This window comes from Triturus cristatus, chromosome 9, assembly GCF_964204655.1.
Source record: "Triturus cristatus chromosome 9, aTriCri1.1, whole genome shotgun sequence".
Classification (NCBI taxonomy): domain Eukaryota; kingdom Metazoa; phylum Chordata; class Amphibia; order Caudata; family Salamandridae; genus Triturus; species Triturus cristatus.
In genome coordinates this window covers 328,377,800-328,442,046 of record NC_140592.1, presented here as the reverse complement: position 1 = coordinate 328,442,046, position 64,247 = coordinate 328,377,800, and the positions used below count along the sequence as shown (strand labels likewise).

The 64,247-nt window shown below is 46.5% G+C and overlaps 1 protein-coding gene across 1 annotated transcript; it reads left to right on the top strand.

Annotated features, from left to right (window-relative positions):
- Nucleotides 1-23,307: 23,307 nt before the first annotated feature.
- On the top strand, nt 23,308-47,457 carry LOC146797864 (E3 ubiquitin/ISG15 ligase TRIM25-like). The gene is made up of 2 exons (XM_085627719.1): nt 23,308-23,465; nt 44,031-47,457. Exon 2 carries the CDS (start codon nt 44,039-44,041, stop codon nt 45,737-45,739), a length of 1,701 nt encoding a protein of 566 aa, XP_085483845.1. The 5' UTR covers nt 23,308-23,465; nt 44,031-44,038; the 3' UTR covers nt 45,740-47,457.
- Nucleotides 47,458-64,247: the final 16,790 nt, after the last annotated feature.

Sequence of the window (64,247 nt, the reverse complement as noted above, 5' to 3'; positions counted from 1 at the left end):
ACAGGTGCATGTGCCTTGCTCCCTGTCCTCCAGGGTCCTTTGTCGGTATGTCCTACGGGCATCCCTCTATGTGTTTCTGGCACTTTGGTACCCCTTATAGGGGACGTCCCATTGTGTGTTGGGGAGGATGGTGCATGGGGTTTTCCCTTGCTGTTTTACTTACACCTTATCTGCTGCCCTTTTTTACTAGCAGACGCAAGGAAGAGGGCATATTTCTTCACCTAGGGTACATTGTCAGTTCCTACTCTAGGCTATGTTCTTTCTTTTCTTTCCGACTTCGCGCCACTTTGTGCTAGCTCCTGTTATGCACGCGTAGAAAGGACTCTTGTCTTTCTTCTCTCAAGTTTCCTTGTGGATGTACCATGTCCGTCTCTTGACATGGGTGGTCTTCTCTGCCAACTCTCTCTTCTATGCCTCTGCATTGTCTGTTTTTACTCTGCTTCTGCCCTGGGCAACGCTATTACTGCTTTTGGAAATGTTTTTGTGCTTTGTTGGAAAATTTCCATGACCCTTCCTATACCAACCCCAACCCTTATTTATGAACTGGTTGTTCTTATCAAATGTTTTTCCTTGACTACCTCCTCTTGGGTTGGTTTGTACAGAGGTTTGGTACTTCTTTCGGATTCTTCTGGGGACTTTGCTTTCCCTTCTCGATGGCGAGGATTAAGTTCCAACTCCTTGGGGGTTCGTTATACCCTGTGCTCCTGAGTGGGTAAATACACTCTCTGTTGATGATCAGATCCTCACTATTGATATCACATGAATTGTTGGCTGGACATAGATTGTTCTGTGGACACTGGAGCTTTCCTTTTGCTTGTGGAATTTTCTCTCCCTTGCTCCATTCTCTTCCTCTGGAAGAGGTGAGGTTCTTTCTCCTGCATAGTCGTGATACAACACTATGGGGTTCTGTAGAAAGTTGGGTTTCTGTTGCAGTAACCCCCCCACATTTTGCCAGACTACTGATGCACTTTGACTTGATGTGCCCTGGGTTCCTGCCAATCAGTTTTCCAGGGCCTGTGTTCTTTCCCAAAACTATACCTTTTACCTCCAATTGGCACTTCTCTGGCCACATGTCAGTCCCTTGTAAAAGGTACCATGGGTACCAAGGGCACTGTGGCCAGGGAAGGCCTCTAAGGGGTGCAGCACTTATTGTGCCACCCTTAGAGGCCCTTTACACACACACACACACACTCTCTCTCTCTCTCTCTCTCTCTCTCTCTCTCTCTCTCTCTCTCTCTCTCTCTCTCTCTCAATCTCTCTCTCAATCTCTCTCTCTCTCTCTCTCTCTCTCACACACACACACACACACACACACACACACACACACACACCCACACCCACCCACACACACACACCTGGCACACATCCCTGTGTGCCATGCCTACAACCCACGCGCTGGCATAGGTCAGCCACCCCTCTTGCCGTTTGCACTATACCAGTGGTGATGGTACAGGTGCATGAGCCCTGTACACTTACAGTGTCTAGACCAATTCTTACTCTTAGTAATGCCATTAAGAGTATATGGTGCTGGGAGTTTGTCATTATGAACTCCACAGCGCTAAAATGGCTTTACTGAAAACCGGAAGTTTGGTAACAAACTTCTCAGCACATTAAACCCACACGGATGCCAGTGTGGGATGTAATGAAAAATGCACTCAGAGGGCATCTTAGAGATGCCCCCTGAAAAACGACCAGCCTCTGGTGGGTTCCCTGACTGGTACTCACCAGCCTGCCACCATAAGACATGTTTCTGGACCCCTGGTGTATGAGCCTTCAATCCCTGAGCCCAGAAATAAAGCCTTTCCTGGGCGGAGGTGGTCACACCTCCCCCAGGCCAGGAAGAGCCATCTGTGACAGGGGAGCTTCAAAGGCCTTGCTGCCTTTGTAACGCTATCAGGAGCAGGCCCTTTTCCTGCCTCCCCTTTTTTTCGGTGGTAAGACAGGCAGGAAAAATTTGCTCAGCCCAGAAGGTGTGCCCACCTCTGCCAACCCCACTTCTCATGTGGGGGAGGCGAGGTGAAGCTCACTCTTCAGTGCCAGCCATCTTGCAGATGACAGGCACTCTCCAATCAGGATTAGAGATTGTGCCCACTCCCCCACGTGGGGTAAGCACATCAAGGGTGTAGTCACCATAAGGTCAATAGCCCATTGGCTACTGACCTCAAGACCTCTAAAACACCCCCTAAATACAGTATTTAGGGGCAGCTCTGAACCAAGAAGACAGATTCCCGGAACCTACGAAGAAGAAAGACAAAAGAAGACGCCCAGCAGAGAAGACTGGAGAGAACTACTGATTTGGCCCGAGCCCTACCGGCCGTCTGCAGTTTCCAGAGATCCTGTGCCAAAAGTCGCCTTGTCCTGCAGTGAGCGACCTCCATAACCCTGGGATTACTGACTGCCTTCAACAAACACTAGATCTCCTGTGAACAGCAGCTCTGTTCAAAAGAAACTTCCAAGACAGACTCTGAGCCTGCTGAGGACAAAGAAACCCCATGCCTGAAACCACCACTGCACCCGACGCCTACGGCCCGAATCCGGGTGGCCCACCGGTCCCAGCAAGGTCCCCCAGCGCTCCGGAGTTCGAGTCCGCCATGGGTTGACCCCTCGAGGACTCCACGATGTCGCCTGCAGTCTCTGCACGGAGACCTCCCCAACCTCGAGTGGCCTGGTAAGGTGAAATGCGACGTCAAAAGACGCCCCTGTATTCAGCCACCCTGCGCCCTGGAGAAAAGAACCCGAGGTGCACCTACGTCCTCGAGCCATCCAACTTACCTGCACAGCTGTTGGTTCCTCCCGGAAGTCTTCCTGGACCGAGCCTGCAGCCAAAATCCCAAACCGGCAACTCTCATTGAAAACAACAGGGCACCCAACGCCAAAAAAGCACCCTGCACCCAGCCACCCCAGTGCCCCGGGTGCATCTTTTGTGCTAACTTGGATCCCCCTGTGCCCTGAGCATAACACCTGGAGCTTTGCTCCCACAACTTTGTGGCCTGCTCATGAGCAGCCACTAACCGGAGGCCCCCTATCCCCCATTAGATAACATTGAGTGTTAGCACTCTACACATGGCCGCCCTAGTGCCGCTGAGAGTGTTCTGAGAGTGAATCCTCAACCCTGGGGGAACCCTGGGTCTAACTCCCGATAGCTAACTCCCACAACAAAGTACTTACCTGTAAACCAATAACTTCATTTCCTCCCATAGGATTGCATTGACTAAGTGTGGAGTTGGTTTGCATGAAACATTGAAAAATGCAAATGTACTAAAAGTGAATTACTTGCCTTTTTTCTAAGAAATGTCTTGGTGTGATATCTAGGTATATCACACTGATTAGCAAAAGTAACTTAAAAAGTAATCTGAAAAGTAACGTGCACAGTGATCTGTAAAGTAACTGAAAAGTAATTTCAAACTGTTGACTTACCTGTAATTTAACCACCTGCATTCAACTGTAAATCACTGCATAAGATTTTGCAAAGTATTATTTCACTTACCTGCACCTGGCTTGGCTTGGTTCCAGAAATAAAAAAACAAAATCATATGTTTGATACAAACAAATTGGTCTGATTTCAGTCTTTGAGTGTGTGACATCATTTCTTGCCTGAGTGTGTAGAACAAATGCTTAACACTACCCTCTGATAAAGCCTTACTGCTCGCCCATTCAACCACAAATAGAGGGTAAGGTGCTATCTACTTTTACCTCTGCCTACCTTTGGGGTTCCACTGGACTTTGTGCACGCTATATCTCATTTTGGTATAGTATATACAGAGCCAGCTTCCTACAGTTTCTTGCTGTGTTTCAATGATACCTTCTGACTGTGAGCGCTGCCACTCCGTCTGTTACTCCAGTTCTTCTACTGATCCGTTGGTTGTTGACCTCCACCTGTGGTGTTGATCTTCCCACACTTATTATTCTGACTTCTCCTTGGCTTCAACCAGCCCCCCTCCCCGCTTTTCTGTCTGATATATATTTTTTCTTTGAAGATGGAGACAGGTTGTTTGAATACGCTCCCCTGTGTTGACCTTTGTTCAACTTGCTCTTTTACAGTCCCGGATAATGGTCTTTGTTGCTCTATTCTAGCAGGTTGTTCTTTACTTGTTGTTTTCCCTTTCGGTCATCTCTCTCAGCCATCTTATTGTCGCTAATCAGACGGTAGTGTTTTATAGCCGATTGCTTTTCTTTTTCCTGAGTGTGCGATATCTTGCACGTCCTCTATTATTTTATGTGGTACCGTGTGACTGTTGCCGGCCCGCTGCTATCACATCTCGGCCAATATCCACTGTTGTGCATGTTTTACGTAGCCTTCTTGGGAATATTTTATTATACAGTGTATATGGTGCATTTCTATGTATTTTATATATTATGCATATATGTCCATATATATTCTGCTGTCTGTGGTCATACTTTTTTTTTAATCGGTATCTCTATAGACAGTCATGTTATGCTACCTTTCTAGGAGGTGGTGAGTTTTTGATTAAGTTGCTGTGTTTTTCCTAGTATCCCACAGGGCCTTCACTTGTTTATTGCTTTGCAATCGCACACCTGCCTCCTCTATGGTTCTTTGTTACATGGTCCCAGAGGGCTCGCTTTTTTCTTGGAGTTTTTCCTAAGGCCACGGATGGTCTATGGCCGTCCTTGTTGTCTGCCATGCTTTTTTACAGTTTGGGTGGTGCTTTTGCATCGCTTGCGCCTATCGCAAGGAGCTTGGATTTGACGGTCTTAGCCATTATCCTTGGCCTTCAGCCCTCTGTGCAAATGGTCTGGTTACCATTTGGGATGCTCTATAGTGTTATAAATATCTGGAGTGTTCTTCTAACCCATCATTATTCTTCTGTCGTGGGTGTCTTTTCCAAATTTTTCTCCAATATATCTGATGGGGTTTCTTCTCCCTCACCTACCCTTCCGACAGCCAGTCACTCTCTCATTAAGGCTGGCTAGTCCTTTTTTTTTTTTTTTGTCCTCATCTCACCAAAGACTTCCACAGATTTGACAAGCCAACATTTTCTCATTCCTTGGGGCCTCTTTGGCTCACTGTTTCCGTCTAGGCCCCACGGCCTTCCTCTCGTATTTGAGGACTGGTGTAATCATGGGACCTTATAGGTGGAGCTCTTTTTGTATTCTGACTCGTTGGTGAATCGAATCAAATCAAATCAGATGCCTCTGTCGTGCCCATCTTATCAGAGGTTGCCAAATGTTAAGATGACTGTCGTCCCTGGTGTCTTGGTCTAACCGCGCCATTTTGAAGGCGGCTCTCAACCATTCTTCCTTACCCGGAGTGATGTTGTCCTTCCACTTAATACAGATTTCTCTTCTTGCCAGGAGGATCAGGTATAGAACGAGGATCATGTGTTCCTGTGAGAGCACGCCACTGATTGAATCGTTCTTACCAAAAAACACCAGGGATAGATCTACTACTATGTCTACTTCTAATATAGATGACAGTACATCTTTCAAGCCTTTCCAGTATGTTGTTAAATCCGGGCACTGGAAGAAAATGTGTATATCATTGGCTTTAACAAGGCTGCATCTTGGGCAGCTTGGAGGCGGGGTTGGTGCAAATTTTGCAATTTTGGCTGGGGTATAGTATAGTCTATTTAGAACAAAAAAGTGATTTTTCTTCAGGGAAGCCGGCTTTATATATTTATACAGTAATTTCAATGATGGATTAAATAGCTCCTCAATGTGAGTGTCTAAAGGTGTTTCATTCCAGACTGAGGTGGGGGAGGGGATCTTGACTTCCTCTGCTTCCTGAATTCGGGCATACCATAAGGCTATCTCCTTCTTCCTCTGGGACGTATCTTGTAATAATTGCTCTAGTTCCCAGTTTTCGGCGATGTCGCGCTTTTCTGACTCATACCAACTTTTTAATTGTAGATATTTAAACCTTGAAAAAAGAGGGCCTACTTTAGCTGATAGTATTTTCCAAGGAAGGATACCCTCTGAGTCTACCAGTTCTGACCAACTCTCCATACCTGAGTTTTTAATCGGTATTGCCACACTGTCACGCATACAGGGAGGGGTCCCCGGAGAATCCCAGATTGGAGCAAAATTCGAGAAATATCCAATACCCCATATCCTCCTCATTTGATACCAATTTGATAGGGCTGATTTCAATACCTTTAGCCGAACCCTTTTAAAAAACCTTGGTGCACCATACTTGTAAAGAAACCCGCCTTGACGGCTGCCGCCCTCGACTAACACCATTTCCCCTAGTACTCTCCCCCATGCAGTTGAATCTGGATAGGTTAATAGCATTCTAACAGCTTTAAACTGGAAGGCCATTAGGTACCAGTTTATGTCAGGTAGGGCTAATCCTCCTTTAAGTAACTTCCTCCTGAGCTTTTTCCACGACATCCTAGCAGTTTTTTTTTTTTTTTCATTTTGTGAAAACCTTTATTGTACATAAAAATCAATACAAACATGGGCCTACAACCACCAGGGCCGGCCGCTAATATGTACATGATCAACAACATCAGGGCAGCAACAGGCCCCCTGGGGCCCAGCCGAATTAACGAGTTACTGAGTACACCTCCGAGATTATTAGGATACATAGATTTTTAGAAATACAAACAAAGAAAAAGAAAATAACACCAAAAAGCAAGGCGGAAACCATCGAAAAAGGGGGCGTCTAACCACATCCGGGGAACTGCACAATACATACTCCACCCTCAGGTGGACAATGAGGATGGGCAAGAGGGAGGGGGGGGCGACGGGAGAACCACAACCGTCTACAGGTAAAATGTAATAGTCCGGGAACCTCAGGATCAGGGGGACAAGGCAGCATCAGATGTGTCTACGAGGGGGGGCGTGCAGATGTTCCCTCGGTACGCGTTCCACTGGCCCCAGATTCTACCCCACGCCCCAGGCTTACCCCGAGACACATACACAGTCTTCTCTCTGCACATGCACCAATCCATGCTCTCCTTCCATACTGACACGGTGGGAGGCCGTCGGGAACCCCAACGCTGTGCGATGTCCCTCTTAGCAATCATGTTCCCAAGGGCCGCCCACCGAGTATGAGCCGCATTATAGTCATTAGGCTCCCACACATTCAACAAACATCAGCGAGCCTCGGGCAACAAAGCGACCCCAGTGACGCATTCCATGACAGCATGCACCCGGCGCCAATACTCCGCTACCTCACAGCACTCCCAGAGAACATGGAGAAAAGTGGCGCTGAGCCCACAGCCGCGCCTACAGAGCCCGTCTTCAGAAAAACCCATCAAAACTAAACGAGGGCCCGTCACGTAGACACGGTGGAGAATTTTAAGCTGGACAAGACGGAGACGCGCGGGTATGGCCACTTCCTTAGGGGAGGACAGCGCAGACTGCCAGTCCTCATCGTCCAGTTCCACACCATCCCCGGTCCACGCCTCCCGAAGGCGCACGAGGAGATCCGCCCGCACGTTTATTAGCTTTTTATAGATAAGGGAAATAGTACTGTCGGGCAAGTGACCGTCAAGTATGCGGTCCTCGAGTGGCGAAGACACAGGGACTGCAGTCCCAGCCCCGAAGGCCGAGAGCAAGGCGTGCCGAACCTGGACGTACCGAAAGAACTCCCGCTCACTCAATTCGTACTCACTCTGCAACGCAGCAAAGGATTTAACCGCACCCTTCACCCAAAGGTCACCTACTCTACTGATGCCAATCGTGTCCCAACGCTCGAAGCCCTTCGTCGTCCAGAGGCTTCCCAATCTTTCAGACGCAAACAGAGGGGTCGCACCCGTCAAACGCTCATTCCAGCCCATGGCCACATTCGCAGCCCTCCACACGCGCACAGCAATCTTAGTGGGACCGGTTAAGTTCCTCCCAGCCGATCGAGAATAAAGCGCTCTGTTAAAGTTGCCGCCAGGCAACAAAAATCTATCCATTTCGAAAGCCGGATTCGGACCAGGTGCGTACGTTGCATGGTTAATAGCAGATAGCTGGGAGGCCCAGTAGTACCTCCTGATGTCCGGGAGCGCAATGCCCCCGTCATACCAGGGGAGAGTCAGTTTTGCAAGAGCAATACGTGCACGACCATCCCAAACAAGCCTCCTCTGTAAGCTCTCCACCTCCCGGAAGTAGGCCGCCGGAATAATATCAAAGGAGTTCTGAAGTGCGTAAAGGAATCGGGGAAGAGACATCATTTTAAAAAGCGCCGCACGACCGAGGGGAGACAAGGGAAGCTTACACCAACGGGCCACGTCTAACCTCAATCTCCGAAGTGGAGAGAGGAGATTATGCTCGTAGCGAATCGCCGGGTCCAATGAGACGTACACCCCCAGGTACGTAAAGCCGGAGTGGGACGCCTTAATAGGAAAACGAGAAGGTAAGAGAGGAAAGTCACCGGATATAGCATAGACACAAGATTTGGACCAGTTAATAATCAAACCAGAGTTCTTGCCGAAGGAAGTAAGGATGTCAAAGAGCACATTGAGTGACTGACGTGGTGAGGTGAGGTACAAAAGAATGTCATCCGCGTACAACGAAACTCGATCCTCGAAGCCAGGGGCCCACCGGATCCCTCTTATCGACGGTTCCCAACGAAGCCAAGCAGCGAGCGGCTCCAAAGCCAGAGCGAAGAGCAGGGGAGACAACGGACACCCCTGCCTAGTGCCTCTCCCAAGAACGAAGGGCCGGGAAACCCTTCCATTAACGACAACCTGAGCCAACGGAGCAGCGTATAAGAGTTTAACCCAACTAATAAATCCCGCCCTGAGTCCAAACTTTGCCAGGGCGGCCCAAAGATACGGCCATTCTATCGTATCAAAGGCCATTGTGGCGTCCAAGGAAACCAAGATGGCCGGCTCTGAGAGATATTCCGCCCTTGCAAGTACGCCATGTAGGCGCCGCAAGTTAAGGGCCGTATTCCGGTGCGGGATAAAACCGGATTGGTCCGGATGAACCAGGTCACAGATAACAGTGAGCAGGCGATTAGCAAGGACCTTGGCAAGGATTTTCGGCTCAGCGTTCAACAGGGAAATAGGCCTGTACGAGGTGCAATGGTCCCGAGGCTTACCGTCCTTGGGAATCACGACTATAGTGGCCAAGCGCTGGTCAGCAGGGAGAGAACCAAGTTCAAGTGACTCCGAAAACATACGACGGAGAAATGGCGCAATTTTATCCGGTTGCAGTTTGTAAAGTTCAATAGGGAGTCCGTTGGGGCCCATAGCCTTGCCTGAGCGAAGGGAACGAATCGCGGTAGCAATCTCGTCGACCGACAACGGGGCATCTAACTGTTCACGCTCATCCACCGACAGGCAGGGCAAAGCAATATCCTTCAACAAGTGACGGGAGTCAGCCTCATCCCTATCAGACACCGGGGAGTACACAGCACGGAAGTAATCAGCGAAACACTCCACAATCTCACCAGGGTCAGTCACACTCACTCCCTCCGACGTCTGAAGCACGGGTACACTCGATTCACTCTCTCCTTCTTATCAAGCCAAGCAATCAATTTACCCGCCTTATCCCCATCATACAGTCTACCCTGCTGTTCCCTATACATGGTTCGAGCAGCCTCCGTAACAAGGGATTTATATTCGAATTGCTTCAGGCTGAGAGCGTGGAGCCCGTCCTGAGTGACAGCCGTCTCCAAGGCAACCTCCAACCCCGAGATTTTGGCCTCCAAGGCAACCACCTCCCCGTTCTTAGCTTTCTTGGCCTCCACGATCAGGGATAGGACGTGTCCTCGGAGAACCGTTTTGAAAGCCTCCCACAAGGACACAGAGGACAAGACGGACCCCTCATTCTCAAGAAAATACTGGTCAAGCGACTTAATGAGACCCTTGCGGATCTTGGGGTCACGCAGGTACCAGGGGTTAATGGGGGCGACCCGCCCGGCGGATCGCATCCCAGTATCGAAGAGGAGCCACAATGGGGAATGATCGGAAATGCCCCGGGCCAGGTGCTTAACCTCCCGGACCCGGGTGGTCTGGGCCGCTGGCATAAGAAAGTAATCTAGTCTGGAGAGACTCCCGTGAGCCCCGGAGTGAAATGTGTACTGACTCTGTGTCGGATGTATCAACCTCCAGCAGTCCACTAGGCCAAAAGTGTCCAAGAACCCGCGGAGCCACGCCTGGGCGGCAGAGAGGGATCTGGGAGGGTAACGATCCAACTCGCCAGAAATCACGGAATTAAAATCCCCACCCACAAGCAAGAGACTATCAGGAAGTTCAAGTAACATACGACCCACATCCGAGAAAGTGGAGGTCTGGAGGCCCGGGGTAACATAGACCGAGACCAATGAAAGAGTCTGACCCTCCCACCGTCCAGTCAAGGACGCATAGCGCCCTCTATCATCAAGAGTAACTTTGTCTATCTCAAGCGGGAGGGAAGATCGCAGTAAGATGCCCACCCCTCTGGATCCAGTGGTGAAGCCAGAATGCGCAACCAATCGGTAGCCCCCCCTGTTCATGGCATGACATACATTACCCACCAAGTGCGTCTCTTGAAGGAATACCACATCAGGGGCCAATCGGCGCAAAAATTGCAACACCACCCCACGTTTGATACGGTCCCCCAATCCGTTGACGTTCCAAGACATGAGTTTCAACCCGTCCCCCCCCCATCCCAACACAAGAAGCTGGAGTCCCCGGGCACGCAGCCAGACACCTAAAACTGAAAGGAAACAAACACACCGCCTTGAAAAGAAAAAACACACAACCCAACAACCACTGTCCCCCTTCCACCCCCACGCCATTACAACTCCCCCCACCCTGCACCCCTGCGGACTATACAGCCCCCCCCAACTTGCAGTGTGCCTGTCGCCCTAACAATCCCATGCTACAAAAAGACCCTAGAGGAGGGAAGGGACCCGTCCCCGCCCGCATCCAAACAGCACCTTAATAGACAAAATATACAATTGAAGTAGAACCTGGCTGGGCGCAGAAGAAAATATCAAAGTAGGACCAAGAATCATTCCTGCGGAGGCCCTCCGCCCTCAGCACCGCCAGTACGCCCAGATCGTTCGCCCCGGTCCGGCAGGGAGTCTAACCAGTCACTCACAATATCAGGGCGTTCAAAAAAGATAGTCCGATCTTCATATTCCACACGAAGCCTGGCAGGGAAAAGCATAGAGTATTTAAGTTCCAAATCTCGAAGACGGCGCTTCACCCCCTGAAAGCCCATTCTCTGTTTCTGAACGAGTTGGGTGAAGTCCGGAAAGAAGTTGACGGAGGCATTCTCATAGTTAACTGGGCCGTGTACCCTCGAGGCCTGCAGGATCGCATCCCGGTCTCTGTAGTGAAAAAGTTTGGCAATAATAGGCCTCGGGGGAGCTCCTGGTCGAGGCCTACCGCCCGGGACACGATGAGCACGCTCCACGGCAAAGAACTTGCTCAGGCCTGAAGGAGCAAGATGATTGAGGACTAGATCTTCGACCATGAGGTCCACCGGACGATTGTCGAGAGTCTCCGGCACACCTATGACGCGGATATTATTGCGTCGTGCCCGACCCTCGAAATCCTCCAGCCGGCGGGACATCGTGTCGTTCGCCGACTTTAGATCGCCAAGAGTTGCCTGGAGGTCTGATACATCCGTGACAAGCGTGGATGTCCTCAAGTCCAGCGATTGAACCCTCTCGTTAGTCTTAGAGAGATCCGCCCGAATTAGCGTGACATCAATGGCAACCGTGTCAATTTTACGGGCCAGAGCCTCGTACTGCAGGGCGATGGTCTCCCTTATGCCGTTGATGGCACCCATAACGTCTTGCAGCGACAATTCCGTGGGCACGGACGGGCCACCACCAGAGTCCTCCACGGCGGCACTTGCTGGCCCGGGGGATCCTTTACCCTGGGTATAACGATCCATGATGTTACTCTGGACTGGTCCCCCACGGTGGGATGTCTTGGTCCTCCGTTTCTCGGGATCCCCCTTGCCCGCCATGTTAAGCGATGCTCACCGGAGGGGTCCGCCAGGACCGATAGCAAAGGGGGTGCCAGCAGATCAGACACCGACTGTCCGAGAGCCCGCTCAGAAAAGTGGAGAAAAAGGCACAAATCAGTCCAGTACAAAGGCCGGAGGAAGCCCCAGTCGCGCGAAGCAGCTCCTCAATCAGGCCCTGCAGAAGTGCAAAAGCGAAACCGAAAGTGGGGGCGCGGTCATTGGCAAGGCTCCAATGCCGTTGTTGTTCAACTACTCCCCGGCCCCACAGTTCACCAAAGCACCGGGCACAGCTTCCAGGTGGGCCTCCAAAATGCAAGACGCTATATTTCAGGTCTCCCAGGTCCGATTTTCGTTCTGAAAAGAGTTATGGATTCAGCCAAGGTTCATCTTCCAGAATCCGTTCACAAATCCAGGATAATGTCAGGATAAGTTGCGAGGAGCGGCAAGGGTCCGGGGAGCCCCGTGCCTACGCGTCCATCTTGGTTGCGCGCTAGGCTCCCCCCCCCCTAGCAGTTTTTTGACCCCAAATAAAGCTGCCTATTTTGCCCTGTATCTTGGCTATAGTTTTACCAGGGAAAGTTAATGGAATTGCATTGAAAATATATGTCAGTTTAGGGAGCACAGACATTTTGACCAAATTTACCCTCCCATAGATAGTCAGAGGGAGGTTCTTCCATTTAGCAAATAAATAATCTATGTCCTTTTCGATTTTCCCAAGATTTATTGATGTGATTTTATTTAAATCTTTGACAATTTTTATTCCAAGATATCTAAATTCCGAGGATGGCTAGTCCTAGTCTGGGATCTTTCGTGGACCAGTTCGCAGACCCTCCCCCGGGGATGATATTGCTTGGGTATCTGATTCGAAGGTAAGGAATATGTGGCTAGATGTCTCTGTCAGAAGAATGAGTTACTTACCTACGGTAATGCCTAATCTGGTTGAGACAGAATCTGGTTGCAGATTCCTTACTGACCCGCCCTCATCCTCACTCTGCAAACTGGGCTGTCCTTTCTTTTCCCAGATCCCTTCTGGCATTCTCGTGCCTTTCAGTAACAAACCAAAAAAACGTAATATGACAAACTTTTTACAAAAATAAAATTATTTTTGGGCACATGGTTTCCTGGCAGTTTCTAGAAGTGGCTCTGCGTTTTAGCACGAAAAGTGGTCATAGGAAGAAACTGACCTCAGGAGAGTGCTTATATGGACTCTGTCAATGTCACATCCAGTGGACTACGTCGCTACGGAGTCGCTTGACACCCTCTACCGACATGCAGAGGTACTGCTGTAGAAACGTTTTCCGGAGCCAGTCTGAAGCCTGGAGATAATTCAAAGGGAAGGAATCCACGGCTAGATCTGGTCTCTACCAAGGCATTAAGGAAGGTAAGTAACTTATTCTTCTGTTGGTCCACCCTTCATGGAAAGCTTAGTTACACAGGCTTCCTCCTCAGTAAGCAGAATCTGGGATCTTTGTCAGCAGCTTTCCCTAGGTTAAGGAGTCAAAGGAAATGGAGGCACTTGGTTAGGTCTTTTCAGGGGGCAATAATATCTTGAATGGCTCTGGTTGGTGGGCTTTTCTAAGGATATTAAGTCAATCTTGATGGCCATGCCCTCTGTTAGAGCAACGATTTTTGGGTACAAAGCTGATTCTGTGCTTGAACACTTGAGGCAAGCAAAGTGATGGCTTGATCTATGGGCCTTCAATTCTGCCATTAAAGATTATCGACAGTTATTACAATTTCGGGGATTTTCAAGAGGGTTCGTTTTCGTCAGTATCAGTGCTCACAGCCTCCCCAACAGAGGCAGCGCTTCAGGTAAAATGGAGAGAGAGCGATATAGGGCAGAGGTAAAGGCAGGGTGTGAGGAAATGGGATGTATTATATGGTGTGGTTGGTGTGGTTGTACAACCTCACTGTGTAATACACTTTACCAACCCCTTCTGATGGATACATCTGCCTGTGGATTCCTCACCTTTTGAATTATCCCAATGCGCAGCAATCCACTGAAGCGTTTCAACTCAGCACTCCCACGTCAACGAGGACGTCACAATGGAATGCCTCTGCTCGCGACTCCACGTGAGGTATCGGAGCCATAAGAAGACCTAGTCGGCATGCTGACATCAGTTCCCACTGTCAATGCGTAACAGTTTTTCCAGGCTCTCCATTTCTGGGAGATTTCTTCGATACTGTTGCTGCGACTGTAGATTCTGAGGATGTCTCTGCCTAGAAAGTCGGGATTCAAGCTGTGCAGGAAATGTGAGGACCAGATTTCCATCACTGACCAGCATGAAGATTGTGGTGTTTGTCTTCGGATCACGACGTCCGGGCATGTTCTTCGTTCAAACGGATGAATCTGAAGGCTCTGAAGAAGAGGGAGGCCGTTATTCATGACCAAAGCTAAGAGGCAGAAGAGGGGTCTGTAGGAAGTTGGCTCTGTGGAACCCCAAAGGTAGGCAGAGGAAAAAGTAGATAGCACCTTACTCTCTATTTGTGGTAGTGTGGACGAGCCGTAAGGCTTTATCAGAGGGTAGTGTTAAGTATTTATTGTACAAACTCAGGCAAGAAATGATGTCACATACTGAAAGAATGAACTCAGACCAATTTTGTTTCTATCAAAAATATGTTTTAGTTATTTTATTTCTAGAACCAATCCAGGCCTGGTGCAGGTAGGTGAAATAATACTTTGCAAAATCTTATACAGTGATTTACAGTTGACTGCAGGTTCAAATGCAGTTGGTTGATTTACAGGTAAGTCAGCAGTTTGAAATTACTTTCAAGTTACTTAGTAGATTACAGTACACATTACTTATTGGATTACTTTTGAAGTTACTTTTGCTAATCAGTGTGATATGCCTAGATATCACACTGAAACATTTCCTTGACAAAAGGTAAGTAATTCAGTTTTTACAGTTATTGCAGTTTTTCAATGTTTCATACAAACCAGCCCCACACTTAGAAGAATTTTCAAGGAAGAAGCAGTCAATGTAATCCTATGGGAGGAAATTAAGTTAACAGTTTGCAGGTAAGTACTTATTTGTGGGAGTTGGTATTCGGGGGTTAGAACCAGGGTTCCCCCAAGGTCGATGATGCACTCTAAGAACACCCTCAGTGGCACAAGCGCGGCCGGGTGCAGAGTGCTGAGACCCAATGTTATCCAATCGGGCATAGGGGGCATCCGGTTGGTGGTTGCTCACGAGCAGGCCACTAGGTTGTGGGAGCAAAGTTCCTGGTGTTAGGCTCAGGGCAAAGGGGGATCTGGTTTAGCACACAAAGTGCACCCGCAGCGGCGGCTGGGTGCAGGGTGCTGGTTTGGCGTTGGGCGCCCTGTTGATTTCAATGGGGATTCTCCAGTTGCAACAAATACTGCAGGCTCAGGGACAATGATCTTCTGGAGGTGACCACCGGTTGAAGAGGTAAGTTGGGATGCCTCGGGATGCTGGGACACCATCGTTTGGGCCACCCAAGGCCGTGGGATGTCTGGTGCAGGGGTGTCTGTAGGCATCTGGTTTTCTTACCAGCTCCGGTCGCTGTCGGGGGATCCTCCAGAAAGGGTCTGCAGGCGTCCATTGGAGATTCGAGGTAGGAATAAATACCAGATGTCAGGTCAGGATTGCCGGGGAGACCTTCTCTTGGTGTAGGGCCACTCGGGCCATGGGCGTCGGATGCAGAGTGGTGCAGACTGCAGATTAGGCCGGAGCCAGAGTCTGTGTGTGAGCAAATCCGGTGCTCACAGGAGACAAAGTCTTGGTTTTGGAAGGCAGGGCAGGTCCTTCGGGTTCTTGAGGGCTGCTGGCTGCAGGACACAGCGGGATTAAGCTGGAGCAGGTTCGAGGTGCAGACAGGCCGGTAGGACTGAGGCCAAGTCAGTGGGCATCCCCCTCTTCTTAGTTCAGCACGGCTTCTTCAAGACTACTTCTTCTGGTCGGTCCTTTTCTGAGGAGGCAAGGTTCGGGGTTGCCCCTAAATATTAGATTTAGGGGAGTTACAGATAAGTAAAGGCTGGGACAAATGTCTCCCTTCCTTGGGGTGGGTGCACCCCCATTATGCGACCCTCCAGTGGTAGGGGGGCATATGCCTCTCTCTGGTTGGCTGGGTCGCCCCCATCTGCAAGAATGCGGGGACTGAGAGTTGTGCTTCACCTCGCCTCTTCCACCTGAGGGTTGGGGTTGATAAGGTGTGCACACCTCCCTTCCTCACTTGGTTTTCCTGCCGCTTCTCCCACCCAAAGTGGGGGTCAGAACCAATGGGGGCCAGTTGCTAAGAGCAGCAAATGGTTGGGGTAGCTAACAAAGGTGGCAAGCCTTTGAAGCTTCCCCTTTGTGGACCCTGCCCATCCTGTGGGAGGAGGCTTGGCACCTCGTCCCAGGATGTGCATTGTTTCAGACCCCTGAGAGCAGCAGGCTCTCGACCCAGGGGTCCAGAAACATGTCTGGAGATGGCAGCTGAAAGCAGCCACTATGCCAGGACACTAGAGTTAGGTCGTATTTCAGGGGGCATCTCTAAGGTGCTCTCTGGGTGCATTTTTCATTACATCTCACACTGGCATAAGTGTGGGTTTAATGTGCTAAGATGTGTGATACCCAACATCCTAGTTTTCAGTAAAGCCATTATGGTGCTGTGGAGTTCGTAATGACAAACTCCCAGCACCATATACTCTTAATGGCATTACTGCACTTACAATGTCTAAGAATTAGTTTAGACACTGCAGGGGTACAGGGCTCATGCACCTGTACCCTCACCACTGGTATAGTGCACCCAGCCAGAGGGGTGGCTTACCTATGCCAGAGCAGTGGTTTGTAGGCATGGCACACCGGGATGTGTGCCATGTCAACTCTTCACTTTGTTCTGCACCAAAACACGCAGCCTTCAATAGCTGTGTGTGTGTGTGTGTGTGTGTGTGTGTGTGTGTGTGTGTGTGTGTGTGTAAAGGTACAGGGCCTCTAAGGGTGGCACAATAAGTGATGCAGCACTTAGAGACCTTCACTGGCCACAGTGCCCTTGGTACCTGTGGTACCATTTACCAAGTCTTACATGTGGCCAAAAAGTGCCACTTGGGTTTTGTCCCAATGCAGTTTAGGGAAGTAACATAGGCCCTGGGTACCTGGTTGGCAGGAACCCAGGGCATATTCAGCCATAGTACATCAACAGTTTGGCAAAAAGTGGGGGCAACCATGCAAAAAGAGGACACTTTCTTACAGGGTCGCAGGAGATCTCGGATCCCGTCAAAGTCGCCGAAGCCTCATGCTTCGAGATCCTCCATGAAGCATAAGAAGAAGCGGCGCCATGGTTCTCGGCGTTGCTCTTTGAAGGATGTGACTCCAAAGTCGGTGTCTCCGAGTCCTAGGTGACATCGCAGAGATAAAATATGTCCAACACCTTCTCCAGGGCCGTCTCTGGCTCCGTCTCAAGCACCGATGGCTGTTACTCCTCTGACTTTGAGGAATGTTACTCCTCTGGCACCGAGGTCTGCGACTCCACCACTGGCACTGAGAACTCAGGCTCCACATCCGGAGCTGAATTTGGTGCCTCCATGTGAGGCTCCAGAGCCGTCATATCCAGCATTCCTGACTCCAGAATCAGATCTGTTTCATTTTTTTAAATGCTATGTTTAGCATTTTCGCAAGGGCTACAAATCCATGTGGTGCACCTGCCGGCCCCATAGGTCCACTTGCATACTCCCTTGCAGGGATTCCCCTTAATTTTCCGCAGACACCTTTCATGTCCTTTATGCCTGTGACTTCAGGTAGTTGGCTTCCATTGGCACCGAGGCCGCCAACGCCATTGCATTTTCAAGAGGGTCATAACCCTTTGGATGGTTCCTGTCTGGCGCCACCTGGATCCAATCTGATCCGGCGCTGGCTCGACCTCAAGCGACGAAATTCCCGGTTCCTTAGGATGCTCTTGTGACGCCGGCTCTAATGTCACCAGTGACGCCGATACAGAGTATGAGATCTCGGAGAGAGGCTCAAAGGCTGATGGAAGAGGAAGAATACCAAGAGGAGCATGATGGAGATGAAGAAGGGGAAACTGTGGACCTGGACTCCGAGTTTGAGGGATTACAAGAGGCAAGTGCCTGGATACCTCCCCTGAGTGGGAATTGGCGTCACCTTAGGGTTTACCACCTCCTGAGGTGACTTCATACCACTTGGTTATTCATAAGGCTGCGGATCTATTGGAATTGCCACTTCCCACAACTGAAGTCTAATATCCTCACTGAGGTTCTCCATTCTTCAGCTTCTGCATAGGAACCATTGTTGCCCTTCAATGAGGCTTTAACTGAGTCTATTTTAAAAGTCTGGCAGAAGCCAGTGTCCTCTCCTGTAAGTTTCCAGGACAGTGGCTAGAAGATACAAGGTAATTCTGGGGGATCAGGCTTTTTCATCTTCCCATCCCTCACCGGAAAGCCTAGTTGTCCAAGCTTCTTGTTCATCTAAATTATCAGCAGGGTCCTTTCCAACCACGCGTGCTGATAGAGAATCGAAAACAATGGAGCAGTCGGCAAAAACATTTTTTTCATCGGGGAGTATGGCCTTGAAGTCTACAAATGCCACGTGTCCTTTGGGACGTTACATTCACGCCTCATGGATTCGGCTAAACAGGTCATCCTGAAATTGCCTACAGAGGTCCAGGGTCATTTTTCAGAGCTTCTGGTGGAAGTTCAGGCAGCTACCCGTCAAGTAATTCAATCTGGGCTGGACACGGCGGACTCTGTGACTAGAGAAATGGGGTCTTCTGTGGCGATGAGAAGGCATGCCTGGTTGAGGGGTTAAGGTTTTTTACCCGATGTTCAGGCTAGATAGCTGGCTTTGCCCTTTGATGGGTCCCGCTTGTTCGGAGCTAAGGTGGACTCTGCACTTCAACCCTTTAAGGACAGCAAGGTTCTTAGGACTATTGGCAGTTCCACAAGTTTTGGAGCTTGCTAAGAACTTATCATTTCCTGGCAGACAACAACTGCACCAGGAGCAGCAGACAGATCCGCTGTACAAATCCTACAGAGGAAGGGGCAGAGGTGGCCTGTGGGGTTCTCCACTTCTGCCTCTCCGACTGTTGTAGCAGGGAAGCAGCTCTAGCACCACTATTTTAGAGCATGCTTGTCCAGTAGGAGGACTGGTGGCCTATTTTCTACCTCATTGGAGTTCTGTCACTAACGACCTCTGGGTTTTTTAAACATTGTAGAAAATGGGTGTGCCCTATCCTTCTGGGAGTTTCCCCCTCCTTTTCCTTCCCGACAAGGCCTTTGCTCGGAAGAGCACCTTCTGCTATTCTGAACAAGGACAGAGAGAAAAATAGAAAAAAATTAAAATTAAAAGGAAGGGGAAGGGGAACATACCTAGATATACATGTGGGGGGGAGGACCACATGGATAAGGCTGTACGTCCAGTCAGCAGGGGGAAACAAGGTGCACAAAGGGTTGTAGGGTATGGAGCGGGGGATGAGCACAAGCATATATGGGTAGACAACACCTGTGGGAACAAAACATGAGAATGAATTGATGTTGGGGATAGGATACATTTAAACTAACTAATTATGATATGACAACTGAGCAATGCAAAAACAACATTTGAAGGATAAATGTAACAGAATAATTTTCAACTCCAAAAATTAGATATTCAAATATTATTAAAGAGTAATGTTAGGATTTATTAGGTGTTGATATGTCCATTGTCTCAATTCAACATGTGTCAAGGAAAGCCTTCAGTTGACTAGGATCCTCATAGACTGTCGTTTTGTTTCTGTAGGTGACTTTGAATAGGCAAGGATGAAATAAAAAAAGAGTGACAAGCGAGCGAAGCGTTGGTTTCATATTTAAGAAGAATTTATGTCTATCTGCAGTACTCTTGGCGTAGTCCTGGGACAAAATAAAGATTATGACCTGACTACGAAATGTGTTTCATTTGTTTGGCAGCAGATAAAACTTGCATTAGTTCTGTGTACTCCAAGAAATAGAGAATAACTCCTCCGTTTTTTTAGAAGTAGAGGCAGTGGCGGCTCCTCCGCTGAGGCGGAGGAGTGTTGCCCCATTACCGTCACCCCACTGCCCTCTGAGCAGTTAAAAAAGGAAACATAAAATGATAAGAACGCATTGTTATTATTATAATTTTATTTTTCTGTACTTCCTCAGTTCTCTGGTGGGGCGGAGCTGGGTCTGCAGAGCAGGGGTAGGAGTGGTGAGCACTTAAGTGCGCATGAAGATTTGGCTGGCTGTCTTGGGCCAGACAAACAGTCATGCGCACTTCCATGTTCTCCACCTGGCTGTAATGCGAATCCTGGGTGGAGAACATGCACAGGGTCATAGTCCCTGACTGAGCGCCGAATCATGGCACTCAGACCAATCACGATGCTCGTGATTGGCTTAGGGGAAGCCTGTGTGCTTCTTGCTTCCCTCTCGGGAATCAGAAGAGACAAGACGAGGCGAGGCAGCGTAGCGGCAACTGTATCCAGAAAAAGTGATTTATTTGTATTATTCCTGCCCCCAACCCCACCACCTCCTGCCCCACTACCCCTGTTGCAGCCACCACTAAGTAGAGGAGGTTGCCCGAGGGTGGCCTAGCCTATGCGCTTGTTGAATGTTAAGTGTTGCCCCATCTGGTAAGCTTAGTAACTTAGAAAAAATATTTTGAAAATGTGATAGTTTGATCCCTCTGTCCCCTCCGAAAGTCTTTATAGTTGCAGGTTGTTCCTTCTGTTTTGATTTTCAAGGTCTTCGACATGTTTCTGTAGGGTGAAGACCTGTGTTTGAAGAGAGTTCGTTATGGGGGAGGTTTCGTTGAGATTTGTAATTTGCTGTTCTGCTGCAGATATCCTTTCGTCCATGTGAGACCATGTTGTAGTTTGTTTCTTTCATGTAAGAATGCAAGGCCCTAATCTCCTCCAGCAGAAGATCCATTGACACAGTGGTAGGAGGTTTTGTTGGAGGCAGCAGGTCTTTTTAAGTAGTTTGATTGATGGCTTGCTTGTTTTAAGTTGTATAGGAGTTCAGGAAGAAGAAGCAGCAGAGGAATTGCCTCTGTGTGATGAAGAGCAGGAGTCCTCCATTGCAATATGCCATTGGATTACAGTAGGGTACTTGAGCTGTTTATTTGACAAACTCTTGAGAGATTGTTTAAGTCTGCCCATGTACAGGGACCGTTAGTGAGGGGAGGCGGAGGGGCAGGAGGATATAAGTAAGAAGTAGACTCTTGGGGACCCCACTGAAAAAAAACGGGATGTGTAAATAATGAAGTCTCCAATCCTGAGAGAAGAAAACCCCAGTTAACTGAGAGAACAATTTATACAGCAGAGGAAACTTTTTGAAACGTTCACAGGTCTGAGAGGAAAGTAAGTGTATTCAGGACAAAATCTCCATTAAAATAAGGAAAGCCACTCGTGCATGTATTAGTGGTGGAAAACAGAGTGCAGAAGCCTAAAATCCAGTGTCCAGAAGATGAAAAGTGCTCAAAGGCTCTTATGGCTCATTTGTCGGCACCCGTGAGGTTGCGCCGCTCCATTCAAGATGGCGGTGCCTCTAAGGGAAAGGAAGTGCTCTGCTGATATTGTAGAGGCGTTCTTCCCCAAAGCTAAAAGAAATGTTGATGCCCACTACCCCACTCAGTGGCCATTGAGGCCTTACTGGAAGCCAGCGCCGGCAGGAGAAGCCGCCTCTGCAGCTCCGTTCCATGAACCAGCCCATGGAGCGTTAGATCAATGACACATCCTATTTATATAAACAGAAACTGCAACATTCGTCATTATGTTAATTTTCCTTTTTCAATCATATACATGTAGCCCAGATTTTTTTGTTTGAATTCTAGCATTTGTAGTCCTGTTTATCCCCACTGTGACTTCAAGAGAAGAAGACCACAATGCAGACCTGGACTTGATGAAATACGCACGCATGGACCTGGGAAACTTGAGAGGTTCTCAGAATATAAATAAAAACCTAGCTTCTCAACATAAACAAATGGATGCCCCTATCTCAGGACGGATAAACGGTAGACTAGATGGATGTAGTTCCTCCAGACAACTTGATAGGCCGTGGCTTATCACTGCGCTACTTTCTGGTGTTTTGGAAACACAGAAGTAAAGCCTGAGAAAAGAGAATGGTACAAACTAGTTATATATAGGCAGGGCTCTTACATTTCCCAGTTCTTAGGGTGAATAACTCATCCAGTCCCATTTATTTTATTTTCATTCTGGTACTTGTAGTTCATAATCCAGTACCGTAAGTACCAGTAATAAAAGAAAATGGAGGGGGTGAGGTGCTCTGGCTTAGACTTGGAAACGTAAGAGCTCTATTCCCAGTTGGCTATGTCACAGAGGGTTACCACATTGCTCTTTTTATGAGGTGGGGGGGGGGGGTTCTTTTATATAGTGCGAACTTGACTCGAAGGTATCGGAGCGTTTTACATGAGCACCAGTAGTGTTACAGACGGGCACATTCATTGTTGTTGGGCACGTGGAGATTAAGTGATATGGCAGAATCACAGGATGCTGAGCGTCCCTGTCGAAACTCGACCCCTAGTTCCCCAGCTTGGAGGTTGACCGTTCTAGCTATAAGGCCACATCTGGGGACAACACGCATCCATTGATGGGCTTTCCTTTTGCAATTCATTAGTCCTGTTGATTGAAACATGCAAACAGAGTTCACGTGCAGGAATGCATTGCTTTGTTACGTAAAAACCTTGGGTTGGGGAGAAGATGCCCTATTGATATGGAGTAATACGGCGACCCTAATTTTATACCAGTTAATTTTTAGCCCACCTTATTCTGCAGTCTATTCCTTGCAGACCTGCATATGATATGAAGAGTGAAGCCGAATGCAGTAGAGCGCAACATGCAACTCACACGTTTATCATTTCCATTTGTGAGTAGCTCAACCAGAAAATGCTTTTACTTGCCATTCTGGGATAAATAATTCTACTATTAGTCCCAGAAAGCTAAGCAAAGCCATTGCGCGGATGGACTACTAACACGCTGCCCTGTTAAACTTGAGAGCCTTGCAAAATGTTGCTCACAGTCAAATGCTTTGCTACACGTGACGTTTTGGATCACTTTGCTTTGCATTCTGGTCATAGTAGTTCTGCTTTGCACCTCAGCCTTCTGGCTAAGGTCGAATTTAACAACGGTTCTGCCAAATGCTTCTTGGAAGCCACGACAGAATGCTATCTTCATACCTTTGCTATTATGGAATGGTTTAAAAAATACTGTCCAGCACCTCGCTGTTAACAACGAGGTGCATCATGTTCTGAAGAGGGACAGAAGCTTGCGTTTTTGCAAAAATAAAGGGAAAGAAACTCCACATGCACCACATCTAACTATCAGAAATGCAGGGACCGGGCCCCAAGGTAGCGAGTGGCCCATTTCATCTCAATTCGTGGCTGTGTTTGTAACTACAAAACCAGGACCTGAGGGGAGGGGGCAATTTCCTTGCTAGCATTAGGGCCCATGGAGCGCTTGCTACGCCACTGACCGGACAGCAAACAAGGCCTGGCCGAATATCTCACACCTGACATCATTCAAGGCTGCGGGCGTCCTTAAAGAAGTACATCTGACAGGTTCGGTCCAATGGGTGTGCCGAGTATCACGTGACGTCACACAGCTCCCTCGGCTGTGCGCTTGTTTTCAAGGTAAGAGATTCCATTCTGCCGCCTCTCTTTTTCAGTCTAACTTGCCAGACCACCAATCTGTACTTTCGTCCATTTTCTCGCGAGCCAGGGCAGGCGAAGGCTGGCATTTATCTTGTGCGGTTTTTATTAAAGCACGGTGCCGTTGTCAACCCTTGAGTTGGTGATAAGGTTTTGTACATAGTTCTATCAGCAGAAGATGCTGCAAATAGTTGTTTTTTTCCTTTGTAAACTGAACTTGACATCCTACTAAAATCTTACCAGTGTTACTGGAATCATGTGCTTACAAATGAGGCATTTATAATAAAAATAAAAAAAAGACCTATGAAGAGAGTCCACGCAGCTCAGTATTCTTATGGTCCCCGTTGTTGTCTATGATGTATACAAGGACTAAAAGGGGCAGGATCGATCGGCGGTCTCAAATTTGCTAGATTCATGCACGAACTATTCGTCCAACCATGGTTTCTGCTTTGAATTCTGGGAATTGTAGTCCTGTATTATCTCATCGTGAAGACGAGTGCCAGAATGCAAAGTAAAAACCTGGACTGGTGCACCACTCGCTCATTGACATAGGGAACTTGAGTGCTCTGTGTAACTACAAAGGTGTCTCCTAGTCACAAGGAGACGACTGCCTGGGCAGGTTTATGCTATCCAGGAGTGCAATGCTGCCCCTTTGGGCAGGGCTGTCTGAACTCTGCCTGCGGAGAAAACCTTCTAGCCGGAGGAGGGACTCTAGGTCAGGCTCTGAGGCACCAACGTGTAGGACACTGGAGCATTCGGCGTCCACAAGCAGCTGGCAGACTTGCCCTGGAAAGGACGCCCAGATTAGCAAGGCCCCCTTAAGCTATGTCATCACAGACAATGTGTGAGTGAGTCAGAGCGTAGGTGTCTGGTGAGTTGGTGAATGTGTATGCGGCTGTTAAGGTATTCTGGTCCTATGTTCGGTAGGGCTTTGTATGTGGCGTGAGAAGCTTGAATTGTCTGTGCTTGTGAATGGGGAGTTAGTGAAGCTTCTGGAGATGGGGTGTGATGTGGGATGTCGAGTAGGAGTCTTGAGGCGGTGTTCTGGATGGCCTGGAGTCTGTGTACTAGTTGTTTGAAGATTCCGGAGTACGAATTGTTGCCGTAGTCCAGCCTGCTGGTGATTGAGTGCTTGTGTTATGCTCGGTCTGGTGTTCTGAGGCAACCATTTGAAGATCTTTTGCAGCCTGTGTAGGATGCAGAAGCAGGAGGTGCACACTGCGTAGACTTGAGCCATCATGTTGAGCTTGCCCTTTAGGATGACCCCTAGATTTCTTGTGTGTGGATTTTGTTTGTAGCCCTGATGGCCACCAGGTGAAGTCCCATGAGGAGGTCTTGTTGCCAAAGACCAGTACTTCCGTCTTGTCGAAGTTGAACTTCAGGCAGTTGGTTCTCATTCAGTCTGCTACCATTGTTATGCAGTTGGTGAAGTTGGTTCTGGTGGTGGTTGTCTTATCCATCAAGGAGAGGATGTTGTGGGTGTCATTGGCATTGGAGATAACAGTGATGTCTTGTGATTGAATGATGTTGGCAATTTGTGTCACTTGTATGTTGAAAAGGGTGGGGCTGATGCCAAGGAGTGGCAGCCTGACCCTCTGTGTTCTTCCTGTGAGGAAGGAACAGATCCATTTGAGAGCAGATCCTTGTATGCCAATCTTGTGATGTCTTTCGATGAGTGTTATGGGCAACCTTGTCGAAGGGTGCGGAGAGGTTGAGCAGGATGAGGGCCTCTGTTTCTCCTCAGTCCATGATCATTTGAATGTTATTGGTGGCCACAATGAGTGTTGTTTCAGTGCTGTGGTTCTTTCTGAATCCTGATTGAGTGTTGTCTGGAAGATGGTGAAGTTTGAGGAGGGTTGTGAGTTGCTTGCTGATGGCTTCTAACTCACTTTGGCTGGATAGGGGAGCAGGAAGATGGGTCAGAAGTTGCTCAGTTGATTCAGGTTGGCTGTGGGCTTCTTTAGGAGTGCTTTGATTTCTGCAAGTTTCCATTCATCCGGGACAATGGCGGACGTGATGGAGGTGTTGATGATATGGCGCTGATTGGTGATGTTCCCAGGTTGTAGATGTGGTGGGGGCATGGGCAGAGGCGCAACTAGAGCCAAATTTCGGGGGGGGGGGCTGAACTTTAAGCAATAGGCAGAGTGGAGCTGCAGGGGCTCTTAGAAGGGGTGAAACAACAGCAAGGCCTCATTAACATGCAAATGGTCTTTTAAAGACCTGTGAAGTGCTCAGGTGCGGCTGCTTTTTTGCCCGGGAAGGTGTCTCATCCCGGGCTGCCACACACGACGGGGGGGGCTGAAGCCATTTGAGTCCAATGGGTGTTGCGCGCCTGGGCATGGGTCCGTTGGGGCCCAGTAGTGGATGGTCTGTAAGCTTGCTGCTGTGTCGTTTTTGGTGAGTGTTGTCCATTCCATCAGGTGGCTGTCTTGGTTGGTGGTGGTTAGGTTAGCAATGAGTTCTCTGGTTTGGGCTGGTGTGTGTAGATGTTTGCGATTTTGCTGTGGCAGAAGTTGGATAGGTTTTCAGAGTTTTTGGGAGGCAGCGATGTTGACAGTGGCTGAGGTCGAGGTAAAATTCTTAATGATTGAGACGACCTCCTTGCAGCTGTTGGAGCTTTCTTTGATGCAGTCCACTAGTGCTTTTTTCTTGGTGTCTCTTATTCGCTAGTGATAGTGTCTGAATGCAGCCTTATCAGTAGTTCTGTCGGTGGTGTTGTGGCTGGCTCCCCATTTCCTTTCTAGCTGTTTAGTGTTTGATATCTCAGAGGTCTTCTGTGTACCAACTGGCCTGCTTGTTTGATGTACTATGCTTGTTGGGTTTGATGGGTGTGAGGGAGTCCGTGCAATTCCTTAACCTATAGATGCCCTTGTCGAGGTTGCCTGTAGGGCTAGGTTGATCCGTGCTGATGGGGCTGAGACAGCCTGATTCTGTGATCTTTGCCCCAGCTGCAGCTTGGAATGCTGAACCTGCTAGTGGTGTTAACTTGAGGTGCTTTGGTTTGGAAGTGGATGATGGAGTGGTCAGTCCATGGGAGCGGTATGGTGGAGTTGCATTTGATGCTGTCTCATGTGGTGAAGATGCGGTTGTGAGAAGCTGACCTGGAATATGATGTCCACTAATGTAAGTGGGCACCTTGCACCAGTTCAGACAACCCTTATGGTGATTTTAGACAACCTTAGAAAGCTCTCCAAGTGGTGCCTGTGGAGAGCAGACTTCAGGCTTTGTTCAGAAGGAGTGTAAAGCAGCTTCATTTACCAGAATGCAATCTTATAGTAGAGATGAAGTGAAAAGAACCACACCAAGTATTTATAAACGTATCTATTTATTATATTATACTCTCTAGTACGTTCCAATATCTCCAACATGGAGATAAACACAATACTTTAGCCAGTGGCAGCTGGTGACATGTGAAAGTGGGAGGGCATAAAATTGTCATACTGCACTGCGGCAAGCAAGCGTATTGCACGAGCCTGAACAACCTGTTTTGAAAAAAGAGAGGACAAATGGTGCATTTTCAAGCAAATTTGAAGAAGCAGGAAGGTTTATAAAGCAATACAATTGAATTATTTATCACTTAAGAAATTGCCAATTCTTACGAGCTATAGAGGACAATATTTGCGTATGCGGATGCGATCATTAGCCCATATACAGCAAACTGTGTTTTTTTTCTTTCTTTCTTTTTTTTTTCAAGCTGTTGTTCTTCGTGTGGAAAACATTCCAACGCTAACCATCTTTGGCTGGCAGCTGGGGAAAGTGGCTGTATTTGCAAATGTGGAGGCAGGCATACAAAACATTTTTCGAGTTGCAGGCCGCAATTATTGCACTGGAGTTTCATGCTCTTGACGGGCCCGGTTTGACGCACCTTTATGCCGTCCTGGAACAGGCCGCCCTTTCTTCCCCCAACTGCAACCCAATGTTTCATATAATCATATCTGTATGTGTCAGCGAGCTATCCGTGTCTGTGAAATATTTTCATTGTCCAGTTCTGCTGAGTGCTGTTTTGGCCAACAATGGCAACATTGATTTTAGAATCTGAGAATAAAGTGCGCAGAGCAAACTGTGAACAAAAAGCGACTCCTTTCAACAGCAGTGCACAATGGTCTTATCTAAAAGCGCACATCCTTACTGTTTCGAACAGGCCCCGATCAATAACCTTCATTCAATCAATTTTATTAGTCATTTATCAGCGACTGTACTTGAGGATGGATTTTCCGACAAAGTAATCTCATCTTCTGCTCACTTGGTTGGCAGATAATTAGACCTGTTGTGTGTCCCAACAAGTGCGCCTTGTTTGCCAACTTACCGTAAGTTACCGGCGCACTAATTAAATCGAAATGCCATACTGAAAACTTGGCAGCTATGAATACGAGAGAGGCCCAGAAGATGGCAGTGCGAGACTTTGACCTGATAAACACCCAATAGCATAAAAACGCAGGATCAAACTCCACCCTTTTGTGCTTGAGTCATTTGGCAAAAGGACATCTAAGGTGGGTGACCGCCCGCCATTCTTACACTTGAATCTGTAATATTGAAAATAAAGATAGCTCATTTATCACGAATTGCACAATCTAATTTGACACAGCTATTTATTTTGGGTCACCGTTTAAGAAAGGACGCATTGTGGGGGGGTGGGGGGGGGTCAAGCTATCCTGGCTGAAGAGGGGTGAAACCCCGAAACCGGTCCTAGGATGCTTGGTTCCAGTCCAGGGAGGACCTGGCTTGGCAGTTAGGGCTGGATTGTTCCCATGGGGCACAGGGTCAAGACTGATTTGCATATGGCTGGGTTCAAACTGGAATGGCATGGTGAGCAAAAAAACAATGGATTTAGGCCCAGATCTCTGTACTGGGGTGAATGTATGACATTGTTCTGCATTCTGTCCATCAACTGTTGTTTTTACAGGAATCAAAGAAGGAGCAACGTTGGGACCAGCAAGGTCCAGGGTACTCACCAAAGGCAGGGGAGTCAGAGCAGCCCCCAAGCAATCGGGGGAGCCCAAAAGAAACAAGTGTGACCCTCAAGTGGGCCCACAGGCCGGAGGCACTAGAGTCGTGAGAAGACCTCCAAGCAGTTCACCAAAAGATGCAGACCATGATGCACACGATGTGATGTGGCTGAAGACTCTGGTCACTGGAGGTGCTCGAGGTTGGGGCTACTTGGAGCCCAAAGATCTTCATGCAAAGGATCCAACAAGCTTTTGTAATTGCAAGTTGGATGAGGAGCACAGGGGTTCGGTTATTGCAACCCCTACGAGGGATACTGGCCTCAAACTTGGTAAGAGGGCAGGACAGGCCTCAGGAGCTGTGGAAAACCACCACCAGTGTTGCAGAGCCCAGAGGAGCTCAGGATCTGCAGACCGATCGGCTTAGTTGCAGTGCCTGCAAATGCATGGGAATGACTCCTTCACTCCAAGGGAGATTTTCTTCAAGTGTTTTTGATGCTTCACAGGCATTGGAAGGTTCCTGTATGATGCACAGACGAAGCAGCAGAATGGAAGGGAGATGAAGTCGGGCCCAAACGAAGTCCAGATTGCCCAGACGGTAGAATGCAGTGGTGTCTGATCTGAATGTTATCCCACGACAAATCTAGTTACCTACACCCAGGTAAGCCCTTAAGTACCCTAGGGAAAGGGTTGGGAAGGGACCAGGGGAGGGTCTGGACAGGGGAGAGGTTACTCCTGTGTCCTTTGTCCAGTTTTGTGCCAGAGCGGAAGCCAATGAATCCCAGAACTGGTTTGAACTGGACTATGCATGGGGACACCAAATGTGCCCCTCATGCAGACTTTCTGGTGCTGGCAAGTGCACCCACCCGGTCCCAATACACTATATCCTGTCTAGGATGCCTATTGTTCCACCTTCCTCTGCTCGAGCTTGGCTCAGCAGCAGGAGAACAGACATGTGTCTCTGGTCGGCAGCAACCATTTTGTGCTGTCTGGGTCTAGAAGGTTGGCAACGGGGACCATGAGAGCCTAACGGTGGGCTCTTCCCATGCTTGTAATCATACCTCCCACACTGTTTATGGTGTGGTGGTATGATTCCAACATGTTTGATACCAAACATGATGGGACTCGTTGCAGCAGTTTTTGAGATGGTCATCGAGTAATTACCCGGTGTCCCTCAATATAGTATATGGCTGCTTCACTGACAACCCAGGAGAATGGACTCCATAGGCTGCCGGGGTGTCCTGCTCATGCAGAGGCACCCTCTCACTTAGAACCAAGCACCCTGCCTTCAGGATTGCAAAAGGTCTGCTATATGGGTGACTTATAGACCTGCTCATGGCTAAGAGTTTGGGGTCCCAGTCCAGCTCACTCACCCAGGTGGTTCCTGTCCGAAGTGGTGACTTGATCGTCGTCATCGCCTACTACTCTGCTGGAGACCAATGGTTTCAGATTCCATCTGGAGCGACACATAGGAATAGGAGCGCCCTGGTGAATGTCTATTGTGGCTCTGTGGAAGCTGAGGGTAAAACCTTACACATACTTCTCACTCCTGCTAATTGTTGTTCCGTGGAGATTCTGCATCATCTGGAAGGGGCTTGCCAAACTGGATCCCCTCCGAGTCCTGGGCTTCAGACCTGCTGGCCAAAATGGTAAGGCTTGTGAGGAGAACTTCTCGGGACAACGATATGGGATCTTTCAGGACCGAAGCTGTGGCCAGGTCAAATTTAGCCTGATTCAGAGCCACAATATACATTCTCCAGGGCGCTACTATTCCTATGTGTCACTCCAGATGGAATCTGAATCCACTGGAGTAGTAGGCGATGACGAAGGTCAAGTCACCACTTCGGACTGAAACCACCTGGGTGAGTAAGCCGGACTGGGACCCCAAACTCTTAGCCATGAGCAGGTCTCCAGTCACTCTCAGAAAAGAACCAGGTATTAGAAGTATGACTTTGACCAAGGAGTGTTGAGATTGGCACTCAAACCGGTGTCCCCAAAGGAGGGCCCACCCTCACACCTACTAGTGATTTGTATAATGCCTCGCTGTTTACTGTTTTGTGAAGAAAGAGACCCACATGCCTCCCACATGCGAGGGTGAGATACCCAGTCTCAAAGGGAGTTAGGAAACCAACATCTGGGCAAAAATGGTACCTTAAACCAAAGAGTGATGGTTTCTAGTTCCAGATGAGTATACGAAGGAAACCGGGATTTTCCCCTAGTATAAATGAGGTTGTTTATAGGTTGCCCAACTATCTTGCCAGTTATGACGTCCACTACCCCCACAGTTCTGTTTTATCAATTTCCCACTTGCAGCAAACAAAATGTGCCTAGTAAGTCTGTATTAGGGAATCGATTGGTGGTTGTTTAATGCAGGCCACAAAACCAATTGTTTAATTGTGAGCCATCTTTGTCCTTAAGGAAAAAGTAACCATTTGAAACAATGTGATGCCCTTGTTTACATATTCAATCAACTGCTTTATTTAGGACCTTTCGTCTTTTTCTGCGTAAAAAAAAAAAAATTAAATTTCTTAATTAATAAATTCGCAGTTGGGAGTAAATAACCTACACAATTTCTAGTTTATAAACCAAATCCCAACTTCAAAACATATACATGAACATTTCTTTACTTTAAAAAACAAAATCAAGTTAATTTTCCCCCACATGCTTTTTGTATTCTAAGCGACTGTAAGAACACCACATGGAGCATATTGCGTCTAATTTGTTAAGTAATATATTGTCATTGCTTCTTGGTGTGAATGCAGACCAAAAGCGCTGAAAAAGGGAACAAGCCATCTTGAGTGAGTTCCCTTAATGGTCTCAATAGCCTCAGTATCGCCTCAGTGTCGCATGTGCATTTTCTTGATCGGATTACAGATTTTATTTTGTCCTCCAGTTTTAAGGAAGTTCAGTAAAAGCATTTTCAGTCCTCATCTAGCATCTAGCGAACAGGTTGGAAAAGATCTCCTGTTCTTTAAGTACCATTTATTATCCATGACATCCTTGCCTTCCAAACATTTATATAACTTTGTTCCTGGGCTGGCCTCTAAGGTGCTTTCAAGCTTTAGTCCCACAACCATCTTTAGCTTCAATTAATACTTTTATAGACCTAGTGAATCAGTGGTTGTTATACTGTGGTCCGCGGACTCCCTAGGGGTCTGTGATACCTACTCAAGGGGTCCATGGCTGGTTAGACAATTAATAGCAGCTTTAGAAAGTATACATACATTTAAAAAATATATATATATATATAATAATTTGAAAATGCTAAAACGCTTTGAAGATGTGTAGGAGTTTTAAATTGTTTGCTAATAATTAAGTTGGTGTTCTTATCTTGATTTGTGGGGGCTGCTTAAGTACAGGAAAAGGAATCTAGTATGGATGACTTCAGACCGCAAATGAAGCACTGGTTAACCCCCACAAGCAATAGAGCAGGGATTGTAGGAAAAATACAACATGATATGCTTGTGAAATAAAACTACCTTTTTAACCACTTTAGCCTTCCGGTTAAAATTTCAATTTCTGCATATGTTTTTGTTTGTAAATTAGATAAAACATTTCACAATTTCTGTGTTTGTTTGATGTACATTTGTGTTTTTGTGTATTGTTTTGAGGTTCAAATCCTAGAATTTGTTTAGGTGGCGGTGTCCAGTTTCCAGTAGTGAATCACCAGGGGTCCACAGAAGACAAAATGTTAAGAATGGCTGTCGTTGATGATTGTAGCCAATACTGATCTAACCCCAGGGCATGCAATGTAGGTTGGACATTCGTGACCCATATCTCAACCCATATTTATGGGTCCTCTCAGTTCTGTTAATTCCCACTAGCCGAGTCTATATAAAGAACTACAGACTTTCTTACATAGCTTCAGCAAGTAAACAAATGATTTCAAAATTATGTTATGTTTGACGGCTTTAATGTCTAGCTCCATTCTTAGTTACTTGTGTTGTGTTCCTGGGCGTAGCAGCAAGAAATCTATACTGACCTTATTTTCTGCTACCTGTGGTTTCTTGCTGTTACTGTGGCTCTAGAGTTACCTTCTCTAGGCAGCAGAGGATACAGCCTTGATATTCAATGTTTCCTTTACAACCTTCATACTGTAACATCTATGTCTAGCTTTAAAGGTTTTAATTCCAATCATCACCTGATAAAGTACTGTGACAGATTTCTCAATTTGAGAAGACCAACTATGCGAACGGACACACCGAAAACTACATACGCAAAATATTTCTTTGCTTCACTAATTCTCCTTTAATCTTAAATTGGTGCTTGCCTGTCCTTTTGCCACCGACAATTATAACCTCATTTTTAAACTCTTTTAAGTTAACACCTTCAATGAGAACATATTGATTAGTTGTGGTGGTTGCGGTTGGGACTGCTGTGGACACTCATTCACACTTGCCTCGCCTACATGCCATCAGGTATGTTGAAATTAGGTTGCATTGTCCATTCTCTGTGTAGTTTGGGCCACATCAATTTCCCGTGGCTAAAACAAGAGTGGGCTTGTGGTTTAAAAAAAAAAGGGGATGGAGGGTTGCACCAACAAGCAGAATATCTGGAAAAAAGAAGCACTGTAATTTACCCAATATTGACACGAGCAGATAAATGTACATTCATACTAAATTAGGTGTAGGTTGGGCCACTGCAATTTCCCAGTGGCTAAAACAAGAGTGGGCTTGGGGTAAAAAAAAGAAAATAGGGAGGGTTGCACCAACAAGCAGAATATCTTTAAAAATAAGCAGTGTGTCAAGGTTGCCCCTTGTCTCCTTTGCTCTTTATTCTATCTCTGGAACCTTTCCTTCATTCTCTTAGGTATTCACCTACTTTCTGTGCCTTTACTCATAAATCTATTGAAATAAAGTATACTGCCTATGCAGATTATATTCTTTTATATGTATCTAATCCATCTAAGTCTTTGCCTGCCTTTTGTTGACCTTCTATCCTCTCATGCTGCCATATCTGGATACAAGTTAAATTTTTCCAAATCTGAGATTCTTCCACTGAATAAATATTGTCACAGAAGTATGTTCGAAGTGATGGACTTTAAATGGAATACTAATTGCATCACCTGTGTAGGAATTAAATACTCTGCTTCTATAGCTAAAACTGTTCAATTGAACTTGGATGATGTCTTATCTAAAATTTCCGCAATGACAGAGAAATGGTCTCCTTTATTTCTGTCTTGGTGGGGTCGGTTAGATACTTCTAAGATGATGATGTTGCCGGTAATTAATTTTTATCTTTCTATGTTGCCACTTAGACTCCCCTTAAAATTCTTCAAAAATCTTAACAGTATTATGAGTAAATTCCTTTGGAACAATCGGAAAGCACGTATCTCTCTTTCTGTTCTCTCCGCCCCTAAAGATAGAGGTGGAGTTAATTTTCCTAATTTTCGCCAATACCATTCTGCATTTTTACTTCATCAAGTTATGCCCTTTTTCTCATCTATTGATAATCCTCCCCTGTAAGTTTGGCACAAATTAGAGGAATCCATCATTTATCCTTTTCCTCATTAGATATTTTTGTTCATCCTCCCCGTTCCTTTAAATCCCCTACTATTTCATATCTTATATCTATTTTTCACCCGATACGTAGTAAATCATGTTCTCCGTTTCAGTTGTTTTTAGACTCTTCTATCTGGCATAATAAATCTATTTAGCTTTCCGCACGTACCATTTTTTCTTTTTAAAGAATGGATTATCAAAGGTGTGTTACAGGTTAAACACTTATTGCTTAATGAGCTGTTGCTATCTCTTCAGGAATTTCAGTCTAAATATAATGTATCGGTTGCTTCTCCTTCAAAATTTGAGTCTCTGAGACAGATTGTTACCCAACAGCTCTCTCTTCTTTCGGATTCTTCCTCTTCCGATTCTTTTACTCAAGCGTTCTCCTTTTCCCCTGCTGTTCGGGCTTCTCACATTTATAAATTCCTTTTCTTCCCTCTATCTCCTCGCCCTAAAAGTAAGATTGAACTTTTATGGGAAACGGATCTACAACATACTTTTTCTACTCATACTTGGGACTCTATCTGGACTCTGATACATCACACTTCCTGCAACGCCAGTACTACTCAAACACTTTATTATTTTTATCAGAGACTTTATTTAACCCCGTTAGCTATATCCAAATTCAGTCCTGCCCTATCTCTCAACTGCTGGTCATGTCAAAACACCCCTGGTACTTAATTGCATGCTTTTTTCCTATGTCCTAACATTTCCACTTTTTGGACAAAAGTTTGCAGTTCTATTGCCTCAATTTGTTCTTTGACTTTCCCCTTTGATATTACTACCATTTTTTTGGGTAGTTCCTCCACATGCTGGGTAGGTGGCCGTAAAATTGGCACTTTCATAGATATGGCAATTGCTTCTCAGGTTATAATCTCGAATTGGAAGGATGCCTCCAAAGTTTACTTTGCAGCTTGGTGGAACAGGCTAGATAGAGCCTTTGTAACCACATCTCAACAGCTTATCCGCAAGGAGACTTTTTGGTCTCCCCTCACTAATTATGTTTCCTCTTCTGCTTTACGGGCCAATGCTAGTAATTTTGTTTTTCAACCACCATGAATTTCTCTGTTTATTCCTTTATATGATTTGTATATTTAAATATTCTATATTCATTATTGCGTTGTTGTATTCTATATATTACAAATCATTGGACAGCTTTATCAATTATTTAGTATGTGATTGACCGTACCCTTTTTCTATTCTCTTCTCTTCTTTTCCTACTTTCTCTATAGCCTCCTCCCTTTTCTTCCTTCTTCTTTTTCCTTCTTTTCCTCTTTTCTTTCTTTTCTTTTCCCATCCCATACAAAAAAGCAAAATCAAAAATGCTAATTTAAATATGGTACTCTGTGAATATGTTTTCCTTTTATGGTTTAAATCTGTTTTATTGATTTTTAAAAAGGCAAAGAACAAACAACAGGACCTCATGCTCCTGAAAGACCGCACAATGCAGACAGTTAGTGTCGGCTATGGTAGCATTAGTAAGTAAGATGCAAGGAGCGGGTCAACAACAAGGACCCTCAGCAACCAACGCAAAACCCAAAAATCTAAACTCTCCGTTAACCCCCCTGACTCTCCCACCCCCCTTGTCCACAGTCTATGAGTAGAAAATAAAGAAAGGAAAAAAGGACAGTCCCCGATACACGCAATTCAGCGTGGCCTTCGAGGCTTGGGTTTCGTAGGGAGTTGAGTATCCGCAAGGGGGAGGAGCCTGAGGTACCGGGAGCATGTTAGCTCCCGGAACTCCGTTGTAAGCAGAGACAGAAAGGGCCGCCAGAGCTCTGGGAATTCCTCCCCCTTGTCCACAAGAGAGAGGGACAACTTCTCCAAGCCCAAGATCTTCCACAGCCGCTGTAGCCAGCCCGAGTGCGGAGGAGCCTGGGGGGAGAGCCAATGTGCTACTATATTCTGAGTGGCTGCCCCTAGGGCAATGGCAATGAGGCGTCCTCTCCGGGAGTTCAGGGGATATGTTAGCGGGTTGGGTAGGCCAAGGAGGACATAGGCTGGAAAGCGAGGAAGCTGCGTATCTAGGTGAGCATCTACTTCATCTAAAATTGTTGCCCAATAGGACTGGATGCGATCACAGCTCCACAAAATATGCTCCAAAGTGCCCACCTCCCCACAGCCCCTCCAGCACCTATCACTAACGCGAGAGTCAAAGCGGTGGAGTCATTCCGGTGTATGATACCGATAGGTGGCGACCTTGGTCAGCGTCTCTGTTAATCCTGCATGGTACGCCGTGTGTCGAGCTCTGTAGTATATGCTGTCCTATTCTTTATGAGAGAGAGTCCTCCCCAACTCCCGCTCCCATCTTGCCCGTCCGGCGTTATAGGTGAGGGTAGTATCTACAAGCAAGTGTTTATATAGATCAGAGATTAGTTTTTTATCGGAAGACCGAGTAATCAGCCACTTCTCATATGGGGTTAAGAAGCGCTGAGCCCCGGCTTTGATTTGTGGCTGAAGTGCCCAGTGTCGGAGTTGTAAATATTGTAGCCGATCAGACACCGGAACGCCATGGTGTGTCTTGACTTGTGGGAAGGATAGTATGCCCTCTAGATCAAACAAGTGCCCCAGGGACTGGCAAGAGGTAAGACGCCAGCTTGTAAATGCCCTAGGGTCCAAACCAGGGGTGAAATCTGGATTGTCAAACAACGGGGTCATGGGGGAGGGAAATGTGGTTAGCCCATGTGAGGTAGCAGTGCGGTCCCAGGCCTCCAATATAGTGCTCGTGATATAAGAGGCGTAGAGGTTGGCCGGCCTATGCTGCTTCCGGAGAAAGGGGATACCCTGTAGGGGCTTCGCCGCAACCGCCTGGTCCTGAAATAGCCAGTGCTTTTTGGATTATAAACGGCTCCACTCGACTAGATAGCGGAGCTGTGCCGCGTAGAAGTAGAGCTGCAAGGACGGTATGCCCACCCCTCCCTGTTCCGGGGGGAGAACCGCAATCTCTTGCTTAAACCGAGGCCTGCGCCCCTGCCATATAAAATGTGCCAGGTCGGACTGGGTTTGTTGAATCCAACCTGCGGGATGGCGCAGCGGAAGAGTTTGGAAGATATATAGGATTTGGGGGAGTATGGTCATCTTGACAGCCGCGATTCTGCCGAGCCAAGAGAGGGCATAGTGCTTCCATTTGCCTAGTTCCCTGCGGACATGAGCTCGAAGCCTGTCGTAATTGGTCGTTATGGTGGCTGGGATCGTTGGGCCCAACTGCACCACCAGGTAGGGGACCGTAGTGTCAGACCACTGGAGAGGGTGCTCTTCCTGTACTCGGGCTAATGTGGTAGTGGACAGTGAGATGTTTAAGGCGGTTGATTTATCCACATTAATCTTGAAGCCCGAGGCTAGGGCGAAGTTATGGAGCTCAATGAAAAGAGCCCGCAGCGACTGGACGGGGTCAGTGAGGGAAAGCAGAATGCCGTCCACATACAAGCTGATATTATGTATATCTCCCCCGAATTCCTGCTATAAGAGGATGTTGTCTAACTCTCCGTGCCAAAGGCTCCATGTAGAGCGCAAATAGGATAGGTGAGAGGGGACATCCCTGGCGGGTGCCCCTCTCGATGGGGAAACGGGAGGACGTCTGGCCATTTACCCGGACCGTTGCCCGGGGCATGTGGTAACAATTCAATATCCGGGTGCGCAACTTTTCCCCAAAGCCAAACCGGTGCAGGAATTGCTCTAAGTAGGGCCAGTGAACCCTGTCGAAGGCTTTTTCGGCGTCAATCACCAGTAGCATATACTCCCCCCTGCGTGCGGGATGCTTTTTCAATAAGATGGAGTACCCTCTTCGTGTTATTGCTGGTTTGCCGTTGCGAGATAAAACCTGCTTGATCTGGCTCCACCAATTGAGTCATGTATGGGGCAAGATGCTAGTGTATAATTTAATATCCATGTTTAACAAGGAAATCTGTCTATACGCGCCGCAACTTGTAACGTCCTTACCGGGCTTCGGTATAACAATAACCGAGGCCTCCAGCATTTCTTCCGGGATCGCTCCCACCTGTGCAAATGTGTTAAAAAGATCACGCAGCAAAGGGGCTACCTGGTAGCAAAAGGCTTTATAAAAGGCCGCAGAGTAGCCATCCGGGCCAGGCGATTTGCCGAGGCGGAGGCGGGATATAGCCGCGACCACCTCCTCCAGTCCAATATCTCTGTCAAGGTGAGCGGCCTGGTCCGCAGTCAGAGCAGGTATCTGAGCCGCTTCTAAATAATCAAGGCTATGCGACATATCAAGGGAATCTCCCGAATACAGCTTAGCATAAAACTCGCGGAAGGTCTCTGCGATAGAGCTATCATCTGAGGTGAGCTCGCCTCCCGACTGACGGATGGCCTGCACCCCTTGCCGCTGCCTCACTTCTCTGAGTTTGTGCGCCAGAAGCCGGCCACACTTGTCACCCCCGGTATTGTAAGAATGGCGAAGGCGGAGGGCCGCATATTCGGCCCTGTCCTGATCCAGCGCCGCCAGCTGTTTTCATTTTGTACAGAGCGGGCGCCAAGCCCGAGCGGCCCCGGTGCGTTGGTGCATCTGCTCCAACTCCGCCACCCTTTGAGTGAGTTCGGCCCGTTTCCGGCTACGCTCCCTGTTATCTGCAGTGGAAATTGCTATGAATTCTCAGCGAAGGACCGCTTTGAGGGCAGTCCATTGAGTCGCGAGCGAAGTGTCCACGTTAGCATTAATGGCTAAGTAGTTCACGATGGCTACTTTAATCTGATCCACCGTGGAGGCGCGGTGGAGCAAGGAGTCACGAAGACGCCAATGCTGCAGCGGTAATTGCGTGTGGGAGCGAAAAGGAAGCCATGACCGGCGAGTAGTCCGATAAAGACGCAGGGAGAATCTCCGCCTCCGTAGCTAGTGTCTGCAGAGGGGCGGGGCACAGAAAATAATCGAGTCTGGCATAGGTCTTATGAGCCCCAGAATAAAAAGTGTATGTGCGGCTCGAGGGGTGAAAGCGTCGCCACAGATCCACCAAGCCCAAGTCACGAATATGAGTCAAACCAGACCGAGAGAGGGCCCCCACTTGACTAGTGCGCTGGAACGAGCGGTCGACAACGTTGTCAAAAACTAGATTCAAATCTCCCCCCAGCAACAGGCGCCGCTCCGAGTTAGCTGTTGCTTCGGTGAGTGTGTGATGTAGGAATTTATTCTGCCCTTCGTTGGGAGCGTACACTGAGCCAATCGCGAGGGACACCCCAGCCACCAGGAAATGGTATGTAAGCAAGCAACCCTTAATCTCAGCACCCTTCTGAAGGAGTTTACCCTGAAAGGAGCAGGAAACGAGAATTGCCACCCCGGCTGATTTAGTGGAGCTAGAGGAAAAAAGCTGTGTAGGGAAGGCTCTGGACTTAAGCCTATGGTGATCCTTGGCAAGCAAGTGGGTCCCCTGTAAGAGGCAAATATCGGCAGCCGAGTGCTCTAGGTAGCTCAGGACAGCCCTACGTTTAACTGGGTTATTCAATCCCCGGACATTGAGGGTCAACACTTTAATCGGTCTACTTGGCATCTAGCGTGCAAAAAGGGAATGAGTGATAGAAAGCGCAGCAGGGGTCCTAGGAGAGAGCAATGTGAGCAGGAGCGGACTGTGACTGCCCAAGGTACGCTCAATGGTACATTCAAAAGAAAACGTGGACAAGGGGGACCCTCCCAATAACAATAAAAAAAGGGAAAAGAAGAGGAACATAAAACATCCTGTATACCCAGGAACAAAATATCCCTGAAACCAAACCCAAACGGGGACAACCAGTCCCGTTAAGTGAAAGAGTCCGTCGTCCCAGGACAACTGGTCAATCAGCCACATAGGGGTCTACGTGAACCAAGCGGAGGACCCACTCCCCCCGCCGCCCCCTCCCCCCCCCCCCAGCAGAGAAGCGAGAAGCAGATCCGGCCCGGTAGGACAGTCATTTCCCTGTCGCGTTCTCTGCAGAAAGAGCCTCAGTAGCCGCAGAGAGGGCCGCCTGCTGACCTTTAACAATCTCTGATTGGGGCAGCCGCCGAGATCCACGCCGACCGCCCCGGCGCCGCCATCCCGCCGGGGACACCTCGGTATTTGATGCAGAGCTGCGGGCATCATCTTCCTCTGTGGGAGCTGCTAGACCCAACACCCGGCATGCCTCCGCAAGTGAGCAAATCTGATAGTCTGTCAGAGTGGCGAAAAATGAGGCGAAAAGGGTGCCCCCAGGAGTAGGAGACTCCTTGTTGATGGAGATGTTCAGTGACTGGGCGAAACTGGTGGCACCGCTGCAGCGTAATCAGGGCTAAGTCTTGATACAACACTGGGGAGTGTCCCTGATAAACAATGGGGTGAAGTGACCGCGCTCTTGTGAGAAAGGCCTCTTTAGTACGAAAGTCCTGGACACACACCAGGATGTCCGCTGGTGGCGCGTTAGGAGCACGGGGTGGCCCCACTCTATGCGCCCTGTCCAAGACCACCTCGGTCTGATGGGAGTCCCCCAGGATGTGGCGAAAGAGGCCCTGCGTGAACGCGAAGAGATCTCGGGTGTCCTCTGAGGCCTTGACCCCCCCCTGGATTCGGATGTTGTGTCTCTGGGACCGGTTTTCCAAGTCCTCTAAGTGGGTCTGGATGTCGACATTCTGGTCCCGAAGTCGAAGCACCTCCTGCTGGAGCATAGAGAGCTCCGTCACTGTAGTGTCACTTCTCTCCTCCAAAGAGGCCACTCGTTCTCCCACACTGTCAACATCTCGACGAACCTCCCGGAGCTCCGCGGCAAACTCCGCTTTTACTGATTGAATGTCCTCTCGTAGCATGAGAGAGAGCGATTTAAGGAAGGCTTTAGTGATAGGTTCATCCCCAGTGGATGAGGGGGAGCGCTCTGCGGGAACTTCCGGAGTTGCGGCCGCCATGTTAGGCGTGGATTGCACTCGGCCGAAGATATCCTTAAGCGGCTTCCCCTTGCCGGTCTTGGCCTTCGACATTCTGTTGGGCCCTCACACGTGACCGAGGCGCCGATCTCGATCGCTGAGCAGATGCCCCCTAGAGCAGCGCCGGCACTGCCCTGCAGCCGCAGCGCCCCCACCAGACATGGTGAGGGCCGCGGCCCCTTCACCGCCAACCCGTAGGCCGCCCAGCGTCCAGGCCGCCACTCCCAGGCACTCCCCTTCTGTGGTGCGATCCCAGCTGCCAAAGATGTCACCTAGAGTCACTGTAGTGGGCGCCGAAGAGAAGCCAGCCAAATCTTTCCCACTGCTAGGCCACCACAGGCCCCGTACCCGGGACTGGGCTGCCTCCGGGTCCCTGCCGCTCACTTCAGGCTCCACTGCGCCAGGCCAGCCAAACTCGCCTCCCACGTAGACGTCCCCCCAGGCGGATCAGAGAGGGTTAATGCGCTTCGCAGGCCCACAAGGCAGGGTCTGTCTTGAGTGTCCGATGGGAGCTCTGGGGGGGGGGGCACCACAGGACTCTCAAGCTCCCTGGCACCCAAGTGCCGCTTGCTGCGTGGCTCGTGCCTCCACGACGCCGCTTGGCTCAGACCCCACACTCTATGTCTCCTACCTATTTCGCCAGCTTGGGGCAGTCCGTCCTGGGGGCGTCGCCTCCAGTGATATAGGGCTCCACTGCGGCCCGATGTAGGCAAATCAGCGCAGGCAGGGCCGTGTCGCTCCAGGTACCTCCGGCCGTCCAGGGGCCCCGCCGATGAAAGGGGCGATGGGCCCAGGACACCTCGCAGTACGTCACCCAGGCGCCAGGCCTCCCGATCCCAGAGGCCCCGAGGGATCCCGCAGCGTGCACCGGACTCTGCCGCTGCAGTCACCTCTCCAGCAGGCTCCACTCTACTACAGGCCGGGGATCAGCACGACCCGCTCCGGCCCAGTGCTTCCCCGTCGCTCCTCCTGCAGGCACAGGCCCAGCTACCCAAGGTCGAACATCACGCCCGCGTGGCACTCCAGGATGGCAGCAACATGGAGCCGCTCCGGCGTCCCCAGATGAACAGCAGCCGGTTCCGACCCCAGCGCCCGCCCAGTCGAGACCGGGCCGCACTCCAGGCGCCTTGTGCAAAGGAATCCTCCGACGAGCGGGCGGGGCAGCGGGACCGCAGAAGGGAAGGCGGGGGCAGGAATGCAGGCCTCGGCGATCCCAACCTGGACCACCGCATCGTCAAGGCCGCCCGATCGCGGGCGGCTGGAGCTGCCACGCCGCCTCTCTGGATCGGGATCTCCGCTCACCATCGCAGCCCGGACCTTGTGTCTCGCTCAGGTCCGGAACGGGCGCGCATCGGTCCCCAGGGCCAGACTACGTCTTTCGGGCCCTCAAGGGCCAAGCTACGCTGTAGTGGGTGGACGGCGGGCAGGAGCCGATGAGTGAGAGTCCTATCCACCCGCCATCTTGGCCACGCCCCCTATGTTTACCTTTTATAATTAATATCTTCTAGTAGTTTATGATGTATTAGATTATTCTCCTTTTTCCTTCATAAGTAGTTTTACATGTCACCTGGTGGATTTATTATCCATAGTCTTATATCTTTGTACCACGTTTTCTCTCTTTGCTTAATAAAGCTTTTTAAACTTAAAAAATAAATAAGCACTGTAATTTACCCAATATTTAAGAGCAGATAAATATACATTAATATTAAATTAGGTCACACAATTGAACCTACAGGAAACTGTCAACATCCCAATGCATATCTCCTCTGGCCTCCTGTTCCTGACATCCACCTGGTCCCAGGTAGAGACCAGGACCCAAGTTCACACATCTGGTGAGAAGGCAACTATGCAAAGACTGATATTCACACAGCGGGTTATTTCCAATTGGTCTCCAACTCCACAACCACCACAGATAACAGTTCTCCACACTACATTGGCAGGCAACCCATCTGCCACTTGCACACAGCCATGTATCTGTGGAGGACACACAAACAAGGGAATCATGACTCTTAAGCTCTGCTTATACTCCATTCAATCAATGTAACAGTAATAATAATTTCTATTGTAAATGTATCCATGATTCTGTTTTTTTCTCACAAAACTACTACTGAAATTGTAATGTTTTGGTTTTAGTTCATGACTTTAATAATTCTCTTCGAAAAATATGTATTCAGTTAAACTACTAATTGCTAATCTTGTATTTCATGCTTTGTTTTTAAAATTAAATAGATATTTTGTGGTGCATCTGAAGGTAAAGTCCCCCACAAGTGTATAAGGGGGAACTGGTGTCTTTTAGGTATGACAAAAGCCAAAAACTTTGTGTGTGCATGTGTCCGTGTGTGTGTTCGTCCGAACGGCCTGCCTCCTTCAGTAACTGGTTTCTTTGAATCAGGACTCTTAAATCATTGGTTTAAGACCTTGTCAGTGTGGTCTTGGATTAGCCCACAGGAGTATTTTTCTCTTACTGTCTTTCTATTGGATGTTTGGGTATATCCTTCCTCTTCCATTGGGATGCCTGAGGTCCTATTTTACATCTTGACAGTATGGTCACACATGCAATGTTTTAATCCTGCCTTCCAGTGTCTATTAACTGCTGCTTCTTTTTTACACCTTTTTTGTTTATTTAAAAAAAATGTTTTTATTAATCCACACCTGGTGGCAAATAGTCCTTTGCACACTAGTTCTTCCACACAGAACTGATGTTGATGTTTCAAATGTTCCTAATTTAGGGAATGCCTATAGAGGGTTGTTCAAGAAACCAACCTACTTGTGGGTTTCCTGCAACATAAATGGCATTCATAACATTGCTCAACCCTTCGTAGGAAGGCCTGATCATCCCCTGTCCCTTTCGTTGCCTATAGGACCCATCTAAGCAAGGAGACTTAGCTAGGCTTATAAAGCCCCTGTCTGCATTCTCTTTCATTGCCTTTTCTCTTTCGGCCCCCAGAGCACAGAATAGACAGTGAGGTGACTGCAGACCTCTACCCTCTAATGTTGCCTCCTAAGTAGCAGTTTGGTCTAGAAATTCAAAAGGGACCCAGAATCATCCTGAAGATAATGGACAGTGCAGCGTAACCTTTCTGAAAAGTGCCCCCCATTCGTTCAAAGCACTCTGGTCGCATGTAGGATCACCAAAGATCTATCTGTTGAAGATTTAAATTGAGTTCTCTGATTTTATCCTGTTTTTCAGTGACATAAAAATAGTAAATGTATCTGTCTCTTTCTACAGTTTGCAGAATGGCTGCTTCTCAAAGAATGTCACTTGCCGATCTTGGAGGGGAAATGAACTGTTCCATTTGTCTCACCGTTTACCAGGATCCGGTGAGGTTGAGTTGTGGACATGACTTTTGCAAGAGCTGCATCCGAAACACCTGGGATCATCAAGAACTGCCTGGCTTGTTTCGCTGCCCTGAGTGCAGCAAAACCTTCCACAACCGACCTCACCTGAGGAGGAACTGGAAGCTGAGCAACATGGTGAACTTTTACCGTTATACGCGTGTCAAGAAGGAGACGGGTCCTGCACTTTCTTGCACTTACTGCCTTGGCTTCCAGTCCCCAGCTATGAAGCTATGCCTGCAGTGTGAAATGCTTCTTTGTGAAAAGCACCTGAGGAAACACAATGAAAGAGCTGCTCACGTCCTAGCTGATCCTGCTACCCCTCTTGAAAGCAGACAATGCACCTCCCACGGTGAGCTCCTGAGTTATTATTGTGTGGATGAAAATGACTACCTCTGCGTGTCTTGCTGCCTACTGGGCCAGCACAGAAATCATAAGATTCACCTGCTGTCTGAAGCCTCTGATAAGAAGAAGTCTATGCTGAGGGCCACCATCCAGAAACTGAGTGCGTGGAAAGAAGACACCAAGCAACGTATTGACCAGATGATGGAAAACGTCCGGGACTTTAGCAAAGAAATCGCTTGTCTGAAAGCGAACGCCTCTGCTCTATTCTCTGACATCCGCAGGCAGCTCACCATCCGGGAGCAGCAAGTCCTAGAGAAGATTGATGCTGAGGAGGCCAAAACTGTGCTCCAGATGACTGCTGCTATCCAGGAGCTAGAGAGTGACCAAGCTGTGTTCACGGAGAAGATTCTGCAGCTTGTGGAACTGTGTGCTCTCCAGGATCCTCTGGCACTGCTGCAGCTATTCAACGCTTCTGATGTGGAAGACAAGGGGGGCAGCAGCTTTGAAGATGGTGTTTTCTCAAACACGAGCTTTGAAGATCACCTCCAATTTAACGACGGTGAGGATTGCAGCCAGAAGGATTCACCAGGGCATGATCCGAATATTTGTGACATGGCTCTGGCTAAGAAGCTGTGCCTGGTGACCTTGCAAACTGCACTAAATAATTGTTTGGAAATGCTACCTCAATTGAAGTCTAATAGAGGCTTCAATATCCAGGGCACCACTGATCTGGTCCTGGATGTGTCTACGGCTGCTTCAAAGACTGGTTTGGTTGTGTCTAAGGATCTGAAAACTGCCTCACACTCCACAGGAAAACGTGAATTTATAGTCACCCGTCAGCAGTTTACGGATCACCCTCAGGTATTAAGTTCCAAGATCTTTCCTGACTTTGGCCAATACTACTGGGAAGTGGAAACAAGTGACACCGGCCAGTGGGCTGTTGGAGTGGCCTATCCCTATATTCAGAGGTCGGGAAAAAGCTCTGCACTCGGATGGAATGCAGAGTCCTGGTGCCTGCACTGGAATAATGGATGTTTGACTGCACTGCACGCCTCCAACTGTTGGGTAGTAAAAGGAGCATGTCCGAGCCTACTGGGCATTCACCTGAATTGCGATTCTGGGGAGTTGTCTTTTTACAGCATTTCTGATTCCATCGTACACATGCACACCTTCACTGAGGACTTCACTGAACTACTCCACCCAGCTTTCTTGGTGGACAAGGGGGCATCGATTAAAATTAAGTGCTTGCCATCTTGAGGTCAGCTTGGGAGTCATCTTAAATGGATTTTGTTGTCATTTGAAATTTCAGAGCACTGGGTTGTTCTGTCTCGTATTCTCATCACTCACACTGTATGACATTGTTTTCATCAGACGCTACTATCCTAGTCTGTATCCCATGTAAGATAACATAGTATATAAAGAATTGAAAAAACCCTTAGGGCGTTATTACAAGTTTGGCGGTCCCACAGTGGGCGGTGCAACACACAGCCTGCTGGGACCGTCAAACCCATTGTTGGACTACCAGCCAGATCAGGAGTTTTCTTCTGGTCTGTCGGGTAGTCCAATGGTGGTCTGGGAGTGGTGGTCTGTCAGGCTCATTAAAGAGCCTATCAGGCAGATCGCCACACTCAGAGTGTCACCTGCACGTTCCGTCATACATGTCACACTGTGCAGGAACTGGGGGTGCAGATTTACAGGGGGGCACTACATGTGCCCCTTGCATGCGTTCCCTGGCACAGAGGCACAAGGGGGACCTGTTGCCTCACCGCCACCCTTTTTATGGTGGTGCGACTGCCATGAAAAGGGTGGCGGTGATGCAACTTAAAATATGCTCAGCGGTGCGGCTGCAGCACCGCCAGCATATTTTGGCCTCGAACCACTGCCAGACCGCCGCAGGATCCTTGATCCGTGGCAGTAACAGCGGTTCAGTGGCGGTCCAACTGCCACACATATAATACTGCAGGCAGTCCCGCAGTGTGGCAGTGGTCGCACCCCCATCACAACAATGGTGGTCTCATGGACCACCGTAGTTGTATTCACGCCCTTCATCTAACTTTGTTTAATTGAATGGCGAAAACTGATGCATTTCTTTAAAGCAAAAACATAGTGAATTATTAACAATGTACGGTTCAGTGCTGGAATCAATAAGACTAAATCTCAAGTCTTTTTAATATTGCACAAAGGTACCAGAGGTAAGGCTGGTGACATAGTTGCTGCACAATCCAGACACCCTACGTTGGGTGGTCTCGCTTATACGACTAAAAAACTATGACACTGGCCACAATCTTGCTTAGCTGATAAGTTTGCCCTCACATTTTGCAGAAAATACGTGCACACCTGGTGGTCTTACCAGCATTGCAAAACACTGTTCACCAGCTGAGGCCCCGCTGTGGTGTAGACCATAGTCTTGCACAACGGATGAGGTTCCCCTTACTATGCTGAAGAGAACACGTGTGCACACCTGGGGAGTCTTGATCTGTGTAGGAAGAGCACTCTTATAGAGCTAGTACCACTCTGTGATACAGAGTGCAGTCTTGACAACTGATCTTTTGTGCCACCCTCCTGGGAAAATGCAGCGAGAACCCCTGTAACCCCTTGAATCAAGGGAAAATAAATGGAACGGTCCAGTGTTGGTTTCAAGGGGACCGCCCTCGAGAACATATTCCACGCTGTTCCAAACATGCATCTAGAACATCATCCGTCCTGATAGTAACACTGTTTTGGGATGCTCCCCCATATTTCAAGGGCTCTTCTGTCCTGAGAGTGTCTGTTACGGTTGTTTTTACTGAAAGTCATCAACTTACATTAGAAATGGTGATGAACCACTAATGTCGCGGCGGTGTATTTTTCTTAATTTTTTTTTAATTTCTTTTCTTTTTTAATTCGTTTACAAAATGGTGGTAAAACAGCTGTGTGTTAATGTAGCTATGATATTTATTTTATTGTATGATTAATTAAAATCATTACAAACTCAATTTCAACGATTACTGTTAATTAGCATATTCTGATCATAACTGCCATGTACAATGATTTGCTTCAACATCTTTCTATTGTGAATGTTTTTTTCTTATAAAAAGACATTTAAAAAAAAAAAATAGTTTCTTAAACTGGATTTTGTGTTGCAGTAAACCTTTTAGACTTGCAAAAAACGGGGGCTTTAGCATATTATTCAACCCTCCGTTTATTTAAAATTCTGACTGATTTTGGGTGCACATTTCTATTCGAAAGAATCAGAGGTTTTTGTTTGCTTGCCTTTGCACCAATAATTCTCAAAACCACAATGGTAGTTGATGTAGGATTTTGTTTTCCAAAGTCACATTTTTCAGTACATTTGGTGTGTACAGTTTGCGTGGAAATACAATCTATCAAATTGTTGATGTGGCAGATTAAATAAAGTTCTTTGTAGTTAAACCTTTTGAAACGAGCACTAGGAAAGCCAACAGGTCTCACCTATGAGAACTATTGGCTTTGGCAGTGTTTTGTAGCCAAGCTGTACAGCAGTGCTTTGCAGTGTGGCTAAAACTAATTTTAAAAACAAAGTGCTTTTATGCAGCCTGGGCTAATTCTCTATTTTTTTTAAAAAATTAAGTGCATTAGTGCTGGATGCATCTTAGTCCATTTTTATTGTTTTTAGCCATGCTGCTATATATCGAGGCTGCTAATTATTGCCAAAGTTAGCAATGCCCATGCTGTACAGCAGGAAGAAAAGGCAATGGCGGAGCCAATAGTCTGAAAGGCGAGACATTTGGCTTTGCCAATGCTTGTTAGCTCTTTACAAAAAACCCCGTGATTCAGAGTAACTCAGTTAATCATCCCATGTACAAAAAAGGAAAACGTATGTAATTTGGCAAAAAATCATATTACATAAAGAAAACAATTGCTCCCATGTCTCAGTGAAAATACATTTGGAAACGGATAGCATTTGTTGTTACAACAAACATTCTTTTTAGAGGAGAAAAGGACTTCTTTGAAGTGCATACGGCATAGTAAACTATTGCTACAAATGGCAAGAGGTTCACCAAGGATGACAGGGGAGAAGAAAAAATAAAAGTAATACCTCAATCACAGTGGAAGGACAGCAATCAAGCTGAAGCAATCAGTACCTGGTCCATGCTCCAGCAGAGAGAAGAGGACGTGAAGCCAGCATATGTTGGCCAATTAGAAGGCAGCAAATAAAAGTGAGAATGTAGCCAATAAACGGTAAGCAATGGGCAGGCTGCAAGCCCCTTGTTGTACACAATATCTCTCGCAAGTGAGAGTGCATGCAATACATGCGCTGTTGCAGGCGAGACCTAAAAATGGGTATTTTGTTTGACAGTAGAGGACTGGATGTCACACAACCAAGGATCCATCGCCTCTATAAGTCGTTTTTTTTTCTTTTTCTAGTTATGAAACAGAGGGCCTCATGTAGGTAGCCAAATACCGGTCGGTAACGGCCGATTTTCGGTAATTATACCGTTACCGACCGGTATTTTGGCTTTTGAGATGTAGGGGGAGAATTTCTGTATTCGGAATTTACCGAATCGGTAAAATTACCGATTCGGTAAAATTACCGATTCGGTAATTTTACCGATTCGGTAAATTCCGAATACAGAAATGAGATGTAGGGGGACTGTGTGGTGTGTGTGGGGATTCGTTATTTACCACCAACTAATAGTTGGTGGTAAATGACGAATATGTGTGTAAATGCATTATTTTGCCCGTAGATGTGTGCAATGTGGCAGACACACATGCCCTCAGGGCATGTATGTGTGCCACATGTGCACACATGGCCGAATCAGGGGTGCAACAGGGTGTCAATGTGACACCCTGCCACCCTTGCATGTGCTCCCCCATTACCGAATCGGTATTTACCGATTTGGTAATGAGGCATACCTTCCCATCAATGGGAAGGTATGCCTCATTACCGAATCGGTAAATACCGATTCGGTAATTACCGAATTTTTCCGAATCGGTAATATTTACCGACCAATTACCTACATAGCATTTACCACTTCATAAATACCGAATCGGTATGATTCGGTATTTATGAAGTGGTAAATGCCAGCCCACCTACATAAGGCCCTATAGTATTGAATTACTCTAAGAGGAGGGTAAGTTGAAAGTACAATCCTCCCTTTAAAAAGCAATGCACTTTCCTGTGCAGCACAGAACTTGTGTACACTGAAAGGGATTGTGTCCCACGCTGTAGAACACTCACAGAGCCATTGTCGCTCTGTGCAGGACAACCACTTGGCACTGGTGATTTGACAAGGTGCTTGAAAGTCTAAGTCCAGATAAGCTATCTACGAATGAACCCTCTGGCAGGAGTTTTTTCATTAGTGTCATGTCTCTCCTTTTCCATGGCCTTTGCCCTAGACCCTTCACCTGCTGTCTTTTCTATTTTTAATTATAATTTTTTTTTGTCTTGGAGAACATAACTTTTTATTTTATTTTACCCTAAGCCCACTTCTTGTCCTTCCTACTGCTATTCACTCTGAGTCTTGTATGCCCACTTGTGGTAATAAGTACATACTTGGTGCCCTTCCAGCCTTCCTCCTTTCCAAGAATGTCTTGTTTGTTTGAGATTTAGGGACATGGTGGAAGCCAAAGACTTGCTCTGTACCTAGGAAAGTTCTTTAGTTCTTTTTGTTGACTGGGCAAAAGCATTACGGTTTCACTGAGTTATTATCTTGGTTTATTTTTGGGTGAGGCTAGGCCTCGCAGAGGGGACTGATATCCAGGAAGCCTGAATTTCCCTTAGGAGGCTGTCTGAGACAGACCAGAGGCTGCTAGGAACCGACTGGGGTTTCCTACTAGCTTGTGATCCCTGCTGCGTGGACCACACTAAGCTGTTTGTCATTCCATTTCCAACACTTCCCCCTCCCCCCACATATTTTAACTCGAGCAAGTGAATTAACCTCTCATCAAGATGTATAGGGATGATTCTGTTGTGCCCTTTTCTTGCCTTCTTTTTTTGGCACTGATCTCAAGAGTGGGTCTTTACAACCTGAGGATACAGTTTCAAAAGTTGGGGCCTTGTCTTCGTGTTCCTCCTCAGGGGACTGACAGGCATAGAATCCCTTCTTTGAGAATGCTACATGCAAGGCCATTTGCTGAATTTCTGAAGGAATATATAATAACAGAAACTTGCTGACATAGCAACATGCCCATTTTTTTCTGGATGTTTAAATTCTGAGCTTTTCGGGCTAATGATATTGCCCTATTGTGTTTTAGATTTCAGAGCCTTTCTCATTAGGTGATATGGAAGTTTCCTTTCCATAGTATGAAGGGTAGAATCTTGCTGGGCTGGTGAAATTGAGTATTCCATTCAAGACTTGATTATCTATGTGTCATGCTTGCGTTAGAGCAAACACATGGTGGCCCCATTATTTCATGTATTCCAGAAAGTGGTCAGAAAATGTAGCCATACATAGTACATACAACATAGTAGGGTCAGTTACACACTATGAGCATCTTCAATATGCCATGGTTTTCTAAGATGGCTCCCAGGAGCTTGCCAACATTTTGCCAAAACTGTCTGTAGTCAGATGTTAAAAACTTGCATTGAAAATAAAGGGTCAATGGCCTGCCCTGCAGTTCCCAGAGATGTCCAGTCAACCACCAGAGGATGTGGCCTAACGGCTAGGGCAGTAGACCTCGAAGTTGGGGAACAGGGATCGAGTCTAGGCAGGGACGCTCCACATCCTGTGATTCTGGGCTAATCACTTAATCTCCCTGTGCCTAACAAAAATGAATGTGTCTGTCTGTAACACAACTGGTGCTCATGTAAAGCGCTATGATACCTTTGGGTCTAGTTCTCGCTATATAAAACTGCCCCCCCAAAAAAAAACACCAGCTGAAGAGGTAGGCCTCTATGGTAGTGATAGAGCGTGGATCACCAGCTCAGGTTACACACACACACACACACACCCCTAATACTCACCTGGGCCCACAACATTCACACAGATAAGCTAGTAAACCCCGCTGACATCAATTTTGAGTTTTACCTGTAATTTGATATTCACCTTTACCAAGTCTTACCAACTTGATCGACTTAATAATTCCTTTACTCAATGAATCCGGTTGCTGAGATAGTTTAAGGTAGAAAATGACATTCAACTTTAAACTTGAAATAACCACAAACTCAAAAGTTTTCAAATCTTTATCTAAATCAATAATTTTGTGAGTAAGAATCAATTACAGTTTAAACACATTCTTCCAAGAGGCAAATTAAAGTCAAATATAGCAAAGTCATAATAATGATCAATGAAGACGGTACCTGGAAAGGGAAAAGAGAGAGAGCAGGTACAATGACAGATTTCGCAGAATTATATTTACCTAAGGTGACCGATGAACACACCTCCTTGAAGATGGGCCAGATCGAGTCTCCCAGGACATGTTGAAGATAGAGGATCGGGCAGATTGAGATCTGGAAAGGTGATCTCTTCTAAAGTGCAACGCCAGCGTCGCACCCCTCTCTGGCACTACTCTCCTCGAATGTCCCTCTTCCGAAATCCACTTCTAGATACTTAGATCATCGATCAGTATCTCATTTTCTTGAGCAGAGTTTCTGGCAGCAGCAGGGTCTGAGACAGCTTATACACAGAATCTGTAGCAGCATATGTGTTGGGTCGGTGACGAGTCAGAATGATGGATCTGACAAGTCTGACAAAGTCTCAAACTAACTTACCTCAATTATACTATTCTGTATTCGTGTACCACCCCCAAAAGTTTCAATATTCGTATTTTCCCCTATTCTGATTGGTCAGGGCAAGGAGGTGAGTTCATCACACCATATTAAAAGTAATAATTTTTTCTTTCGACCATTGTTCTATGTTTCCACCCCTTAATTTACTTTCTCAGAGCTTTATTCCCACCCGTATTTCACATTATGATTAATAAAAGTTATAAATGTTATTTAAAATTGTCACTTGTCCAGGTCAATAGTTTTCTTTCCCAGGCGCCTTCGTCCAATGTGGCCTTGGCTGTAATTCAAGTGTGCCATCATAGTTTCCGGTAAGTTTCTATGTGCATGTGCGCGGATCAGGTGGGGTAGGGATTTCAGTCACCCTCCGAGGCCCAAATGTGAACTAATAATAAAGTCAGAAAAAGACACGTTAGAATGCGACAAATGATTTCACTGTATACCACTTATCTCTACTCTATCCCCATTTACTTATTTTAATCTTTTCGCATTAGTGCTTAGTAGAACTTATAGGTTTAGTTTATGCGATAGCATGTGCATTACCATGTGAGTTTCAAGCGGCCGTTTTTAAAGCTGTTGCACAGCCGCAAAGTTTTCCCACCAAGCGAAAGAAGACGTCATGCTACGTAGATGCAGTAGACGTATGCGCAGAGACTTGCCCGCGTTTTTGGCGGCCATTTTTAGGCACTCTGGTTATTTGTTAGTAATACACATAGGCAAGCATCCCCTGGATACAATATAATGAATGTAATGCAATATTAGTATTTACAAGACTTGTTGGTTATGTTGTTACATGTTATTTGCGGGGATTGCATACAAGCAAGTTTCTAGAATACGAAACCTTGCTCCATCAATCCCCTCTCTGATGGCATTTAATGCCATCAGTAATTTCTACTAAATCAGATGCCAACTTTAGCACATCTCAATTTCTTCTTCAACCTTTTCATTTCTTTCTTTCTCCTTTTTACACTGTAATCCTCTCATTCTTTTGTAAAAGTCTCCTTTTAATTCTTCTAGTTGTATTTCTTCGAGTTTTCTTTTCTCTTTCATTTATTTCATATTTTGTTCTCCCTTTGCAGCATTTGTACCAAAACATCATTGCTAATAATAATAGTGGTATTCCCATTATGGGAAATATTATGTGACCTAGAATACCATTACCTATGTTGGAGAACCAGCTGCCTAAGTTAGAAATGCTATTTGTAATTTCTTTCATACACTTTCAACTTCCAGTGGTTTCAACTCTTCTTCTAATTTTGTAATATTTTTAATGTATCTTCCAATTTCAACACTTTTATCTGAAATATAAGTGCAACAATGTTGCGTTTTCAATAATTTACAGACTCCACCCTCTTTTGCCAATAATATGTCAAGAGCAAGTCAATTTTGCATAACCATAGATCTGACCGCAACTAATTCAGTGTTGATCATCAAGAATCCTCCAGCAGTGTCAGTGGATAACCGATCAAGTACTGTACACAACTGACACATTTTCCGTGAATTTAGAAGAACTCCCACTGAATGTATCAATGCACCAAAAATGTCACCTACTATCTCAGGAAAAACTAGCTCTTTTTATACGTGTTAGTCCATCATTATCTTCATTGATTCCAGTGATTCTTTTTACATGGTATGCTTTAGGGAATACTATTCCAAAATAGCAACTCCCATACCAATGGTCTGGCAGCCTAAAATAGGCATTATTGCCACACACATAATAGATTCCAGGAAATACTGGATCTGTCCCTCCTTTTAGTCCCCATCCCCCAATTACTAAGAAATTATGTTCACATTCACTGGAACCAATAAACACATTGTTGTATTCAGTCTTTAACCTATGGAGACAGATTTTTCCCTTCTTTTCAAAATCCAAGGACATAGCAGCATGAGTCTTGCCATTTGCATAATGCTCTTCCTCCTCAGCCCATTTAGGTATCTGAGGTTTAGGTTCAGCGGCTCTCTTTTGAATATCCTGTCTCCTTGTCTCAACTAAATTCAAAAATATTTTCTCTTCTTCATGCAATTTACAAGTTAAATTGTGCTTATGTGCTTCAGCTATATCTATTGCTTTTATTGTTAGAAAATATTCACCCATAAATTGTGAGTCTCTCGTACTAAGGACAGGGTTCATGCTCATTCGCATAGGAACCTCAGAAAAGATCGCATCTACATTAAAATAATAATACTGCAATTTCCCTGTTCTATAAAATAAGCTTACTAGAACGCTACACGAAATACCATATATCAATGGTACATGATGATATGTCTCTCCTTCTGCTACATATGCAGTTAATTTCATACACACATAGCAATCACTAACCTCCATGGTCTCTACATATTGTACTAACAGGTTTGTAAAAACATTTAAGTCTGTATCATTTTTATTCACAGAGTGATGTAAATCTAACTCATCTGGTGTTTCTAATTCTACTTTGTCTCCTTTGATGGTATCTACCTTTTCATGTGTATTAGTGCTATTTTGTACATTTGTAACCATCAGATAAGGAATGGCCACGGTTTGTATTAACCATATAATGAGTACTAAAAATATACTACATATACATATGCTACAACATTTCTTTACACAATTCGGTTTTCCAGCGGCTCTTTTGTCAGCCATTTATCAAATGGGATAAGAATATTTCTCTTCTTTATTTTAGCATTTTTAACTTTGTGACAGAATATAAGAGGGAAATTTCTTTTCAAGTTGGTCTCACTTCTTCATCAATTCGCTCTGCATTTAAGCCTTCACGTACGTCCATTCGGGTCCTTTGAATTTATTATTTATTAAATTCAGTCTTGGACTTCTTCTTTTTGGTATTTCAGTTGATGGTCCAAATCGACTGGACACTTCATCTACTTGCTCTGGTTCTTCTGTTATGGGTTTAAACCGGTATTTCACTCTTTTCATAACACTAGGCCAATTATCGCCTCTTCTGATTCTTTTAGCTTGCACTGCGTTTTCACTTTCTTCAAGTGTACTTTTATTTTCACTAAGTTGTGGCACAACTTGATTATTTTCGTTTTCCGAATTCCTCTCTACCTGACCATGTCCAGGGCTTATTATTTCAATGTCACCTGCCTGAAAGCGTTCTTCTTCCCTAATCTGACCCTGTTCAGGTTCAGTTTTGATTGGCTTTTCTTTTACCTGAACTTGTTTGACTTTTCCTGTCTGGTCTTGCTCAGGTTTTTCTGTTTCTTGATTTTCTTCTGCCTGAACGTATTTTCTAACACCTATCTGTCCCTCCTAAGTGTGAGAAAGTGGCTCTGTATATACTGTTCCTTAATAGGTACAGGGTGTACAGAGTCCACAGTCCCCCAGGGTTGACAGAGGTTAAAGTTAGATATAACCTTACTCTCTAAAGTGGTAGCTTGGTCGAGCAGTAAGGCAGTATCCGAGGGCAGTGTAAAGCATTTGTTGTACACACTCAGCAAATGGTCTCACACACTCAAGAACTGAACTTTAGGCCAATGGTTTATATATAAATAAAATATATGCTTGTTTTATTTTAGAACCAACAATTGGATTTAAAATATACTTTCTCAGAATGAGATGCTTTACTTAAATACTTTTGCAATATGCAATTGACTTTTGTAAACAGTTACAAGTGGTTGAAATAGGCAACTCTATTTTAAACACAACAATGCATTGAGCTCAATGGAAATTTCAAGTTATTTGCAACAGATTACTTTTAGGATTACTTTTGGAGTTCCAGGACTGGATCCTAGATTCAGTCCTGGGTCAGTACTTAGAATCAAGTGATGAAAGTCGACTTAATTACTGTGATGATTTTTAAACAATTTTTAGCTATTTTTAAAAGTTGACACTTGGAAAATATTTCAAAGAAAACAGTCAATGATTCCCTACGGAAGAAAATTCAAGTTGCAGGTACAGTATGTTTTCGTTACTTTTGTAATCCAGAACTGGGTGCCTAGACTCAGTATTGGGACCTTTATCCAAAACAGGACAGTAATTACGTTTTCAGATATTATACGATTTTTAAAGAATATTTAAAGATTGCAGAAATTGACACTTAGAAGAAATTTCACAGAAAAACAGTCAATGATTTCCTATGGGAGAAAATTGGGTTACTGGTAAGTACAGTTGTAAGTATTTTTCAGAGTCAGTGCTGGGCACCAAGATCCAGCACTGGGAGCTCACCTTAGAGCAGGTGAGTATTTTCGTTTTCGTTACTCGGCTGATTTTTGGTGAATATTTTAAGATTTGAAAAGTCCACACTTGGAAGAAATTTCAGGAAAAAGCTAATCAATGTTACCCTATGAAGAAAATAGAGTTATCGGTTTAAAGGTAAGTACTCGACTGGCAGAGTTGAGGTTCTGGGCATAGACTCAGGGGTCCCCCAGGGTCAGGTAGCTACAGTTGGTTCACCCTCAGCGACTCTAGGGCGGCCGGGTGCAGAGAGAGTTTGGCCCAATGTTATCCTATGAGGGATAGGGGGGGCCTTGGTTGGTGGCTGCTGACTGGCAAGCCACGCGACTGTGGGAGCTGGGCTCCTGGTCACTTACTCAGGGCAAGTGGGGAAGTAGGTAGGTGTAGAGCTTGCACTGCCAGGGCCACTCGGGCGGCTGGGTGCAGGGTGCTTTTGAGCCTTCGGACGCTCAATTGATTTCAATGGGAAATCTCTGGTTTAAAAAAAGACTGCAAGCTCGGGGACGAGGATTCTTCAGGTGCCGCCACCACTTCGAGAGGTAAGTTGGGTAGTTGGAGGATAGGTAGGTACCCTGGGATTGGGCACAGGGGGCCGCGGGGCGCAGCGTGCAGGGGTGCCTTTTGGTGTCGGGAGATCTTACCCTCTGTTGATCGCGGTGGGGGGGCACCTTGTTCTGAGGCTGCAGGCTTCTTCAGGAGTGTCAAGGGAGGTCCTTGGGTGCTGGACTCTGGGTCACAGTCGCCGTGGGGTCGTCCTTGTGGTCTTTGTTCACTCTGGCACTGGCCAGTCTTGGCTGGTGCAGAGTGTGCTGGGTTCGCGGTTCCGGGCTGCTGCCAGGGATTAGAGGTAGGTTTTGAGTAGAGCCTCTACTCATGGGAGTCCCAGGGGCTTGGAGCCAAAAGGTAGCCAGGTCCTCCGGGGTTTGGGAGGTTGCTGGCCACAAGAGATGCCGGGTTGGAGCAGGAGCAGGTTCGAGGGTCGACAGGCCGGTAGGGCTGGGGCCAAAGCAGTTGCTGTCTTCCTCTTCTTAGCAGCTGCACGGCAGGTCTTCTTACTTCTTGCTCTTCTTTGTATTTTGGAATCTGGAATCTGTGGAAGGAAGGTTCACAGTGCCCCTAAATACTAGATTTAGGGGCGTTACAGGTAGGTGAAGGGCAGGGACCAATGGGTCCCTGTACTGGGGTGGGTACACCCCCATCCTGCCTCTCTCCTGTGGGAGGGGGGCAGTAGCCTAGTCCTGATAGGGTAGGGCTTCCCATCTTTAAGATGGCGAGAGCCCGGAGATGTGATTCACCTTGCCTCCCCCACCTGAGGGGTGGGGTTGGCAGGCTGGCACATCCCCTGTCCTTATTTGGGGTTTCCGGCCAAAGCTTCCCGTCAGAGTGGGGGGTTGCAGTGGCCTAGCGAAGCTCACAGAGGCGGCATGCCTTTGAAGCTTCCCCCTGCCCATCCTGGGGGAGGAGATTTAGCACCTCGCCCAGGATGTGCATTGTTGCAGGCCCAGGAGAGCAGGGGCTCTCCCACCCAGGGGTCCAGCAACATGTCTGCTGTGTGGCAGCCTAGGCAGCCTCAGAGCAGATGGGGATTGTAGGTTAGGTTTGAGGGGGCATCTCTAAGATGCCCTCTGGGGTGCTTGGTACATTAAATCCCACACTGGCATCAGTGTGGGTTTAATGTGCTGAGAAGTTTGATACCAAACTTCTCAGTCTTCAGTGTTGCCATTATGGTGCTGTGGAGTTCGTGTTTGACGAGCTCTCAGCACCATGTACTCTGAAATGGCAGCACTGCACTTACAGTGCTCAGGAATGGACCTGGGTACTGTAGGGGCACAGGGCTCCTGCTCCTGTGCCCACACCATTGGCATAAGGCACCCAGCTAGAGGGGTGGCTGATGTATGCCATGGCAGTGTAGGTGATGGGCATGGCACACAGGGATGTGTGTCATGTCGACTTTGTTTTTGTCTTGCACCCAAACACTCAGCCTGCAAAGGCAGTGTGTGTGTGTTAGGGTACAGGGCCTCTAAGGGTGGCACGAGTGCTGCAGCCCTTAGAGGCCTTCCCTGGTCACAAGGTCCTGGGTACCTAGGGTACCATTTACCAGGGGCTGACGTGTGGCCAGGGTTTGCCAATCTGGGTTTTGTTTGTTTTAGGGAAGGAACATAGGCCCTAGGCACCTGCTTGGCAGGAGTCCAGTGCACACTCAGTCAAAGTACATTCAGCAATTCAGCAAAAAGTGGGGGCATACCATGCAAGAAAGATGGCACTTTCTCACACTGAGACTCTGGGGCTGTGACTTCGACGTTGTCTGTCTGATTAAATTGATCTTTCCTTATCTGGTCCTCCTGCTCAGGTTCCCTAACAATCGTGTTTTCACTTACCTGAGCGCGTTCTTCTGTTCCTACCTGGTCCTCACTCTGTTCCTGCCTAACTAATCTAGTTTGGCTCCTTGTTCTTACAATTTCTTCAGGTATCTCAAATATTGGGATCCAATCGTCCTGACCGGTGCTTGGTTGTTCTTGGTCAGCTACTTCAGGATTTATTATTTGGGATCCTTCAGCTGCACAACCTTCAGCTTCTTCTGATGTGGTTTATGCCACCTTGTTGCTAGGCACAATTCTCGAGTGTGATTCTTCCATACAACCCAGTCACCGGGATTCAGATCATGCGCTTGGTTCAGTTGCCTGGGGACTGCGTCTTCTCCAACCTGGTGAGATATAGAACGGACTTGGTCAGCCAACTCTTTGCAATACTCCAGTACCAAATCATTAGTTATATTTAACAGTTTGTGTCCTGGTATACATGCCTGCCTCAGTGCTCTTCCTGTGATTATTTCATGGGGACTCCATCCGGTGTTCTTGTCTGGAATACTTCTAAGTCCCATCAGAACAAGAGGTAAAGCATCAGGCCAGTCCAGTGGAGTGGATGCACACACCTTTTCCCAGCCTTGACTTAATTGTGCCATTCTATTGTTCTACCACTCCAGATGCCTCTGGGCAGTATGCGCAGTGCAGCTTTTGTTCAATTCAATAAATGCTTCACAAATCGAATTATTTCATTATTAAAATGAGACCCTCGGTCTGATTCAGTAGTTTCTGGAAAACCGAAGCGTGGTATAAGCTCTCTTAATAGGAGTTTGGCCACTGTCAAGCTGTCATTTCTTCTGGTGGGGTATGCCTCCATCCACTTTGAAAATAAACAAACGATGACGAGTACATATTTCAATCCTCAACAAACGGGTAACTGAATAAAATCAATTTGAAGTCTTAAAAAGGGACCTTCAGCCTTTCCAATTTTTCACATACAGACTACTGTTTTTTTTTCGATATTCATTTGTTGGCATGCCAAGCATCTTTGGTAAAGACTCTCTGCAATGTTCCTGAACCTTGGATTAAACCAATCTCGTCTGAAAAGTCCAATCATTGCATCTCTACCTATGTGGGTGTCTCCATGATACATCCTAGCCATGGGTACAAGCATACAGTCTGGTAATACAGGTCAGTCATCTAAGTAAACCCATACACCATCTTCTGTCCTTCTCTGACAACCAATCTTCTCCCACTCTTCTCTTTCCTTTGCCTCTGCTTCATCTTGGAGTTCTCTTACTTCTCTCCATGTTTGTAATCCTGACAACAGCACAAGTTGGCAGCTGATTCCACAATTTTCAACTTTCCTGTTTACTGCCATTTGAAATTTTGCGCAGTGTTGGGCAACCTGGTCAGCATATCGATTACCTGCAGTCACACGGTCATTTCCTGACTTATGTGCGGCACATTTGACCACTGCCCCTTCTTTTGGTAATTGTATTGCTTCAAGCAACTCTTTTACAAAATTCAGTTTTTAATGGGAGACCCTGAAGAAGTCAGGAAGTCCCGCTGCATCCAAAGCTGGCCAAAGTCATGCACAACCCCATAACCATACTGACTATCAGTGTAAATGGTTACTCTCCAATTTTTCCCATTTTTGCAAGCTTTAATTAAAGCTATCAATTTGGCTACTTGTGCTAACTTGACTCCTGGTAAATAGGATGCTTCGACTATTCCAGCTAATGTACACACAGCATAAGCAGCACTTAATCCTCCCTCCTCATGGCGCATGAATGAGCCATCTACAAAAAGCTTGGGCTCAGCATCTTTCAAAGGCTCATCCTGTATGTCTGGACGGGGTTTAGTACTGAGTTCTGTTATATCAAGACATTTGTGTTCAGCTTCATCTTTCACTTCCTCATTGTATGGATCTGGCATCAAGGTAGCTGGGTTCAGAACAGTACATCTAACTATGGTCCCATTTTCTGCGCCTAATATGATCCTTTCATATTTTGTTAATCTGCTCGGAGTGAAATACTGAGTTCGAGTTCTTGTTAAAAGAATCTCAACTGCATGAGGGACGTATACCTTAACAGGGTGTGCCATTACAATTGACTCACTTTGTTCTATACTTGGCAATGCAGATGCTACAGGATCTAAGGTAGCAGAAAAATATGCCACAGGACGTCGCATTAGAACATGTCTCTGTGTTAAGACTGAGAGGGCACAGTTATCTCTCTCTCAAAGCAGAATAATGCAAATTCTTTCGAATAATCTGGCATACCTAGAGCAGGTGCTTCACACAAACAATTTCGCAACTTTACAAAAGATTGCATGCTTTGATCATCCCACTCTACTGGGTCTTTTGCTCATTTCTTTGTCATTTGTGTCAAGGGTTTTGCCAGTAGCGAAAACCCTACAATCCATTGCCTGCAATATCCCACAACACCAAGAAACATTCTTATTTCTTTTTGTGACTGTGGTATTTTCATTTGCTTTATTATTTTTATTCTCTCAGTGGTCACTTTCCTTAATCTTTGTTCTATCTGGTGTCCCAAATATTTTACTTTGTTTCTGCAGAATTGTAGTTTTTTCAGGGGACACTTTATGTCCACCTTTTGCTAGATGGTTCAATAGCGCAATGGAATCAGTTACACAATCACTCCTTGTTTTAGACGCGACCAATAGGTCATCAATATACTGCACCAGGACTGACTCCCGAGGTAGCACCAATGACTCAAGGCATTTTGTCAAAATTTGGCTAACGATCGAAGGACTTTCTGTGTACCCTTGAGGATCCCGATTCCAAACATAAATACGATCCTCAAATTTAAAGGAAAATAAAAACGGACTATCAGGATGCAGTGGGATGGAGAAGAAAGCATGGCATAAATCAATTACGGTAAACCATCTTGCATTCCATGGTATTTGGTACAAAATCCCTGCAGGGTTGGGTACTATAGGGCAACATGGCACAACAATCTTGTTTATCTTTCTTAAATCTTGAACTACCGTATATTTTCCGTTTGGTTTCCTAATACCAATTATAGGTGAATTACAGGGACTACTCATGATTTCTTTTAAAATGCCCTGTTCGACCATTCGATCAATTTCTGCTGCAACACCAGCCTTTACTTCAGGACTCCTCTTGTATTGTCGAGTATTTGGATAAACCTCACCTTCTTTCACAGTCGCTTTAATAGGGTCTACGTCTGTCATTAACCCTACTTCTTTTCCTGTAAAATCCCACACTTCAGTATTCACTGTCGTTTTGACCTCATCAGGTAAGTCATCTTTGGTCATTACTGAATACAATTCATCTTCTTCTGCTTCTTGTTTGGCTAACATGATCTTATATATTCCATGTTCATCAGGGGTTTGAATGGCAACACCGTCCGGCATGCAAAATATTGTGCAATTAATTTCCCAATAGATTTACAGGACTGGAATCGCATGCTACAAACTTGTGCATTTCTTTAAAATTTCCAATGCACACCTCCATTGGTTTTGTAATAGGGGTCCTTATTTGTTTATTAGAAAGGCCCACTACTTAGATCGCTTCTCCCGAGAGGGGTAGGTTTGGGATATCTGCTGTTCTTACAGTAGAACGGGTAGCACCAGTGTCCAATAAAAAGGTAATGTCATTTCCTTCTACCTTTCCATCAATATATGGACCTTACTGATCTACCGGTAAGGATTCGCCAAGTACGCACTCCTCTACCTCCCCTCTCAGGCACCGTCATTGATCTTGATCTCCAAAATACGTATCCTGTAAAAGAATCTGCGATTTTACATAATTTTTCTTACCACTTCCTTTTTGGAATACGGTGACCGCACTGTACTTGGCTTGACTCGCAACATTTGGTAAAGGGGCAGGTGGCAATTAACTCTGTAGGTTTACAACCTGCTGTGGTTGATTCATTAGCACCTCATTCTGCGTCTATGGATTTAAATTTTGATTTGGGCCATTATTATGCTGTATGCTTTTCCATTCGTTTTTCCAATGCCCCAATTTTCCGCACCCATGACAAGGGAAATCTTTCTTGGCCTCTTCTCTGCTCAACCACCCTTTCGGTTTACCCCCATTATTTTCACCCTGACCTTGCCCCCTTCCTGTATTTCCTGCCTGTTTTTGTAACTGGAGTTCTTGCTGTTCTGCTAATTTCACTTGAGCCCACATCACCCTTTCTTCTAAATTCTTTTGTCTATTGTCCATTTCATCTCCACAATATTTTGCATATTTTAAAATCTCATCTATTGGCTTTGCATGCCAGCACAAATTATGCTGCTTAATCATTTCAGATATTTCTTTTCATAACCCTGACACAAACCGATACACAAAATGAGTCATGTCCTTATCTCCAATACTCTCAAATCCACTGTACTGTTTGAACACCTGTAGGAGGCGCTCATAGTATGCATGTACAGACTTATCTTTTTCCTGGGTTGTTCTATCTATTTTTATCCAATCTGTTACTTTTGGGGGAATTTTCCCTTTTAAGAAAGTGATTACTTGGTTATATTTCTTCATAACTTCCTCTGATGGAGCTCCTGTTTTCTCATTTCTTGGGTACTCATCATTCGGCCAATCAACTGTAATTTTACATTCAGTCCACAAATCAGCAGGCACCACTATGTCAAAAAGACCATCTAGATCCTTCAACAAAACTTTCGACATCTTCACAAACCTTTCAACTTGCTTGTACCATTCCACTGGTTTTTCTCTCAATTTAGGGAAATCATTTGTAAATGATAAAATATCCTGTTGTGTCCATGGGACATGTACATAACCCCCTCCTGGAACTTCTCTAATTGGGTATAACCTTTCTGTCTTCTCTGTTTCTTTCATTAAATATTCAGATGTTACTTGATTTTTTTGGGCTTCCTCCTTTTTCTTTGACCATCGAACTTTCCACCTGTCTAAGTCTCCCCATTTCTGCAATGTTGTCATTAATTCTTTAACCTGCAATTTTCTTCCTGACACGTTCGTGTTTTCCAAATCTTTATCAGAAAATTCTGCTTTATAGGGTTTTTGTAATACTTTGGATCGCCCTATTTCTGTTCCCATTTCAGAAGCCAAATTGACCAATTGTTCATGGAATGCTTTTGTGTTTCGGGTTATACTTCTGCAAATAAACAGCAATTCTTCCTCGTTATAGGTATTTAACCTATCTAATCGTACATTTCCAGCTATCATTTCTTCTAATTCAACTCTTAATTTAAATATGTCTAATATTTCCACTGGTAGATTTGGTTTCTCTATTTCCTGTGTCACTCTTTCTATTTCTTCTGGAGTTACAATTGTGGCATTTTTCAATCCGTTGGATGTTTTAATTCGTACCTCTTTTGAGCAACCTGGGGTAACTCTTCTGGGTGTGTCATTTATTTGCCCTCTTATCGGCAAGTCCATTAATAAAATTACAGACTCGCAATCACTAGTTTGATCATCAACTACTAGCGTCTCTTTTCTTGGCTCAATAATGGGTGTAGTCATGACGGGTGTTTTAGGACAATTTGATTTATCCCCGTAGAGTGGGACAACAGGACCTATAGTCACTGGTATAGTCAAAGCTTCTGGATGTGCGTTTAACTGCGTAAACTTCT

What these genes read in the sequence shown, in the direction of transcription:
- LOC146797864 (XM_085627719.1), top strand. Translation starts at nt 44,039, where the DNA reads ATGGCTGCTTCTCAAAGAATGTCACTTGCCGATCTTGGAGGGGAAATG.